Source organism: Coccinella septempunctata, chromosome X (assembly GCF_907165205.1).
Source record: "Coccinella septempunctata chromosome X, icCocSept1.1, whole genome shotgun sequence".
Classification (NCBI taxonomy): Eukaryota; Metazoa; Arthropoda; class Insecta; order Coleoptera; family Coccinellidae; genus Coccinella; species Coccinella septempunctata.
In genome coordinates this window covers 3,581,182-3,653,270 of record NC_058198.1, presented here as the reverse complement: position 1 = coordinate 3,653,270, position 72,089 = coordinate 3,581,182, and the positions used below count along the sequence as shown (strand labels likewise).

At 37.0% G+C, this 72,089-nt stretch overlaps 2 protein-coding genes across 2 annotated transcripts; one reads left to right on the top strand and one right to left on the bottom strand.

The window, feature by feature from the left end:
• Window positions 1-17,773: 17,773 nt before the first annotated feature.
• LOC123321686 lies at window positions 17,774-21,682 on the bottom strand. The gene has a single exon (XM_044909410.1). The coding sequence runs from the start codon at window positions 21,680-21,682 to the stop codon at window positions 17,774-17,776; it is 3,909 nt and encodes a 1,302-aa protein (XP_044765345.1).
• Window positions 21,683-46,539: 24,857 nt separating this feature from the next.
• Window positions 46,540-50,364, top strand: LOC123321683. The gene has a single exon (XM_044909409.1). It carries the CDS (start codon window positions 46,540-46,542, stop codon window positions 50,362-50,364), a length of 3,825 nt encoding a protein of 1,274 aa, XP_044765344.1.
• The last annotated feature ends 21,725 nt before the right edge of the window (window positions 50,365-72,089 follow it).

Here is a 72,089-nt window from a genome sequence, read left to right as displayed (position 1 = left end):
AAACCGGAGGTGCTCATGCCTTGAAAATATTTTAGATTTCATCAGCATCGTGAAATACTTATAAGTGCTGAATTTCATGAAAATACGTCATGAAAATACGTTCAGTAGTTTCCCGTATAAATATGGGTGAGGTTCCTCGTGAAAGACCCTGTATTGAATGTATATGTTATATATCCTTCATCTGTAAATGGTTTTCACATATAATAATATATCATGTTCAATAAAAAATATTGATTTATTGATGATTCAACATGAAATTCTAATATTTTCCTGAACCAAGCTATGAGAGCTTCATACTATCAATGCAGAATTGTTCGGTTTGCTGCATTCGTGGATGATGATTTCATATGTGGATTATCGAAATAACGTCCGAACCTGCAGCATGCAAGACGTCCACTGGAAAACATAGTACTGATTCATACTTTAGTACTAATATTAAAACATCAAAAATAAATGCCAAATAGAACAATTTAATGAGAGTCGTAGATAAAACTGACATTCTGTTTAAATGAAATTCAAATATTCTGCTTTTTCCTCGGGCAATACCAGTAAATATAAAAAAAATCCTCAGTGCGTTTAATAAACTGGCCAGGGACTGTAATAGTATGTACTGAGACCAGGATACTGGTTCATTATGAATTCTTTCATCTAGCAGGGTACAAGATTTATTATAATCACGGAAGCATTAATATAACTGGTGGAGTTGTGATTTATGTTAAGGTGCATTTACACCAAACGAGCACTGTTTTCGAACGTTTCAAAACGTTTTGAAATGTTTTCAAACGTTCGAAAACTCAGAATGGGAGGTGTTCACACAGCCCGCGCCTGTCCGAACGAGCAGTTGTTCTTGATAATTCAACGACGTCTCTCTAAAGGTGCATTTACACCAAACGAGCATTGTTTTCGAACGTTTCAAAACGTTTCGAAACGTTTTGAAATGTTTTCAAACGTTCGAGAACTCAGAATGGGAGGTGTTCACACAGCCCGCGCCTGTCCGAACGAGCAGTTGTTCTTGATAATTCAACGAGGTCTCTCTAAAGTGCACCGACATGGAACCCTCATTATCTATAATGCAATTAGTAAAAATTGCAATAAATTGCAATTTCTACTGAATCTATAGTACTCAGAGTCTCTGACAGTAATAATCTCTCAAATGAACTCTACGCCGAAGGAGGAGACGAACAACCTGGGTGAATTCTTTTCTGAAAGGAAGAAATTATACCCAGCTGCTAGATGACTTGAGAGCGGACGAAACTGAACTTTTTAGAAATTTCTGCCGCATGTCATTATCGGACAAAATTGAGGAAAAAGTGTCAAGAAAGACACCAGTCATCGAGAGAGCATTTCCAGCGTCGGTTAGACTGGCACTAACGATTTTTGACTACGGTAGGGTGACCAGACGTCCGTCATTGTGACGGACAGTCCGTCAATCGTCCAAGAAGTCCGTCACTGGAAAACGTCCGTCAAAATTTAATTCAGTATTTTTGTCAAGATTATTTGAGATGGATAGTAAAAAAAGAAAGTGCAAATTTATGGAAGATCTTTCGAAAGAATTTCCATTTTTTAAAACACAAAACTTGATTCTGAAGTCCAATGTACGAAGTGTTTGGGCCAATTCAGATTGCATTTGGAGGAAGAAGAGATAATGTACGGCATTTTTCAAGTTACGAACATAAAAAAAAATTTAATGCAGCAGCGTCTTCCTCCCTGACCAAATATTTGAGGCATTCAAATTTTGGGGATGAAGAAGCTTCTCTAGAAACGCCTGAAGCACTCTTCTCATTCCACAGTGTAATGCACAACCATTATATTAATATTATTAAATTTTCGTTTTTGTGTTGTAATAGACTTTTATTATTTCTCTATTTTCAATAAATAGATTTTTTTTTATCGCCATACCTTGTAGGAAACTGAGTAGCTGGAATCATATACAGGGTGAGTCTTATAGACTCGTACAAATATTTCACAGTAGAATCTTGAGGTCAAAAGAAACACTTTTTTCCTATACCGTTTTTTTCCGAATCGGCTCGGTTTAAAAGATACAGGTTGTTAAAAAATATAAAAAAAATGTTATTTCTAGGCTTTATCGAATGAAATGAATTTGGAAATATAGTTTTCGAGTAATTTGAAGTTAAAAAATAAAAGATATCTGTGAAATTCGAAAAATTGGGTAATTTTGACCGAATGCAACTCTTTTTGAAAGATCCACAGACGTCACAGATTCATTTAGTTATTTTGAAGGTAATTTGTTTTTCCAGGGATGGCACAGCTCATTATGAAAACCTAAAATGGCTATATCTTCTTATCAGGGCTGAATCGGAAAAAATGGTAAAAAAAATTTTTCTTTTGATCAGGTCCGTCCGTCATTGAACATTGGATAATCTGGTCAGCCTAGGCTACGGGAGATTCTTATGGTATCATGTACCTTTACCGAATTTCAAAACCATCAATATCGAAAATTATTATCGTCTGTCTGTGAAGCCATCGTAAATGGCTCCATTTCAAATGGATTGATTAATTATGAAATCACGATTCAAGAGATCTCACCAAAATTCAAAATAAATTAAATACCAAGACCCAATAACTTATCACGGTCCACCGGTGATTTCGATGATATGACGCCAGATGTGCAAGGAAATCTGAATCCCTTTGATGATTCGTCGGTGAATGCCTCAAATATTTGGTCAGGGAGGAAGACGCTGCTGCATTAAATTTTTTTTTATGTTCGTAACTTGAAAAATGCCGTACATTATCTCTTCTTCCTCCAAATGCAATCTGAATTGGCCCAAACACTTCGTACATTGGACTTCAGAATCAAGTTTTGTGTTTTAAAAAATGGAAATTCTTTCGAAAGATCTTCCATAAATTTGCACTTTCTTTTTTTACTATCCATCTCAAATAATCTTGACAAAAATACTGAATTAAATTTTGACGGACGTTTTCCAGTGACGGACTTCTTGGACGATTGACGGACTGTCCGTCACAATGACGGACGTCTGGTCACCCTACCGTAGTCAAAAATCGTTAGTGCCAGTCTAACCGACGCTGGAAATGCTCTCTCGATGACTGGTGTCTTTCTTGACACTTTTTCCTCAATTTTGTCCGATAATGACATGCGGCAGAAATTTCTAAAAAGTTCAGTTTCGTCCGCTCTCAAGTCATCTAGCAGCTGGGTATAATTTCTTCCTTTCAGAAAAGAATTCACCCAGGTTGTTCGTCTCCTCCTTCGGCGTAGAGTTCATTTGAGAGATTATTACTGTCAGAGACTCTGAGTACTATAGATTCAGTAGAAATTGCAATTTATTGCAATTTTTACTAATTGCATTATAGATAATGAGGGTTCCATGTCGGTGCACTTTAGAGAGACCTCGTTGAATTATCAAGAACAACTGCTCGTTCGGACAGGCGCGGGCTGTGTGAACACCTCCCATTCTGAGTTCTCGAACGTTTGAAATGAACCGACATGGCGCCCTCATTATCTAAAATTGCAATTTCTACTGAATCTATAGTAATTAGAGTCTGTGATATTAATACTCTCTCGAATGAAAGAACTACGCCAAAGGAGGAGACGAACAACCTGGGTCAATTCTTTTCTGAAAGGAAGAAATTATACCCAGCTGATGGATGACTTGAGAGCAAACAAAACTGAACTTTTTAGAAATTTCTGCCGCATGTCACTATCGGACTTTAATATATTACTCGCCAAATTTGGGGAAAAAGTGTCAAGAAAGACACCAATTATCGAGAGAGCATTCCAGCGTCGGTTAGACTGGCACTAACACTTCGATTTTTGGCTACAGGAGATTCTTATGAAAGTGTCATCATGTACCCTTACCGAATTTCAAAATCATCAATATCGAAAATTATTACCGTCTGTCTGTGAAGCCATCGTAAATGGACTCCATTTCAAATGGATTGATTAATTATGAAATCACGGTTCAAGAGATCTCGCCAAAATTCAAAATAAATTAAATACCAAGACCCAATGACTTATCACGGTCCACCGGTGATTTCGATGATATGACGCCAGATGTGCAAGGAAATCCGAATCCCTTTGACGATTCGTCGGTTTACCGACATGAGACGGAACGGGATCGAGCATTTTAAAACGTTTTGAAACAGGCTTCGTAAACTTTATTCGGCGTCGATGAGTGTTTACACCGCCTGCGCATATTGCGTGCATTGTTCGCAAACAGTGCCTTATAATGAAACGTTACTTTACCGGCATGTGGCGAAATGAGCTCGAGCTCTCTGAAACGTTCGAAAACAGGGTTTGCGAACTCTGTTCGGCGCCGATGACTGTTTACACCGCCCGTACTACTGTTTGCAAGCACTGTTCGCGAATAATGCTCGTTTGGTATAAATGCGCCTTTAGAGATACCATTAATGAAGTTACAAATATTGTTAGTTTTGGTAGATTGAAACTTCTGAACTCACATGTGGAATTAGATGACAATACTAATTTGGTAATATCTGCACTTTATAGACCCCATGACCTGCCTAAAGAAAAGTTTGTTACCGAGTTAAAATAGTTTATGAACTCTTCAAGGAAAGTTAAAAATCATATTCTAATTGGCGATTTCAATATTGACATCCTTAAGGATGATCGTGTCAGTTAAGAACATTTAAATAACTACTTGGAAATGGGGTTCGTTCCCGGTTTTCAGACGATCACTAGACCATCTGATGAAAATTGTAACCATGGTTCTTGCATTGACAATATTTTTCTTAGGACGGGTACTATTAATCCTACATTTATCAAATTGGAGTCACTATTTAACGATCATTACCCTCTCTTTTTAACAGTTGATAACCTCAAGTATAAAGTAAAGAGGAGGATATCGACTATAACAAATTGACTAAACTAGCTTTTGAAACTAACTGGAATTCCGTAATGCTGGTGGATGATCCTAACTTAGCAGCTGAGTCACTTATCAATTTAATAACTGAATGTGTTAACTACGCAAGGTCCAAACCCAGAAGAAATTCAGCAGCTGCTCCTCGCAGTCCTTGGATACCAAGAGGTATACTGAATTCTTGTAGTAGAAAAGAAATGTTATATTCCATTTGGAAAATGCAACCTCATAACCTACAACTAAAAACTGAATATGAAAGTTATCTAAGAATCCTAAATAAAGTAATTAAGAAGGCAAAAATAATGTATGATAAAAAAATTGTAGAAATGAACATTCATAGTTCCAAAGGATTGTGGTCAATTATTCATGAGAAACTTGGCAAAAACGGTAAGAAAAATGACAGTGTTAGTTTCATATATGATGATAAGAAATCGAAAATCCAAGATCCATTTTTGATTGCGAATTGCTTCAATGAATATTTCGGTAATATCGGTGAACAACTAGGTTTTAGTATTGGACGGCCTGGTATCATTCAAGTTAGGCTTCCCCCAGTTAATCCCCATTCTATATTTCGGTCACCTACTGATTCCTACGAGGTAATTAATATAATTAAAAAGATGAAAATGAAGAGTGGTGGAGTTGACGATATAAATGTAAAAACCGTTATTGCTTTAGCTAACTTTATTGCCGAACCTCTCCCATATATAATAAATACAAGCATTGAAAGATCAATATGGCCAGATGTGTTCAAAAAAGCTGTTATAAAACAAATTCATAAAACTGGGGATAAGCATAATGTATCGAATTATAGACCTATATGGTTGATATCCAATCTGGCGAAAATTTTTGAAAACATAATTTACTTCAGGATTTCAAACTCCATTAAAAAACACAATTTGATATCTTAAAGACAGTATGGCATTATGGAAAAATTAGGAACCAAAGACGCCTTGAATTACTCGACTAACCTAATATATCAAAGACTTGATAGAAGTGTGCCAGTGGGCGTAACATTTTTAGATTTGGCAAAGGCCTTTGATACGGTCAATCACAAAATTTTGTTAGAAAAACTGAACAACTATGGAATTAGAGGTAAAGCTCATCAGCTTCTCAGCTCATATTTGGAAAAAAGATGCCATCGGGTGAAGTTTGACAACGTTGTAGGCGATTATTGCGAGGTAAGTACAGGCGTTCCCCATGGCATCGTTTTAGGGCCATTATTGTTTCTTTTATATGTAAATGATTTGCTTGACACTGTTCCTGATAATTCGGTAATTTCTTTTGCTGACGACACCGCTGTTGTGTCGACTGCTAATAGCTGGAGGGAGGTTGAAGACAATATGAATAGATATCTTGAAGAAATAGGTGCTTGGTTGTCGTCGAACAAACTCTCTTTAAACATCGATAAGACGGCCTATATAGCATTTGGGAATTACTGCAATAGTGTTCCAGAGTTTTTAAATATTAGTATAAATGATAAACTAATAATAAGGGTGGACACAATCCGGTACTTGGGAATAATCTTTGATAGTAACATGAGATGGGAAAAGCATATCGAATATTTACTGAAAAAAAACTAAATTCATGGTTTATATTTTCCACAAACTAGCCAAGATAATGCCTGGTGTTGTTCTTCGGATGCTTTATTATGCACTGTTTCATGGTGTTATCAATTATGGAATTGTTGCGTGGGGTGGAGCTTACTCTAACTGTCTGAATCTGTTGAAAAGCCATCAAAGGAGAATTTTAAAAATATTTTATAGAAATGAAGTTGTTTGTGGCAATGTTTTGACAATGGAACAACTCTTTTCACTTGAGTCACGGAAATACCATTATGAAGAACTAAAAAATGAATTTATGAAATCAAATAGCATCACTAGGAATAAAAGCATTCAATTGCCTCTAATATTCAAGACAATCAGTGGTAAGAGTAGTTGTGTGAGGGAAATTAGTGTCTTTAACTTACTCCCTAATGAACTGAAGATTTTGAACAGTCAGTATTCCAGGAAGAATAAATTGAAAAAATGGGTGATATCAAATTTGTGATATTTATTCGGATTGTTATAGAATTGTTATTGTTGCTATTCATTTTATTGCTATTATTGTTCAAATTAGATTTCTTATTATTGTCGTAATTATTATTGTTCACATTGTTACTGTTGAATCATGGTTGTAGATTGTTATGATGGGATCTGAGTTTGTTCATATTTTGTTGCTTTTGGGGTCTCCACACTTTGTTAGTTTTGTTTGTGGATGAGTTTGATTTTCTGCGCCGAGCTCACGAACAGTTAAGTTGATTACCTCTGTGAGCTACACATTTTATATCAATGTAACTTGTGTATATTGTGTGATAAACAAATAAAAAAAAATGATTAAATATTCTTGATCTTATTTTTGCTGATAAATTGAAAACTTTTGTTTTTTCGATAAAAGTCACTTGACATATTTTGTAGAACTCTTCGAGCGCTACTCAGAACTCTTATCAGAACTATTCTGCGCTCAAGTTTTGCCAATATAGGAAATATTGGTTTTCAAATTTCGGACCTTATTTTTGCTGATAAATTGAGTTTTGTTTTTTTGATAAATGTCACTTGACATATTTTGTAGAATTCGATCGTTATTCAGAACTCTGAACTGGAACTGAAATATCTCCAATTTTTTTCTCTCAAAATGATTTTTTTTGAGAGTCAAAAACCTGTGTTCTAATTATTTTTTTTCTCGCAGAACTCTTCCTAAAAATGATCAATAACTCTAGAACTCTTTCTTCTTCAACGAAAAATAGCATCAGAACTCATTTTTTCGAAAAAGACGGCGCTGCGTGAAGTTAGCGCCACCAATTTGTTTTTTTCATTAGAATCCACGATTTGCTATTCAAAATTTTTATCAATAACTCCAGAACTCTTTCAAATCTACTCCAAAAAAAATATTTTTTTTCGAAAAAGTCGGCGCCAACTTCACATGAGTTCGTAGAGGGGGCATGACAAACTCTTTATTTATAAATGAAATTAATTCAGTGCTTCTACAAAATCGTAATTACGGAAAATAGGAATTTTTTGCCTTACTACTCAGTCTTCATAATACAAATTAAGTTTTGCCAGTTGTCCTATTGAGAGGGCGAAATATTCAATTGAAATTTTCATAAAAAGATCTGTTGAAATTTGTTTACTCACCTGATACAGCACAAACCACCTAAGTTGCCATTTACTGCAATCGGCCGATCTCTTGTGTAAATAGCCAGCTTGGGAGTGATCATAGTGAGCTCTTTCAGAAAGCAAAATTAACTGATTGTCGTTCACCCTTACGGTTCTTTTCATTTTTGGACTTTCACGTTATGCTTTGCCTGAAACCAAAAAAACCTCATCAATTTAATGAGAATTTCACTGTCAACTTGATGATAGCAAATTGCTGAAGAATAAATAGGAAATCAATATATGCAGAATGTTTCGCCTTCACTGGCAACAATTTAAAATATGTATTTGTCTATATTCGCTCAATTCAATTTGGCCAATTTGAATGAGGGGAATATCGAGGAGCTGCATAACAGAAGATATTGAATATTCAGAATTCAAATAACGTATTATTTTCTTCCTCACTGCTGAGACATGGAAATCGTCTGCTTCTCTTCTCTCCAGCATTAAGGAGACCCAAACCAGTTCCAATTATACCCGAGACCGAGACATACTTTAAATATTTATGTGTCTACAATCGTTTAATTCATTCTTGAAATTTTCCAATTTGGCCAATTTGAATAAGAGGAATATCGAGGGGCTGCATAACAGAAGATATTGAATATTCAGAAATGGAAATTCTTTTAAAAAACGAATCTTCCTCACTTCTGACACATGGAAATCGTCTGCTTCTCTTTCCTCCAATCATTAACGACACCCTAACCAGTTCCAATTATTCCAGAGACCAAGAGATTTCGACGAGGACTTTCATATCGAATTCGATTTCGATGCAATGATTGATTAGTCCAGTAACTTTGTCGTCTGAATGAATGGGGTAGTATGCGTCAAATCCGGTAGTTCTGATTTTTTGTATACTTGCTTATATTATTATATCATGATGTTGACTAATGATAATTCAAGTTTGTGACCTCGAGCGCCGAACGCAACTTTGTCAAAAATCGAAAAAACCGCGAAAAAATCGTTTTTTTTTTTAATTTTGGGGATTATCACCCTAAAGAATAAATTTTTGAAAAAACTTTTTCAGGATGTTTTTGAAAAAGACAAAATTTGCTACAATATAATACCAGAACTGTCTCTGTACACCCAATAGTTTCAGAGATTAACGCCAGTTTGCACCGCTTACCCAAAAGTCCCTCTTGTATTCAGTATTTCAACCTGTAACCTTAAATGAGAAGCAAGGGTTACCGAAGTTCGTAGTAGTGGACGGAGGTCATCTACTTCACAAAATAGTGTGGCCTCGAAGCTCATCATTTGGTGCGATAGCTGACAGATACATACAGTACGTTACTGCTCACTATGGCTCAAACGTGGCAGTGGTTTTCGATGGTTACCCCGTAGATGCTGTACAGAAAAACACAAAGAGCTCTGATCGTCTTCGAAGAGCCAAGTTACACTTATCACGAGAGATAATCATAGATGAGAACATCATGGCACAGGTTCCTCAACAGAAATTCTTGGCAAATGACAAAAACAAGATACGTTTCATAAAACTGCTGACAACAAAAATGGGAAATCACACAATCATCAGGTAAAAATTTGTCCTTGCATCAGTAATACATATAACATATCATTCATCATTTTCTATTTTCATGTACAATCTTCTTATAGGTACAGGCATGGTTGGGAGTCACAATGAATCCTCTCTCCTGGCCACAAGGCTTTAACCCCAAAACGATGACCAGAGATGCAGTCCCACAACACCTCTTGCAGATGATTTCTTGTGGCTGCACGAAGGGTTGTGGAAACGCTTGCAGCTGCAGGAAGCAGGATTAAAATGTTCATCAGTCTGCAGGCACTGCAGCGGGGTGTCTTGTGATAATGTACCTGATGTTGCTGTAGCAGATATCCCAGAAGGCGACGATCTGTCCGATGTCGAAATGGAGGATGACTTGTGGGCACAAGAAGTGGACCAGTCATCACAATCCGCTGATGGAGATATGCCATCATATATCAATCCAGATACTGACGAACCCCAACCGGGACCTTCCAAGAGGGCCAAATTGATTTTTAATATAACTATTTCGTAACGAATAAACTCAATAACTTTTATTGTAATTTTTTTTCGCTTCATTATTCGTAGATTAGCTTAAACGTTATAGTTCACACTTCTCATTTTCTTTTTCAACATCTTATCATAAAAGTACAGGGCTTCGTTAGTATAATCAGGGTCAAAATTGTCAAATTGGGAATTGCGAAAAAAATTATGCTCAATTTCGGAAACTATTGGGTCTACAGATACAGTTGTGGTATCATATTTTAGCAAATTTTGTCTTCTTCGAAAAAGTCCTGTAAAAGTTTTTTCGAAAATTTATCTTTTAGGGTGATAATCGCCAAAATTAAAAAAAAAAAATTTTTCGCGGTTTTTTCGATTTTTGACAAAGTTGCGTTCAGCGCTCGAGGTCACCAACTTGGATTATCCATTAGGACAACATCATAAACAAGTTTGCAAAAAATCAGAACTACCGGATTTAACGCATGCTGTGATGTATAAAGTTACTGGATTAGATTGGTTATTTTACGAATCGAGGGTACGGCATTATTACCGAGAAAAACGAATGCAACAATTGTTCGGTATTTTCTCTTCCACTAGTTCATTTTGTTTTACTGGGAAAGAAGTTTTTTTGAGGGTTGCACATGTATGCCGTGTCATATGGAGTTCACCAGTTCACGAAGAGAGACATTGTAATAAATAGGAATATTGACGAGATATATATGCTTATAGAATATTGGGCAAGGAAATTCTTTCTCGGGATCTCAGCGTCCCAGATAATTAATTGCATGAGAATAAAGATTTTGATGACAAGCGTATGAATGATATTTTTCCAGTAAGAAGATAAGTGTCGAAGAAGTAGAGTTTCATGTAGGACATAAGGCCGATTTTAAGTTAAAAGGAAAACGGTTTAGTTTAGATAATAACTCGCCCATAAGAGCTTATATATCAATTCAATATTCGAAGATAATTGATTCGGCGTTGTAAGAATTAGCAGGCTCTTGAGTTTTAACCGGCTAATTCAATTAGTTCAGAAAAATGCAAGGTTAGCGCGTCGTGGAATAATCGGGGAAACACCCACGAGAGGTGGAGAGGAAATTTGGGTTTTTGGTCTAAGAAGGGGAATGATAAAAAGGAACCAAAAAAAGGAAGGGAGTTAGTGGGAAGTTAGTTGGTCGAAGAAAATATACGTCGAGAAGACGGAAGTAGAATCCGGGATTCTAATAGGGTAGATTTGGAAGTCCGAGAGTAGATTCGGCAGTTCGAGAAATTTAGAAGTATTTTTCGGAGTTAGGTCTCAAAAAGGGAGACGGGTACAAGCTATTCGGGGAATAGTGTAAGAGAATTAGTACCGTGGTTAAAGTCAGTTCAGGGCGTAACATTGTTTTTATTTGTGGTATAGATCGGATATAGGATTTTGGGAATTTCGTATAGAGTCGAAACGAAGAGCGTTAATCGTTGACGACGGAAAAGTGCGGGAAGTGCGGTTGAGTGTAAAGAATTCGCAGTACTGTGCGAGGAAAGTCTGGTGATCGAAAAGTTCACCAGCAACCCCAGGCGAACGACGGTCGCTGGTCGCAGGAAAAGGTAGAAGGTTCCAATTTTTGTTTGTCCAGAGTCCTGAAAGCTCCTCTAAAATTCATCTGATTTTTGATCATATTCTTATTGTTGTTGTGCAATTGAGAAAAGATAATTTTAATCCAAGATTTTATTGACGGAATTTTGATGTTTATTGCTTTGCGTACTTTGCATGTGTGAAAGTAGTTGAGATTTTATTTTGGTCGTCATCGACCAAATACATGCTTGTCAAGAAGTATTCAAATTTCTGCAATAGATTTATTCGTTAAATTTCACCAGAGTTTCATTTAAATTTTCTCCCCAGAAAATATAGAAAAACATCAAAGACCTGTCCTTCCCGCGACGGGCCGAATCCACCATTTTAGCCTTTAAAGGGGCCTTCAATTTTGTGTAGTTAACATCTTCAAAATAATCACCCCTGTTCAGTGGAAAGCCGCTCTTCCATTGATTCCAGATAAGGGGTGTTTTATTTCAACATTATTAAATCAACCGCTGCAAAAACATATACGCAAGTTATCACCGCATGTTATTTCGTGGAATACAGTCCACTCGCAAAAAAGGTTAAGTGCACACTCAGCATTCGAAATATGTAATTCCAAAATTTCATTACTTCCGCGACAATCAATTCCAGCAAATGCACCTTTTCGAAAATATACCAGCTTTGTGGAAAATGTTGTAAACGATATCCGGTTTCGGAAATATTTTATTCAATAACTATACAGTTTGAAAGTTCGATATAGAATGAATTCCTAGACAATCTAAAAGAATGGCACTCCTCGCCCAAAAAGGGTTCTACGTCTTGCCTGTCTTCTAGAGTTCTAGACCGTGGACCCATATCTCTCAACACCTTCATATTTTCTTGCATGTCCTCGTTGCTTCGTCATCGATACAGCGAGTCATACTCTGGGACCGTATAGCATATTTGAGGTTCTCGAAAAACGTGGAATTCACAATGTGGAGCATTGAATTTATTATCAATAAATAAGTTAACGGCATGCAGACAATTATTGAATTCTGAAAAAGTACACCTCCGGGCGGTATTCGAACCCGCGACCCTCTTGATTACCGGTCAAGTCAAGTCAAAGTCAAAAATAGTTTATTGAATGTTTATGTGTACAATTTGTGATATGGTATTCACTTCTAACAATTTATTTTACAACAGTAGTTCCTACTTTATGTATCCATTACAATTCATTAAACATGTGAACTAATTTTATTGACAGTTGGTAATATTTCTTTGTTTATGGTATCATAAGGTTGATAAAATCACTAGTTAATTGTTACAGGAAAAATAAAAAGAAAAAAACCTGTTCGAAATAATTCTGAATAAAATTAAACTATGTACAAGTGGGTATGGGATGTAAAGATATGTACAAATGGGTATGGGATATGAAACGATGTACAACTGGGTTCAAGGAATATGGGAAGGAATTGGTAGGGTAAGGGATGGGTGCTCTGTGGATTAATATTCAGGTGCATACCACCCGACGATATGAATATCAACAAGTGTTACGATCTGAATTGAACTAGCCAATTTGCCATCGTCAAGGCCCCAAATGGAGTACGCTCCAACGAAGAAAAGCAGATGCTGACCATGGTTTAGGCCTCATTTGGTCACATCAGAGCAACATAGCATTTTTCTACGGTGGAGAACGTTTAGAATTGATGGAACTTTATTCAATATTGGCATGTTCTACTGGGTACTATACATTTACCCAGAGCGCCACCCAATATGAAACGGTGTCTGATTCAATCCCATCCAGATAGAAACCAATATGTCCCATATTTTCCCTAATTCAGTACGCCGATTCGCTTTGCGAACAACAGACGTATGACGAATCGAGAAGTCTGGGAACGTGTTCAGATCACGGCAGAAATGATGCCAGCGGTTCAATAATAAAGAATGATCACCACGCCACGATTCAGATGCATACCACCCGACGAAATGAATATCAAAAAGTGTTACGATCTGAATTGAACTAGCCAATTTGCCATCGTCAAGAAGGGCCGCCGTCAGGACCGGCAAACCTGGCACCCTGCCGGGGCGGCAAATCAGTTGATAAAACGATACCAATTTTTTCACACAAAATTTTTTTTCTTCAAAATCGAAAAGACGAACATTACTAGTTATTAGAGTGAAATCTAAAAGGCGGCTTTTTGCGCTTGGTCGCAAAACAATTCACATATATTCTTCTCAAAGTACCGAATAAGAATGCAGAAACAAGAGGAATACCGCCAGATGGAAAACGATCGAAGATACCGCATTCTACTCATGAATAACTATCAAAGTCAGCCTGTAAATATCTCCATCGCAGCGGCCACTCGCTGCCCTTTTTTTTAAAGTTATGGCTCTCTAGCCAATCGGTCTCCAAAAAGACCGTGACTTTTATCAGAAAAAACGTGACGGACTGTATAGTTTTTGGGGCGGCTTCCAGGATAATTCAGAAATAATTTATATATTCTGTTTGCCAATCCGAATTTGAAATGTTGATTTCTGAGAGGGACTTAAAATACTTGAGAAGCAAGAGTACCTACCTATCAACCCTTTACAATAGTAGGTATATCGTGTTTATACGAATTGAGAATGTTATAGATTTTCATATATCTCTTTATATGTGGAATATAGAATTTCAAATTGAATCATTTTGAAGGCCAGTGGATCTTCTGTTCACTAACGATGAAAACCTCCTATGCAATATCTCCTATCTGCCCCCTATTGGTATTTCTGATCATGCTGCAATTACAGCTCAGATTCAGATAAATTTACCCCATCAGCCATCTTCATCCAAAAGCGTCACCATAACAAATTTCCAAACACTTTTCTCTGAGCTTTCAACCGTATACCTAAATAAGTACGCCGTCGCTCTAGAGAATTAACTTCAAATCTACTTAAAAGATCTGCATGTGCAGTACCCCTGTTAGGATAAACACCGTCAATTCGAAAACATATATACTTCAAAAATCGCCTCTGTACATTCTCTAAACTATTGACATGCACATCGTACCCCGGGCTCCATATTAAGCACCCATATTCGAGCCTTGACCTCACAAGAGCCTTGAGTTTCGCAAAATAAAACCAAGCGTTTGAAATCCTTTTGAAACAATAGATCTCACATGTGGTACAAAACTGAGTCCCTGGTCAAACAGAACTCCAAGGTCCCTATACTCCGCCACCCTACCAAGGACACGACCGTCAACGTTATACGAAAACTCAATCATTGTTCTCTTACGGCTGAATGATAACACGTTACACTTTCCGATATTTAGGGGAAGTAAGTTATCCCTGCACCAACGATTCAAGCCATCTATGTCACCCTGAAGATCCCAAGAATCCTCAATCGAAAGAATACGACGAAACAATTTAAAATCATCTACATAAAGGAGGAAACAACACACTAAATACAGACTAATATCGTTGATGAAAATTATGAACAACAGTGGCCCCAAAATAGACCCCTGTGGAACACCAGATGACGCCACGAACGTATTCGATCTAAAACCGAAGCACCGAACCCAAAGTTTTCTGTCCGAGAGGTAAGACTTCATGAAGCGCAAAAATCCGAGATCCAATCCAAAAGCTGATAACTTCTGGAGGAGTATACCATGATCAAGTCTGTCGAACGCTTTCGAAAAATCTGTATAAATCACATCGACTTAAGAAGATTCATCCAAGGCTGCAGTGATGTACTCAGTCAAACAAGTTAAATTGGTCACGGTTGATCGACCCCTCACGAACCCATGCTGACTGTCAGAAATATGACATCTTACATGTGAGTAAATTATGTCATAAAGCACTCTCTCAAAAACTTTGCTGAAGTTGCTCAAAATAACAATGGGTCTATAATTTTCGATGTTAACCCTGTTGCCCTTTTTGAAAACAGGACACACTCTACCCTCTTTCCAGATGGTCGGAAAGGAAAGTTTTGAGAGAGACAGTCTATAAATAACAGTCAGAGGCCTGACCAAAACGATCGCACAGTCCTTCAACAGAAACGAGGGAACTCCATCGGGTCCCGCTGTCATATTTGCTTTGCATTTTATTAAGGACTTGAGCACAGCATCCTCTGTTATTTCAGGAATAGTTAAAGTTTGGCCAAAAGAGTTGACAGGTGGCAGATCACTCAGATTGAAGTCTGAGGTTTCATTAAAATTTGAGCTGAAGAAAGAAGCGAAAGCCTGAACAATGTCCTGAGGAGCTGAGAGGTGACGATCTCCGTAGTTCATCGAACCAGGAATGAGAGAACTATCCCGAATTGAATTTATATAAGACCAAAATTTTGATGGGTTCTCAGATAAATCTGCCTCAGCCTTTTTCGTGAAATTCGCACGTGCTACAGCAATTTCTTTCTTTATATCCCTGCGAAGATCTTTATATTTATTGACATATTGAACATGACTTATACATGCGCAAATACCTATTTTTCTCTTTCAGCCTAGTAATAATATGTCCCGTGAACCATGGTGGGTGAGAAGACTTTCTATTTATCGATCTGGGGACAAATTGAGAAAAAACATTATTCAGAATAGAATAAAACATGTTACAAGCTAAATTGACATCAGTTTGTTCATTCAATAGATCCCAATTGGTGTTGAGGATCGCGTCATAAAGCCGCGGAAAATCTGCCTTCCTGAAGTTAAAACACTCAAGATTGGCTTTAACACTCTTAGGCCCGGTACTTTCACGTGCGAATAAATAAATTTATTCGCATTTATTAAGTCTTATTCGTAAGATTAGTAAAAATGCAGTCTTTTCACTTTCAGATAGTGTTATTCATCGAATAAATCTGTCATTGAAACTTAATTAGAAGAGTTTATTTGTCATAGATCGAATGTCGGTACGTCATTATTCGTTGAATAAAATTTATTCGCACGTGAAAGTACCGGGCCTGAATCGGTTTCGAAGTCAATGACAATGAAAATTCCAAGGGGGGGTGATGCGCATCGACGGCAACAACAGGAAATAGGGACTCGAGAACAACAATAGAGCATCGAGTACAGATAAGATCCAAAATCCTGTTTTTAGCATTCAATATCTTATTTTGCTGGGTGAGTCCGAAAAAGTTAATAAAATTCTCAAGCGCGTCGACTCTGCCATTATGCAGATTTTTATCCCTGCCCGTGATGTACTCAGGTATATTGAAATCACCTGTAATTATCAACTTATCGTCTTCATTGCATAAACATGGTAGGCAAGAAAGGGTCTCGAAAATCTCCTCGTAGTGATCGGAGGAGGTATTTGGTGGTATATAGATATTAATAATGTAAAAATTTGAGCCTCGAATAGTCAACCTCAACCCGATCACATCGACGCCGGGGAAAACAGAACTCACGGAGCTGAGATCAAGTGGGGAAGCCAAAAGATTTGAGCACACTGCAATCAGTACACCACCTCCCCTCGTTTTACCCGTGAGGTCAAAGTCTCGATCTTTTCTAAACAGAACGTACCGCTCGTTACAAATTTCAGAATCTGAAATATCAGACGACAACCAGGTTTCCGTCAAGCATATGACATCGAAATCACATTGGGCAATGCTATCATATACCTCAAAACTTTTGGATCTAAGTCCCCTCACGTTCTGATAAAAAAAAATTAAGTTTGCTGAATGGGCTGCAGAAAAATTTGCGGAAATATTTTCCCGCCATAATTGTTATTTAGGAGCAAAAATAGATGACTTATGTACTTTCAGTTTTTTTTTTTATAAATTGGACATTTTACGGCATCCCATACAACATGACAACTGTCAGTTAAATTAGCATTGATACAATTGATACATTTGTGAACAGAACTGGTACACTCATTCAAAATATGATCTCCCGCTCATTTTGGACAAACAATTTTGCGAGAGCAGTTCAATTGCCTATGATTGAAACCACTGCACCTATAGCAAATCCTCAAATCCGTAGCATCATAAACCGAGCAAGCATCGTAATTTACGAAGAGTGTTTGCGCCGTTGGATATACAGATAATTGAAAATTTCTTGGTTTTAAAATATATATTCGTAATTACAATCTCTTGGCTTAATCTAATGTGTTACATTCGATGTCGTACAGCGCAATTAATTCAATATGCGTTATCTTCCGCACAGAAGTCATATTACACATGTTTATAATATAAAGGCGTTCACATGCAATGTACAAACCGCGCACAGGGTGTCACAAACTAAACATCTTCCCCCCCCTCGAATCCCTTTGGACTTCGAGGAACTTCCGCTGTTGGTGGTACCGGCAGGGAGCAAAGATTGTGCACAGCTCTTCGGATGATACCCTTGGATGTGTAAAGCTCAGCCACTCTTGAAACTCCATCCGATCCGGGAAACAATTTCGAAACTCGGGCCATACGCCATTTCAAAGGAGGAACGTTGGCTTCCTTGATGACAACCAGATCGCCTTCCTTTAGCCCTTCTTGCTTGATGCGCCATTTGGACCTTTGTTGTAATTCGCTGAGATATTCATTCTTCCAACGATGCCAAAAATGTTGACGCATGCTCTCGAGGTTCTGAAATCTGCTGAGCCTGTTAGGATTTGCTTGTAAGAGATTTTCTACTGGCAATGAAGTGAGTGGCCTGCCTATGAGGAAATGTGCTGGAGTTAAAGGATTAAGGTCTGTAGGATCAGAAGAAAGTGGGGTCAATGGTCTGGAATTAAGGATTGCTTCAATTTGCGTAAATAATGTTGTTAGTTCTTCAAATGTCAAATGTTTGTCTCCTAAGATTCTAGTGATATGGTATTTGGCGGATTTAATGCCCGCTTCCCAAAGCCCACCGAAGTGAGGGGAGTATGCTGGTGAAAACTTGAAATTAATGCCCTCATTTGCTGCAAAACCTGAGATTTCTTCGTTATTTGTTTTTAAGAATCTCGCGATTTCGTTGCCCGCGCCGACAAAATTTGTGCCATTATCACATAACAATTGAAGAGGCTTTCCTCTTCGGGATATAAACCGTCGCAAGCATAAAATGAAAACATCAGACGTAAGGTCGCTTGCTACCTCTAAATGTAAAGCCTTAGTGGCAAAACATACAAATAGACATAAATAACATTTTGTTATTTTGCAACCGCGACCCTTTCGGTCTGTGATGTAAAATGGACCGCCAAAATCGACACCGCTAACCTGAAATGGAGAACTTGGGATGACTCTAGAAGCAGGTAAGTTGCCCATTAGTGGATTTAAACATTTAGCTTTCATTATTCTACATATCTTGCAATTATTTATGGTGCTTCTAGCTAAGATTCTACCTCTTAAAGGCCAAAATTCATTTCTTAAATCACTCAACAAAAGCTGAGGTCCACAATGCATAAGTTTGATGTGATGATAGGAAAATAGCAATTTTGTGAAGTTATGATTTATATCTAACAAAGCAGGATGTTTTCTATCATAGCTAACCTTCGACTTCTGTATGCGGCCACCAACACGAAGTATGCCATTCTCATCAAGGAACGGACTGAGCGACAACATACGAGAATAAGAGGGTAAGTTCTGCTTATTACTTAAAATTCTGATTTCATTTAAGAAGCAATCTCTCTGGTGCAGTTTTATCAACAATTGGAGTGAAGAATGTAACTCAACAGTGGACAATGAACTTGAAAATTTATCGACTTTATTGCGCGAATTTGAGATGAAACGTAAAACGTAGGCTACAGACCTCTGTAAAGTTGAAAATCTTGAATATTTATCGAAGTTTATCAAAGAGTTAACATGAATAGTAGAATTGAGTGTAGTCGTAGCGTGTAAACATTTAGCAGTAGTTTTCTTCTCGGGTAAATCGAGAATATTTTTTGTGTTCATTGTTTGAGGCCAGCTACAAGGATCCTCAAATAAAAATGGTGGACCTTCCCACCAAAGTGTAGCTGACTGCATACACTTAGGATTTACACCTCTAGAGGCCATATCCGCTGGATTTTTATCGCCTGGCACATGCCTCCAGGTACCAGATGCAGTCAATTCTTGTACTTCACTGACACGGTTGGCGACAAAGGGTTGCAAGTTACAAGCTTCAGAGGACAACCAACCTAAAACAATCGTTGAATCAGTCCAATGATAGGAAGAAGTTATATCACAACGGAGTGATTTCGCAACCTTTGAGCTCAGTCGTGCTGACAGTAATGCCCCGCACAGCTCAAGGCGTGGTATTGTCGTAGGTTTTACTGGAGCGACTCTGGTTTTGGCGCAGACTAATTTGACGAAAATGTTGCCTGAGCTATCTATCGACCTGAGGTAAATAGCTGCAGCATATGCTGCCTGTGAAGCATCTGAGAATGAATGTAATTCTATAATAACGGGCTGATTGATGAGTATATGTCTACCAATTCCGACCTTTGATACTGTGTTCAAATTAATTGTAAAATTCCGCCACTCTGATTCTAATTTATCATCTACTGGGTCGTCCCATCCCAGTTTGGATTGCCATAATTTTTGTAGTATTATCTTCGGCACGATAGTACAAGGGCTTAGCAAACCCAATGGATCAAAGAGTTTAGTAGAATTGGACAAAATAGTACGTTTAGTTACATTTTTGTTTAAGTTGATGTTTTCAACTGAAAATTGCAGAATGTCATTTAATGGATCCCATTTCAATCCCAAGACACTGGATGGTGAAGAAACATCTAAGTCCTTAGGTGTAGAGATATTTGACTGGAATTGAAAGATAGATGGGCAGTTTGTACGCCACCTTCGTAACGGAAGACCAGCCGATCTTAAAATTTCAGTGATTGATTGAACTATATGGATCAACTCAGCTGGGTCATCAGTACCAGAAAGTAAATCATCGATGTAAAAATCGTCCTTTATACATTTTGAGACTACTTCATCACTACAATCCAATCCAAGTTGGTGAAGACATCTCGTACTCAAAAATGGTGCTGATGCAGTACCATAGGTTACTGTATTCAAACGAAATACCCTAATGGTCTGGGTCGGATCATCGTGCCACAAAATTAATTGTAGTATTCGTTGCTCGGGCTCAACGAGGATCTGACGGTACATTTTTTCCACATCAGCTGACACCACAAACTTGTGCTGTCTATACCTCAGTAAAATTGAGAACAAGTCGTTTTGTACTACTGGTCCGATATATTGTATATCGTTCAACGATATACCCGTAGAGGTTTTTGCAGAAGCATCAAAAACAACTCGTAGTTTTGTTGTTTCACTAGTTTCCTTCAATACAGCATGATGTGGAAGGTAGCAACCAAATATAGGTTTAGGAATTTCAGTCATGTGTCCCAATTGTTCATATTCTCTAATAAATTTACGATACTCCTCTTTGAAAACAGGTTTGCGCTTAAATTTTTCTTCCAATTGCATTAACCTTTTTTCGGCAATTTTATATGAATCACCTAGAACTGATGAGCTCTCTTTTAGTGGTATTCGAACACAAAATCTACCATCATGTTCACGATGAGTAGTTCGACTGAATAAGTTCTCGCAGTAGTTGTTTTTGAGATTTTTATTATCTCTAGGAATTTCCTCCAGTTCCCAAAATTTTGCTAATTGTTTACTTATTTCCTTTGAGAAGTGGAAATATATTTTAGTATTTTTGTCTTTATCGTGAGTATTCCCCCTCATGGGGCCAGCTACTATCCAACCCAGGTAGGTTTCCTGTAATATAGGACCTTGATGTCCCAGGATAAGCCTATTTGGCTTAAGCAGATCCCAAAAGATATCAGCACCTAACAGTAAATCTATTACTGAAGGTTGATGAAACCCTGGATCGGCTAGGTGCAAAGAGCTAGGGACTCCTAGATTCTCGATACGCAAAGTACAATGGGGCACATTATCAGTAATTTTAGGTAGAATAAAGCAATTTATGTTCATATTAAAGTTGTTGTGAAGCGATTGTATATTTATGTTGCAATGTTCATTGACATTTAGTAGCATATTTCCCAAACCAGAAATATATTGATGATATTTTTTTATTTTGTAGATACCTAAATTTTGTTGAGCCTTATAGCTAATAAAAGATGATTGACTGCCGCAGTCCAGCAAAGCCCTGAGAATAAATGTTTTGTCCTTGTTTGTCACCCTGACCAACGCCGTGGAAAGAAGAGCTTGATTGGTGGAGACAGCAGACATAGCAATAGAAGTGCCAGATGAGCTTGCTACCGTGGACTCGACTGCAGGATTTGAAAAATTCGAATTTTCACTTGTATTTAAACTATTGTTATTAGTATTAACTGCAGATTGTTCATTTTTTATTTGTTGTATTGATTGTTGTAAAGGTAATTGCTTATGTAACAATGTATTATGTCTTCGATGGCATATTCTACAACCGCCCAACTTACATTGATAGGATTGGTGGCCGCCTCGAAGACAGTTAGTGCACAGTTTTAATGAAGAGATTTTAGCGATTCGCTCTTCTATAGGCAATGATTTAAATTTAGAGCACTCATGAATTTTATGTTCTAGTTTACATATAAGACACCCTTTAGAAGGTGAAAGATCATGTGAGGACGCAATGAAGGATTTGTTATTTATTTTTGGTAAGCTATGACGTTTCTCATTGTTCTTAACAGATTTACAAGCATTCATAGTTTCTAAGACAACAGATCTCTGACGAAGAAATGAATAAAATTCTTCTAAAGTAACTGAGTCTATATCACTCCTAAACTCCTCCCATTTTCTCGAGGTTACGGTGTCTAACCTTGAAGATGCAAAATAAATGATTATAGTATCCCACTGATCAGTAGGTTCTCCCAAAGACTTTAAAGCACTCAAATTTTTATTTAATGAATCCATAATATACCGCAATCCACTGTCAGTTTCTCGCTGTAGTGGTTCAATAGCAAAGAGACACCTTAAGTGTTCATTAATAAGAAGACGTTTATTGTTATAACGTTGGCTCAGTAAATCCCAAGCAACAGCATAATTATCATGTGATACTGTAATAGAACTGAGTATAGACGATGCTGAACCTTCTAAGAAGGATAAGAGATAATGGAATTTACTGACATTGTCAATACTGTTATTATCGTGAATTAATGACGTAAATGTATCTCTAAATGATATCCATTTGTTTTGATCACCATTAAAGGGTGGAATTTTCAAAGGTGGTAATTTAAGACTATTGTAATTATTCGACTTATTACTTATGTTAGACGAAGATTCATCGATAGCATTATTTTGAAAAGAATCTAATAGTGATTGAGCTTGAGCCATTAACTTAAAACAAATATTCTCAGTGATTTCACGCTCTTCCATTTGTTTAGATATATCTTCATCCAACAGTTCTATTTTTGATTGAATATCTTCAAAACCACACGACAACTCACGCATTTTATTCAATCTGATATTGACCTCATTTAAAATCAAATTTGATAAATCCTTGCGATTCATTAAAGGCGTTAAATATTTTTCAAAAAGTGTTATACGTGCTCTTAAACTGCCTCTTTGTTTTATTAAGTCCTTTAAATCACTCATCTTGTCGACGCAGAAAACGTTTCACTCAAATAATGATGGAACAAAAAAACAACGGAATCAAATAATCAAAACAATGAATACGTTACGGTTATTCCTGATAACGCAGCTGGGCTGATAACGAAAACGGTTCTGCAGCAACGAAGCGACTTCAAATGGTTATTAATCGAGATTAACCGTTACTGGATTTTCAAATAACTGTTATGCAGCTTTCAGAGATCAACTTCACCTGAAATGATATAGTATTTGAATTAAATCGGTCAATAATTTGAGTTAGTTGTTAGTTGAAAAATAGAATGCAATGAATTACGCAAACTGAATCATGTGAAGGAAAAATTACAAAGGAATAAACAATGCACTTCCCTCTGCTTCGGAAACGATGAATTGCAGCAATGTGGCTCGCGATTTCCCAAGGTGGATCCTCCAGAAAATCTGTCGTTATTCTTGAATTTCGATGTTTTTCCACTGATTTCAAATCACGTCGGGGTCACCAAAAACTGTTTGCGCCGTTGGATATACAGATAATTGAAAATTTCTTGGTTTTAAAATATATATTCGTAATTACAATCTCTTGGCTTAATCTAATGTGTTACATTCGATGTCGTACAGCGCAATTAATTCAATATGCGTTATCTTCCGCACAGAAGTCATATTACACATGTTTATAATATAAAGGCGTTCACATGCAATGTACAAACCGCGCACAGGGTGTCACAAACTAAACAAAGAGTTTTCCCCGATCCATTATCGAAACATGAGTAGCAGCATCTACCTCGATTAGTGACTGGAATATGCTCGGATTATTGTGCGTCGGCCAGGTTTTCAGGATCCTCAAATGGGATGAATCAGATAATACATTGTTCTGTCCCCTCAAAAATTTCAACATATCTTCATCTGAGTAATCCTCCACAAGACCTACAATTTTAATCTTGGGTAGAAATCTTTTAATATCCGAAATTTTGTAGTCCGTGGCGAGTTTTTCGTTAGCTAGTTCTCTGAATTTCTCGGCACCGTCAGGGTCGTCGCAACCAATGAGAATGCCACCGTCCTTAATCTGCTTGATTTGAGAAACCTTCAAGCCCAACTGGACCGGATCAATATTCTTCATTATGTCCAGTTTGGTTTTTGAGTTCGCCTGATCTGAATCCTTGGGTTTAACAACAATCATCGATCTCGTCTTGACAACATTTGAGTACGAGGGAACATCGTCTACGGCCTCAGAGGGAAGGGAAATCCTTGAAAATGTTTCCTCAGCCTGAAGCGAGATTCCATCCAAAAGTTCCTTGAACCTGGTTTCAAATTCCTCAAACATTCGGTTGAGTTTATCATCAAAAGATGCCTTCATATGCTCCTCGTATTTATTCCGAATTTTATAACAATCCGGACAATACCAACAAAAACCAGGGGATTTCAAACATTGCAACTTATCAGCGGAGATTCCAACACATTTGGCCTGATAAGTCTTCGCACACGTGCACAATATGCTGGGAGATTTGCGGCGATCGAATGATTCATTACAATGGCCGCAAGTAGACATCTTTCACGGTTTTATTTCAACCAGTGAGATCGGAAAAATAATCAGAAAATAGAAATATGTAACTCACAGTAACGCCGCAAGACAGCGTGAAAATTGAATTAAGTGGCCACATAAAACTTATTCAAGTTAATTGGAGAGCACACTCAGACACGTCTTGTCGAAAACGATGAATATCCTTATCCTTTATTAAATTGAAATAAATAAATAAATATTTGAATCTGTAAATTGATTTGGATTTAATGACTTTTTCTTCAAAGAACCGACATTTGATATAGACCAGTCTCCTTTCAGTCCATGTGACTCGACTCAGCTTCCCGATGAGTATGACTGTTGAGCCCTACATTCCAATTTTTTAACATAAATTCTTTTTATCGATGGTGCAAAAACATTTTGATTCACATAATGCATACTATAACTCATAAAAATAAAAATTAATAGCTCCACATTTACCGACCAATACTTTATACCAGCATCGGATATTTCTTCATAAATTTTAAATCAAAATATTCCAAAACGGTTCACAGTATCGAGTTTCATCAAGAGTACCATTTAGGCCCGGTTGTTTAATTCGTGATTAAAGTTAATCCTGGATTAATTTTGACATTTCCGTTCAAATCTGTCACGTTAATCCAGGATTAACTTTAATCTCGGCTTAAACCTGAATTGAACAACCGAGCCTTAGGCATTGTATAAAGACCACTTCGTCTTTATACAATACATTTTAGGTGTCAAATTGAATGATGTTTAAGTTTACTTGAAATTATAAACGACAAGGTACTAGAAGTCCACTAGTTCTTTCAAAGAAAGGATGGTCTGATAGCACTAGTCATAAGTTGTACAGTGAAGCAAATCTTCCTTGTTGTTTTTCATTTGAAGATAGTAATATATATCAGCTGATAATTGTAGTGGATAGGATAGGATATTGTTTATGTATGTAATTGAAGGACCACCTTTTATATATTTAATAAAAGGAAATAAAAACTGGAAAGGACTCACCCTTTTTTTTTACAATGTTCGTCCTAAATATTGTTGTTTTCTTAGGTAGCGGAAAGTTAATGGAAAAAAGGGAAAGAAAACACTCTTAAGCTGAACGAACACTGGCTTCGGTAATTATGGCACTAATTCAAGCGGACAGATTCATTCGCAGCGAAATATTCAAAAATAAAACTTAAATTCAATTCACAAAACTCCGTAAAATAAATCAACATATATGCGTTCATATGCGTTTTTCAACTAACTTCTAATCGCGATACAAGAATAAAACACCTGTCGCAATTTTGTCTTCTATCCCTGTCGCGCATGTACATCCAGATATTGCAAGAGCCAGTTGGTTGGGAAAATTGTCGATAGACCACCAAATTCTGAAAAAGTGGTCCAGATTGATATCGAAAATAATGATTCACATTTATTTCGACTATTAAGTCCAGTTTTGGGCGAAAAAGCGATACAAAAATGTTTCAATGACAAAAACGAAAAAAACAACTTATCTTTGAAGTGCTTTCCTTCCAACCAACAAAGCTCTGTGATTTGACCAAATCCTTAAGAACAGAATCAAAACAAATCCAAATATGTTGTTGCATATCAAGGAGAGTACTCAACAGCCATTGGATACTTTGGATACTTCTATAGACCCCCTATAGTGTGTTATTACATAAGAAGGGCATTTTTAATTATCTTTATCTCGGTAACGGTAAGTGGTGTGGTAGAGAAAAACGAATTGCAGATTTGGAAAGAGCAAAACGAGAGCAAAACGCAGATATCCCACAAGCTAGGTGAGAAAAAAAATATTTTTTCTCCTCCAAAAACTCGTAATGTATGCTAGTGTAATATTACACCAGCAGGGCACTTTTGATTATCTATATCTCGGTAACGGTAAATTGTAGAGAAACTAATTGCAGATTTGAAAAGAGCAAAACGAGATCAAAATGCAGATATATCACAAGCTAGGTTTAAAAAAAAAATTTTCTTCTCTGAAAACTCGTAAAGTATAAATGAAAAAAAAAACAAACGGACTGGTGAGCAAAACGAGAGCTCTCGAATGATACCAATATTCTAAAGATCCGTTGAGGTGCCCTGCTGGTGTAATATTACACCAGAAGGGCACTTTGAATTGTCTATAGCTCATTGTATATAGGTGAGCAAAATAAACTGAGTGGTGAGCAAAACGGAGCAAAATGAGAGCAAAAAGAGGGCATAAAAAACGTAAAAATTCTTTGAAATGCCCTCCTAGTGAAGGGCCGCTGTATTCGGGTTCGAATTTCGGACAGTCCGAGAATGGTTCTAGAACTGCGCAGAGGATTCTATACTAGGGCGCAACAGTTCTGCTCAGTTCTAGAACAATTCTCGGACTGCCCGAAATTCGAACCCGAACACAGCCAATGCCCGCAAGGGTTAGAGCAAAGATTATATATAATCTATAATCTTTGGGTTAGAGATTATTAGTTCAGTATAGGTTCGTCAACCCAGATGGAAGTCGTGACCTCTGGTAGCTCGGTTAGGAAGAAGCACTTGACCGGTAATCAAGAGGGTCGCGGGTTCGAATCCTACCCGGAGGTGTACTTTTTCAGAATTCAATAAATTGTCTGCATGCCGTTAACTTATTTATTGATCATAATTCACAAACATTAATTCCACTTCTCAATGGGGAATTCTCCTCAATCTGGGTTATCACTGCATATGCAAGTTTAAACTGAATAATTATGAGTTTCATTCATGATTTTTTCAAAATCATCCTTCAAATATGGGGTTTTAAAATTTAAATCGCTTTGTGCGGAGTTTACGATTTGGCAACAACGCATGCAAGACAATGAAAAGAACAATGTCCGATCAGCTTGTTTATAAAATAACAGCAGTTGATCTACAGGCGCCTACTTACTGGCGAGCTTCAAGTGCAACCGGCCATAAATATCCCATAAAATTTTACGACCTTCCTCGTTCGTCGCAGACTTCATAGACAGCCATCTTTGTCTATCTCATCAAGACAATGTATTTGTTGTCCTTTATTATCAAGGCATATTTCAGTCGATGTTGCCAACTTGTGCAATCCACATGAAACGCTTTAAATTTTAAATACCCATTTTTATTTTTCATTTTTAAGTGCTTAAAATATTTTTTTTCGGGAAACGGTTGAAATGGTTATTTCAAAATGTGACGTTTCAAAGATATTTCATAAAAAATACATCATTTTCGTCAGAAGGAGTATTCCCTATTGAATTTATTCTCTCTCCGAGAGTTCCTCCAAAGAGTTGTTCTATTGTTGTTGGACTGCTGCCTTATATTTGTCTGTCCCAAGCTTTCATAGAAAAGACTATTTGTCCAATCGATTTACGTTTCAAAGTTTGCTTCGAAATAGTGTGCAGTTGCAATATACATATATTCTTATTGCTTCCATCAGACTGCATTTCCTTACATGTAGGTGTCGGAGAGACAAATCAAGTATGACCTCAAGCGCTACTGGAGGGAAGGGGTTGTACAACAGGCTTCCTTGATAAAAATACAGGCCAGCCGTTGGGATTTTCTAAACTGACTAATTGTGGTGGCCTCCTCGTTTTTGTCCACCATGATAGGAAAGAATGACAATGGGACGTAGATACCAATGTCTTTTTCAGTTGAATTTGCTGTAAATTCTCAAAATCGGGATATAAAATTAAAAATTGGTCAATCCATTTTCTTCTGTTAACCTTCAATTTCACTATTCCTGATCAGCCCTGTTCTTCCTTCTATGACTCTGTCGATCAAGAAGATATTCCAAGATTATTCTTGGAATATGGTGCTCATTCAGCTATAACAACCTTATATGAACATGAGCGTTATGTTCGTGTTGCCCATTTTTCGCCGAAGTAAATTGCCTGCAACAATTAATTCAACTAATTAAAAGAACATCTGGGGTAATTTATATTTTTTATTAGGTGGGAGTGAACGAAGTTGTCCTCATAGAAACTGGATCATTATATAGGACACACCGATGAATATGGAATCTTGCGAATGGAGGGATGAATTTCTGAGACTAAAACGTGGAAACCATCAAACAAGACGCTCAGTGAAGTGTTTTAATGCAATACGACAGGTGGAGATGAAGGTATACTCCAACCACAGCCTCCCAATCATTCCTGAGATTAAATATAAGATGTGTAGATTTGTAAAGATGTTGAATATATGCGAATTTTTTGTGCGGTATTTTAATTTAGAGGTCTACATAATAAAATAACTGTGGAGCAGATGTATCAGTTGAGAATGGAGAAATAGAAAGATGTGGGAGACTACATTCAGTTTAAAGCTAGAGATTTCGCGATCCTCAGCAGAAAGAAATTTTGAGAGTAATTTTGAATTGCGCTGTTAACGAAATATCATATCGATAACGATACGTTATAAAACCGTCGAATAAGAGTCCAAAGAGGGGAGAAAACAAGAGGCGCCAAAAGGTATTATCAATTTCTCTCTCCAATCCCTGGAAATACTCCACTTGACACTGGTATTAAACTGGCTCACGGCATCAAGTTTATTCGAGAGAAACAACAGCATCGTTCAGTTGGTTATAAAAACGTTAAATGAAGACAATAATCCTTAGAATTTCGAACGCCAAGTCCTGTCTATCTTGGACAAAAGTGATCGTAGGCCTTATTGGCTCAGATATTTCAAGAATTATATGGATTTATTCAGACGGTTGAAGCTGCTCCTATAATTCTTCCAAGAGAGTACAAAAAAAACAGAAAATACACTCAAACTTAACCCTCGGCGTGGTACTCTTGACCAAGATGAAACGCATAATGTCTCTTTGAACACATGAAGAATATCCTAACTATGGTGCATTTATGATCTGGTGTGATAGGTGTGATAAGATTTAGTTGAAGAGGAATTATTGTCACGAATTATTTGCCATAACAGTATTCCAAAAAATATATTCAGAAAAGGTCAATTTTCATATTCCCTTTCGAAATAATGGCTTCAATTAAACTTGACCTTCACTATACTCGAAGAAAAATCCATAGAATAAATTTTGAACAATTACCAAAGACCATCCCGAATGTAAACACCTCTATATGATTTCTTACATATATGGAAATATGAAAATGATGTCAGCTGCGTGTCTAGCGGGGGAAAGACCGTCAGTCAGACCATTGAAAATTCGGCGCGCCGTATAAATGCATGAGCGCGCTCATACATTTTTGCTCTGACTGACGGTCTTTCCCCCGCTAGACACGCAGCTGACGGTCATTTTTATATTTCCATATATGTAAGAAATCATATAGAGGTGTTTTCATTCGGGATGAAATCACTTGATTTTCAAATTTTTTTCCCAAGTTCACGCGCTCTACTGACGTATTTTCCACCCTTCGCCGATCGGCTGACTTCACTATTATGCTTCTAATTAACATCAATATTACATATAGAAAATTTCAGCCGGGATAAAATCACTTGAAATTTTGCATTTTTTCCGCCGTCTCCCACGCCCGCACCCAACACCCAACGCATTTATTTCAAAGAAGCTTTCATTGAATTTTTAATAGACGATTGGTCAAATGGTCAAATGGTATCGTGGATTGGAAATAAAAAGTTTTCGTAAACTATATGGAATGCCATTAATATGAAGTTGAACAAGGTAAAGTTCAACGATCATCCGATCCATTGTCAACGTGTCCAGATCACGAAGAAATAGACACAAAGATGGTTTTCCATGTCTGTCACTTGAAATCTGATGTTCATGTAACAATACGGTGTTCTGATACAGATATCTTGATCATTATGTTGGGAAATATGAATTTCATCGAGAAGAACGTCCAAATCTCGATGCATGTTGGGACCGGCAATAATCAGACATTCATTGATGTCACCAAATTGTTTGCATCATTGGGTCCAAATTTGTGCTCTGCATTACCAGGATTTCATGCCTTTAGTGGATACGATTTCAACTCAGCATTTTACGGTAAAGAAAAAAAAACCATTTGAAATTCTCAGGAAGTCTTCAACGTACATCCAAGCACTGAGTGACTGTGAGTGACATTTCACAAACTCCCAATTGTAACCTCAATCAATTGTTCACATACATAGCTATGTTTGCAGAATATATGGATTTACAGGAGTTGATGATATTAACACTGCTCGTGTATCAATATTCAATAGAGCATACAGCAATAAAGATGATTGCAATCCACTTAACTTGGAAAAAAAAAATTGACGGATCGTTATTCCCGCCCTGTAAGGCTGAACTGAACCAAAATTTCTTTCGAACGGCATACATCGCCCACTTTCGGAACCATGCACATCTACCTGTGCCTACCGATTTATTACCATCCGAGTATGGATGGGAGAAAATTGAAGAGAAATATTTTTTCAAATGGTTTGTGGGAGACCAATTGCCGCTATACAGGGTCTTTCACGAGGAACCTCAGCCATATTTATACGGGAAACTACTGAACGTATTTTCATGAAATTCAGCACTTATAAGTATTTCACGATGCTGATGAAATCTAAAATATTTTCAAGGCATGAGCACCTCCGGTTTTTCCAGAAATGACGTCAACTTCCGTTTTTCAAATTAGAACATCATTTTTTTATTGTAGCAATAGATTCCTTAGAAAATTTCAAGTTATTTTGATGTAACATTTTTCAGTTTTGGTTGGAAAATTCTCTCTGAGCGGGAAAATTCGAAAAAAAAAATCGAAAATAGAGCTCCGCTGAAACAAGAATAACTTCGAGGTTTTTGGATGGAAAATTTTCATTTTTGGGATTTTTCAAGATGTAAGATTGATGTATCCATTTTATAAATCGAAATCGCGATTCATGATACAGGGGGTGAAAAAATCGCTTTCAAAGTTAGGGATGACAAAATCGTGAAAAATCAATTTTTTCAAATTAGAACCCCATTTTTTTATGGCAGATATTGAATCTACGTTAAAAAATAATGTGAGTGTATGCATCACACACCCTTGCCCTAAAGTGGATATTTTCTGAGTTATTCACAAAAAACTGTTTTTCGTCTTGAAGTTTCAGCTATTTCTTTTCCCTTCACGCCAAAAAGATGAAATTTTCAGGAACTGTTATTTGAACCATGCTGTAGATTTTTCACCCCTTCTTGAAACCGACTTCAAGTTACTATTAGGAGAACCATGGCAAACTCTCGCAGTTATAACTAGAGAAGATGCTCAAAGTTTTGACCGTTAATTTCTAGACATTTATTTATACTTCTCAGGAATGCTTCGTGCGTTGCTCTTCTTATTTCATCGGGAGGAAGAGATCTGCAAAAATGTTTAAAAACCAAATTGAGTTTCAAAACTAAGAATCTAAAAATCTAAACAAACCTGAACGCATTTCTGACTCGTTCTATGCAGTCCTCTTTATCAGTCAGGGGAGTTGAGTAGACAATATTTTTTATCCTACCCCAAACATAATAGTCTAAAGGAGTTAAATCGGGAGAACGTGGTGGCCAAAGATGTGGACCATTGTTCGCCAACCATCGATCTTCAAATAGCCTGTAGAGGATATTTGACACATTGAGTGAATTGTGTGGATGCGCGCCATCTTGTTGATACCATAAGTCATTATGGTTCTGTACTAGCGGCTCAATTATTTGAGTCAATATGTCAGAATATCTATCTCCTAAGGAAGAACATTCTTTAAATAATGCAAACATGTGTAGTGTTCTATCTTACCAGTTAAAGTCCCATCATAAATGTGAACATCGAGAATTGCATTATTTTTGATGGCGCAAAAAACATTGAAACTCCAGGTCTCTTGAAAGTTCCATTGTCTGAAGTGGTGGTTGTTCTCTTCATCCCAATAATGACTGTTATGCCTATTGAAAGAACCATTCTTTGTGAATTTAGATTCATCTGTCCAAATTATACAGTCCAAAAAGTTTTCATTCTCTTGAAATCGAATCATCATAGCTTCGCAAAACTCTGTTCTCCTGACGAAATCAGTTTCCTTCAAATGCTGTACCCTATTGAATTTATATGGGTGCATTTTATGTTTTTTTAATATTCTCCAAACACTCGATTGAGATAAACCCAGATCAATCTCGGCATTTTCGAGAGAATTTTGAGGATTCACACGAAAATATGCAAGAACTGTAATTTCGTTGTTCTCATCTTCTACTACACTTTTTTCTCTGTGTATAGTTTTCTTAACGAAAGATCCGACATTTCTCAAGTTTGTCATGGTTCTGTTAATGGTATCTCTCGTTGGTCTGGGTCGGTCAGGAAACCTCTCAATGAACAGTCGAATCGTTCTATCTACAACTTTATTACATTCTCCATGAAGTAGAATGAGATTTAAATAATCTTCATTGGCAAAATTAGGCATAGTGATCGATTTTATAACTTAATACGAATTATCACCAAATTAATAGTAAACACAAAATGCTACTGAATAAAGAGGAATTTGGCAGATGTAATTAATGATATCTATCATTAAAAAAAAAAAATGTAAAACATGGTAAGTTTTTGCATATGGTTCATAAGGAATTATTTATTTATCACTGGAGAGAAAACCGATGACCGATTAGTTGAAATAAAGAGGTTTCCGATACAAATTCGAATCAAAATTCGCCATCTATTTAGGAACAACCTGTAACTTTTTTCTCTTGCATATTAGGGTAGTCAAATCTAAAACATGGTTCAAGTAACAGTTCCTGAAAATTTCATCTTTTTGGCGTGAAGGGAAAAGAAATAGCTGAAAATTCAAGACGAAAAACAGTTTTTTGTGAATAACTCAGAAAATATCCACTTTAGGGCAAGGGTGTGATGCATACACTCACATTATTTTTTAACGTAGATTCAATATCTGCCATAAAAAAATGGGGTTCTAATTTGAAAAAATTGATTTTTCACGATTTTGTCATCCCTAACTTTGAAAGCGATTTTTTCACCCCCTGTATCATGAATCGCGATTTAGATTTTTAAAGTGGATACATCAATCTTACATCTTGAAAAATCCCAAAAATGAAAATTTTCCATCCAAAAACCTCGAAGTTATTCTTGTTTCAGCGGAGCTCTATTTTCGATTTTTTTTTCGAATTTTCCCGCTCAGAGAGAATTTTCCAACCAAAACTGAAAAATGTTACATCAAAATAACTTGAAATTTTTTAAGGAATCTATTTCTGCAATAAAAAAATGGTTTTCTAATTTGAAAAACGGAAGTTGACGTCATTTCCGGAAAAACCGGAGGTGCTCATGCCTTGAAAATATTTTAGATTTCATCAGCATCGTGAAATACTTATAAGTGCTGAATTTCATGAAAATACGTTCAGTACTTTCCCGTATAAATATGGGTGAGGTTCCTCGTGAAAGACCCTGTATATTACGAGCATCACTAATATCGACTTAAATATTGAAGGTAGGAAAAATTTTTTCGTTTATTTATATATGCAAAAAAGCAAAAAACAACATGATTTTGTTAATTGATTGATATCTTTATTTCAGACGAAAACGAAACAGAAACGGATGGAGTGTGCGACATAACCATCGATAACTCTGACGATAGTGATGGTTCGGATGAAGAGGATAACTTATAAATACTTAATTCTAATTTCTGTTCCTTCGTGTAAATAAATAAATAAATCGATATTTGAATGTTGATTACGTTGATAACGAATTAATAAAAATATGAATGACCTATTGCAGATAATTCAGTATGTTATATGATGTTGCTGCTTTACCTACATGTATCATGGGTGAATCGTAACAAACCCGTTTGATATTGATGAAAATCATATTTTTAATAAATATAAATGTTAAAATATCCGTAGGCTGATTAACTAATGAGAAAAAAATCATCAGTCAGACCATTGAAAATTCCGCGCGCCGTATAGATGCATGAGCGCGCTCTTACATTTTTGCTCTGACTGACTGCGCTAGACACGCAGCTGACGATCATTTTTATATATCCATATATGTAAGAAATCATATGGAGGTGTTTTCATTCGGGATGAAATCACTTGATTTTTAAATTTTTTTCCCAAGTTCACGCGCTCGACTGACGTATTTTCCACCCTCCGCCGATCAGCTGACTTCACTATTTTGTTTCTAATTAACATCAATATTACATATAAGAAATTAAAGCCGGGATAAAATCACTTGAAATTTTGCATTTTTCCCCAAGTTCCGCCGCCTCTCACGCGCGCACCTGAAATAAAACACCCCTTATCTGGAATCAATGGAAGAGCGGCTTTCCACTGAACAAGGGGTGATTATTTTTAAGATGTTAACACACAAAATTGAAGGCCCTTTTAAAGGCAAAAATGGTGGATTCGGCCCGTCGCGCGAAGGACAGGACTTTGATGTTTTTCTATATTTTCTGGGGAGAAAATTTAAATGAGACTCTGTTAAAATTTAACGAATAAATCTATTCCAGGTATTTGAATACAAGCACGTATTTGGTCGATAACGACCCAAAATAAAATCTCAATTTCTTTCGCACATACAAAGTGCGCAAAGCAATAATCATTAAAATTTCGCCAACAAAATCTTGGATTAAAATTCTCTTTTTTTCAATTGCACAACAACAATAAAAATATAATCAAAAATCACATGAATTTCAGAGGAGCTTTCAGGACTCTGGACAAACAAAAATTGGAACCTTCTACCTTTTTCTGCGACCAGCGACCGTCGTTCGCCTGGGGTTGCTGGTGAACTTTTCGATCACCAGACTTTCCTCGCACAGTACGGCGAATTCTTTACACTCAACCGCACTACCCGCACTTTTCCGTCGTCAACGATTAACGCTCTTCGTTTCGACTCTATACGAAATTCCTAAAATCCTATATCCGATCTATACCTCAAATAGAAACAATGTTACGCCCTGAACTGACTTCAACCACGGTACTAATTCTCTTACACTATTCCCCGAATAGCTTGTACCCGTCTCCCTTTTTGAGACCTAACTCCGAAAAATACTTCTAAATTTCTCGAACTGCCGAATCTACTCTCGGACTTCCAAATCTACCCTATTAGAATCCCGGATTCTACTTCCGTCTTCCCGACGTATATTTTCTTCGACCAACTTCCCACTTCCCTTTTTTGGTTCCTTTTATTATTCCCCTTCTTAGATCAAAAACCCAAATTCCTTCTCCACCTCTCGTGGGTGTTTCCCCGATTATTCCACGACGCTCTAACCTTGCATTTTTCTGAACTAATTGAATTAGCCGGTTAAAACTCAAGAGCCTGCTAATTCTTACAACGCCGAATCAATTATCTTCGAATATTGAATTGATATATAAGCTCTTATGGGCGAGTTATTATCTAAACTAAACCGTTTTCTTTTTAACTTAAAATCGGCCTTATGTCCTACATGAAACTCTACTTCTTCGACACTTATCTTCCGAGTGGAAAATTATCATTCATACGCTTGTCATCAAAACCTTTATTTTCAATTATCTTGGACGTTGAGAGCCCGAGAAAGAATTTCCTAGCCCAATATTCTATAAGCATATATATCTCGTCAATATTCCTATTTATTACACACCCACCGATGGTATTGAAGCTGACGGTCGGTTTCATTTGCAATGTGACTACAACCTACAGTATTAAATTCGGCCGAGATGAAATTCCTTGAAAAAAAAGCCCCTGCCTCCCGGACCTATTCACTCTCAGCGTTCGTTTTTCCACTAAAACCGAAGCTACTGAACTGAAATCGATTTACGCAGGGGGCACGCGGGAAGAGGGTAGCACGACAATCACAAACTACAAGCGGCCTGTGAGAGTTAAAGGTTAATGTCAAGTTCGGAGCATTGTTACCTCAGCAGCTTATGAAGTTTTCCTATACGTCTATCAAACAATGCACTAATTACTTTTCTGCTAAAACTGGAACTTGAAGGAGGGAAAGGCATAATGAGAATGTGGCTAAATTTTCCATTATTTTCGCTCTATCCGGGAAGAATCAGTATGGCACAGCTCAGCGTACGTTACAGAATATGGCTTATGGGCTCATATCACAATGTATTCCGAATGAAGAAATATACTCAAGGGGTAACGTTGTTATTTCGGGCACGATTCTCTAAGAAATAATGAAAATTGACGCTAGACCAACAAACAGACTGGTAATGAGCTAATGAATGGAACATGATCAGAGAATATTCCCCCGTCACCCAATTTGTTAGAGTTCAACTGATTCAATCAGTTTGGATTTCTTCGGATTTACTATTTCATAGAAAAACGCTCGAACAGGTCCATTTTTTTAATTACGCATCATCAATTGCGGAGTTTGTGAAGTACCCTAAATGAGGAGTGGAGGGTAGTTGAGTTTTTTCAATTGGTAACACTAAGATTCGTGCCAGAAATAGATATACCTTCTGCTGCTGAAGATGATTTAGTCCTTGATTATAGGTTACTTTTTACTCATTCTGAATACTTTGGGTGTAGACGATAATCGATTCAGGTCTGTAGCAACAATATCCTCCTATCCCTAAATTTCTTCGATACCATAAATTCAAAATTTAAAATAAAGTTTACCCTTGAAAAAGCGATTAATAACTCTATCAACTTCTTAGATCTCAATATTCTCAATATTACACTAAATGAAGACTACTCCTGACAAATTAGTGCAAGAATTTACGCAGGAGCAAATCGTTGATTTCATTTTTAATTGATTTTGTTTCAGAGATTGGGAGTGAAAACCCTAAAAAGTTTATTAAAAAAAGTTGTATGTATTATTGTATTTAGTTTATTGAGAGACAATTTTAAAGAGATCGTATCATATATAGAATATGTACAACAACATTAATTATATTTTTCAGCTGGCCTGATGATGGCGTAACGGCGAAATCGATAGCCAATAGAATAACTATCTTATAGTGTGTTTTATTACAATACCCTTATGATGAAGTTGAACACACTCATGGAGAAATTCATCAATAAAATCAGGAGAGAATTGTGGAATACCTATATTACCTATCATATCCGAAATTGAGGAATATCGATGATTCGCAACCGGAATAATTCACCCTCAATTCCAAGGGATGCGTTTGTACCCGACGAAATAACTACAACTGAATAAAAAGCGAGGCCACCAGCACCACGAAAGAAAACATTCCATTGATAACTGAAAATCGTCAAGAGAATTCTGTAAACACTCCGTGAAATGTATTTAGACAGTTTGTCTAAATTGTTGAAAAGCAAAAAGTGGTCACTGGGCAAAGAAAGTATTTTCATGTATTACCAAACTCGAAGATGTTATTTGCATGATTCAATAAACCATACATAATCCTATTTCATGTACTTTTCAATACAAATCTTGCGTGAACTTCAGAACATGCTTTGTTTACAAGAAAAACTTGGCTTGGAACGTGCCACATCTTCAAATAAAAAAAGTATTATCATATTCAAACAGTCTAATGTCACTGGAGATATATAATAGGAGATAGCCGAGCCACTGCTCCATTACCGCTGTTTACCACTGTTTACCCCACCAATTTACCGAAAATGAAATGATGAAATTGGATAGAGGGGATCCTGGGCTGTATAGCATGCTGGGCTGTATTCGGGTTCGCGGACAGTCCGAGGGAATACTCCTTCTGGCGAAAATGATGCATTTTTTATGAAATATCTTTGAAACGTCACATTTTGAAATAACCATTTCAACCGTTTCCCAAAAAAAAATGATTTTAAGCACTTAAAAATGAAAAATAAAAATGGGTATCTAAAGTTTAAAGCGTTTTGTGAGAATTGCTCAAGCTGGCAACATGGACTGAAATATGCCTTGATAATAAAGGACAACAAATGCATATCTTGATGAGATAGACAAAGATGGCTGTCTATAAAGTCTGCGACGAACGAGGAAGGTCGTAAAATTTTATGGAATTTTTATGGCCGGTTGCAGTTGAAGCTCGCCAGTAACTACGCGCCTGTAGATCAACAGCTGTTATTTTATAAACAAGCTGTCCGACATTGTTCTTTTAATTGTTTTGTATGCGCTGTTGCCAAATCGTAAACTCCGCACGAAGCGATTAAAATTTCAAAACCCCATATTTGAAGGATGATTTTGAATAGTTTCCGCGGTGAATTTGAAAAAATCATGAATGAAACTCATAATTATTCAGTTTAAACTTGCATATGCAGTGATAACCCAAATTGAGGAGAATTCCCCATTGTTCTAGAATTGTGCAGAACTGTTGCGCCCTAGTATCGAATCCTCTGCGCAGTTCTAGAACTATTCTCGGACTGTCCGAAATTCGAACCCGAATTCAGCTCTGGTCTCTGAATATTACAAGATTCGGATCTGAATTAAGGGCTAAGGCCACAGTAGATACAATACAACTCAATTCAAATCCCGACCGACTGAGGGATGAAAAATTAATGTGCGATGAATTTGAAAGCGGATATTTTACACTAATTACTCGTTATGAAACACCTTCCAGAGAAGAAACGGCCGTATGCCAATTTTTTCATCGACAAAATCAGGACAGAAGCAGGCGTCACGTTATTTGCATGCTTTTCAATATTGCTGGAGGGATAGTTTTTTTTTTGATGACAACATTGTTTCAAGAATCTGCCTGACAAATAGTGCAATAGTTACTTACACAGAAGTATTTCTTAACAACAATTTCTTTTTTAATATACACTGCGCAAAAAAATTAAAGCACATTCTGAAAATCTCAATTTTAATGAAAGTTAACTCTACATTGACTTTATAACTAATTTTTTATGTTGTCTCGGGAAGATTTTGAACTCGTTTTTGAACGGAACAAGACACATTAAATGGAAGAAAAATTCAGGATTTCACCGAATCTTATGTGAAAGAAGAGAAATGAACAATTTTCAAAATACTGATATGCTGATAAGTGATTTAATACTTGGTATTTCCATCCCTTGCGTTAATTACAGCTCGGCAACGACGGTTCATACTCAAAATGAGTGATCTTAAAATGTTCTGATCTAATCTTTCCCAGATTTCTCCGAGTTGGATTCCTAAGTCATTAAGAGTAGCTGGATGATTTTCGGAACTTCTCAGCCTTCTATTGAGGTTGTCCCAAACCTGCTCAATCGGATTGAGATCTGGACTTCTTGCTGGCCATTCCATTCGAGAGACTTCAACCTCTTCAAGGTACTCCTGAACGATGCGCGCACGATGGGGTCTGGCATTATCGTCCATAAAAATGAAATTTTCACCAATGTAAGGGGCAAATTGCACTACATGCTCTTCAAGAATGTTCCTTATATACTTATCAGCATTCATAGCTCCATTATCAACGACCACTAGGTCTGTGCGAGCAGTCAAAGATATTCCACCCCATACCATAATCGATCCTCCCCAGTAGTATTCAGGAAATTGCACTGAGCATATCTTTCATGTGGACGTCTGTATACAAGGGAACGTCGATCACAATGGTAGAGGCAGAATCTAGACTCATCTGTGAAGAGAACTCTTTCCCAATCGGCCTCTTCCCAATGGATATGCTCTCTCGCAAAATCCAAACGCGCCCTTCGATAGGCTGGGGCAAGAGCTGGGCCTTTTGCCGCGACACGAGGCCTTAAATCATATTCTCTGAGGCGATTTCTTATTGTCTGAGGGCTAACTTGCACCTCATGAGTTTGCTCAAGCTGAATTTTAAGGAGGCGAGCGGTTGCAAACCGTTGTCTCAACGAAGAAACTCTCAAGTAACGTTTTTGAATGGCAGTTGTTACCCGTGGTCTACCCTGTACTGGTCTTCAGACATTCATACCTGTCTCCCTGAATCGCTGCAACTTTTTGGACACAATTGTATGGGAAACTCCAAACCTTTCTGCAATTCTTGTGTATGTTCACCCTTCTTCTCGCAAAACTACCGCTTGAGCACATTCCTCTTGGGTCAAATTGCGTGTTTCGCGTTGCATAGCGATCGAGTGTAGAAAATCAAACGAAAGAAAAACTATTGATCACTAGAATTGATCGAGAACAACTGATTTTAGAATGGAGCCAATACAAAATCTGATAATATCATCTTTTTTTATTCCTGCTGGGAAAAAATACTGTATTGGAGAAAACCGTTGAAAGTGGATAACATATGCATGCATAATTCTAATTCTGATAAAAATAATTATCATTGAGAACACCTTCAGTTGTAGAATAAATTTGAGATTTCCATAATGTGCGTTAATTTTTTTGCGCAGTGTATTTCAGAAATGAATTTCGATGTCTCTATGATATTTAATAATTCCAGAACCACGAAGAATGTTTGAGTAGTGAAAAATGAGGAAATATTAATAACCTGACCCATATTCTATATAGATCCATATTGGATTAAACAAAATTCAAAAATTTTACTTCCGAATTAACTTAATCAATAGACGTGAAATACCATTACTAGAAGCTATATGGCAGGGTACAAAATCAGTTTTACAAATGGTGGTTTATCTATGTCCGATACACATCTTGAGGTTTACAACCGGTCAAGGCATTGACTGACCAACTGTCGTTTCCTACCCCATTCAGAAACTCTTATTTACTGCGTATTCAATCGAAAATCGAATCGAGGCCTCATTTCATAAATTAGTTAATTAAACTATGAATATCAATCGAACCGGATATGTATTCACAAATATACCTACGAATTTCCTGTGAAATGAAAAAATATACCGAAGAAATGTCGTCATTTTCGTCGAGGATGAACTCCCTGAGGTTTCATCGCGAGAAGAACATTTACACTTACATAGAAATCTTCAGAAAAATCCCTATATCTGACGAGTGAAAAACTTCTGGAAAGGGACCCAAAATTCTGGTGAACTTCAAAGAACTCGAATTGATTCACAGATGAGCACAAACGCGCAAGAAAAACACACAAAATTGCTAGCTACAGCGGGCCCACAAAATTGTTTTCGAGAAATTCGAATAACTCTGAGACTGTTTGTTCCATTTCCACAAAAATTAATAGGCATAAAATCATGAAATATTAAATGCAGATTTTGAATGGAGATTCACAAGGTGAACATATAGCTCATAACAATTATTAAGAATAAAAGCAAGTAGTGAAACCACCCAAACGTAAAAAAAAAACAATTTTAAGTGAAACGATTCCTACACACATCAATCCGTGAAAACAGCGGATTCCTCCTCGTGAGGGGAAGAAGCACATAATTATACTCAAATATGAGTTATCGTAGGAGTATTTGCGAACGCTGGTGCTTCCTCCTCCTGTTGATAATAATCACTATAAATAAAGCGAAAATCCTATGATGAAAGTACTAGTAGAAAATCCAAAACATGTAGCAGACAACAACCATGCCAGATTAACGTGTAACAAACAAAGGCAACAACAGTAAGGCACAAACAAAATTTTCGCTAATTAATCAATTAGTTCAATAGGATTCCCCCACTTTTAGCATGCATATTGCTCAAACTTTTCATACAATTATTTCGCATTCGCGTTGCTAGCGCCCTGGTTATCCCTCTCTCTAGTCGGGGCAAGTTAGTAATGTTAGTATTCCTTCCGTCATTAGTGACTTCGAAATTTTCATAAATTGGAGTTGGAACGGTTGTTTTAAATTTCCATACCATACCATGAAATATCAAAATACGGCATATTTAACATTTTGATATCATTTATTAAACGTCTTGCTGTGACAGTTACGAATATAAGAAACTAGCTGACCCGGCAAACGTTGTTTTGCCATATAAATAATTTCCTAGTAATTTCTAAAAAAAAATGATTAAATTACTAAAATGGCTATTAAAAAATAAGGGTTGATCGTAGAAGGGTGAAAATTGAAGATTGTATGTATTTTTGTATGTTGTATCATAAAAAAATAGAAATTAAAAATTGTGTCCAAAAAATGAAATAAAAAATTTAGGGGTGGACTACCCCTAACATTTAGGGGGATGAAAAATAGATGTTGGCCGATTCTCATAGATACCGGATAAGCACAAAAAATGTCATCAAAATCGGTCAACCCGTTTCGGAGGAGTATGGTAACGAAAACTATGACACGAGAATTTTATATATTAGATTGATCACGCCTTCAACAGTAAGGCAGGTAAATAATAAACAAATTAATTCAATTAATGCGGATGTTATGCATCTGAATTAATTTGTTTATTTACAGTTACGAATGTTTTTCACGACATTGCCTATTACCTGTTGATAAAACTTGTTACTGTACTAGTAATCCGTGCGTATACCCACAGTGAAATTAATGGTGGTATTCTGCTTTAATCTGTAAGACAATCTGTAACTTTCCATAAGCTTACAGGAAAATTGCAATTCTGAACGTTCTTAGTGATCTGTAGCTTAGAGGAATCCGTAACTATTTACGATAAGTCGTTCAAAAGTAAAGAAGATAGTGAAACGTTTTCTTCGCTTGATTAAAACGTCCAACTGATTAAAATTATTTATTTACACTTAATACACTTATAACTCACAAACTAACTATTTCACTACTATTTAATTCCACTCTTGTTTATTTCCACTAGTCGCTTGCACTGTAAATGTACTTGTACTTCTACCTGCTCCTCCGCTGGGCTTATATAGGCGCCGGAAACATTCAGGTACCTTCGCGAACCTTTCCAGAACCTACCGACCGCTCTAGTTCTCGAAAGGACCGACCGCAAGAGCCGGACTGGTTACACTGTCCCCTCCTTAAGCCTGCTCTGTCCCAGAACAGATTTAGTGAATTTCTCCGAGGACCGTGGCGAAACTTGCACTCATCACCATTCCTACAGTAGCCATTCTGATGGAAGTAGCACTCCACAGTTTTTCCAGACTCCCTGGCCTGCTTTGGGTTGAAACTGCACACCAGGATCCGTATACCAGTCCCCTGAAATACCACCTCCAGCATGCTTCGCACAACTCGCCAATTCAGCTGGTCCAATCCACAACCGAGCTTGGGAACAGCTAATTTTCTAACTCCAAAGCGTTGAAGGTCTTCTTTCAAGCTATGCAGTGCCGTCCATAGATTCTGATAGGTTGGCTTCTGATAGGAATGTTGCTTGGTGACTAGGTAATAAATGAACCGACCTTCAGCCTTCAATTTCAAAACTTTTCCGATTCTTGGCTGCTGTCGCAATAGTTGTTCCTGACGTCCAAATTTATTTCTGAAAACTCTTGCTATTCCTTTGCTCATACGAAGGTCCTCCGCTACGCAATGAGCGAGAGAGTATTCCTCAGACACGGTAAAGAGATCTTGATGTACTTCCTGTGTAACGCCGAACCGTGCAACGCGTGTCTCACCATAACAATCCATAAACTTCTGGTAATCGCTGCTACCTTGCATCGGGGCTTCCACAAGACGTACTTCTTCTTTGTTCTGCGCGTACGGGGCTAATCGGTTGAAATGGACAACCTTTGGTTTTACTCTGGGGAGCTTCCTTATCCGGTAAACTACATCATTTATCCTCTTGATTATTTCATACGGTCCCTCCCACTGTCTCTGCAGCTTTGGTGAAAAACCTTTCCTCCTTTGTGGATTATGTAGCCACACCAGATCTCCAGTGGTGAATCCACCTTCAATAGCCTTGATGTCGTAGCGCATTTTCATTCGGTCACTTGCTTGCTGCATTTGATTGCGTACCTTGTCATGAATGTAATCCAGCTTGTTCCTTAATTTACTAACGTAGTCCTCCCCAGCTACGTCTTCTCCAGGCTTACATCCAAACTCTAAGTCGCAAGGCAGCCTTATTTCTCGGCCGAACATTATACTGGATGGAGTTTCCTTGGTAGATTCTTGAACCGAAGATCTATATGCCATGGTGAATAGATGTAAATATACATCCCAATCCCGCTGGTGATCAGAAACTACTTTGGCTAGATGTTTTACCATGGTCCGATTCATTCGTTCGACCATGCCGTCTGATTGTGGATGAAGAGGTGTAGTCCTTGTTTTGTGAATCCCCAATTTGCTGCATACTTCTTGGAATAGCTTCGATTCAAAATTTCGGCCTTGATCACAATGCAGCTCTAGAGGTATTCCAAATCTGCAGAAGAATTCTTTGACCAGTTTATCAGCTACCGTACTTGCCTCTTGATTAGGAATACCGTAGGCTTCCACCCATTTTGTGAAATAGTCCATCGCTACCAAAATGTACTTGTTTCCATGGTCTGTTTCGGGAAAGGGGCCAGCGATGTCGATAGCTACTCGTTCCATGGGGGATCCGACGTTATATTGCTTCATTGGTGCTTTTCCTTTACCATAAGGTCCATTAGCAGCAGCACAAACCTTGCATCTTCTACACCAATCTTTAACGTCCCTCTTACAATTTAGCCAATAAAATCGCTGCCTGACTTTTTCCAACGTCTTAGTTATCCCGAAATGTCCACCTGAAGTTCCATTATGTAGTCTGGTCAGAATGTCCGTCACACGGTTCTTCGGCACAATCAACTGAAGTCTCTGCTCAGTTCCATCTTCATTTTCCCAACAACGTTTCAGAAGGCCTCCATCAATCTTCAACGTTTTCCATTGTGCCCAATACGACTTTATATTCTGGCTCAGTCTGGATACTTCTTCCCAAGTAGGTCGTCTACCGCTCTTCTTCCAACTCAGGATTACTTTCAAGTCGTTATCTTCCTTGTGCTCTTTGAATTTCTTCAGGTAGCCAGTCGTCTTCGATTACGGTGGTCCGCCTTAAATCTATCTTTTCTTCCAGGCGCGAACAATGGCTGCAATTCTCGGGACAAGGTCTTCTTGATAACGCGTCTGCATTGCGATGGCTAGTCCCCGCTCTGTGTTCAGTGTCAAAGTCATACTCTTGCAGCCTCTCAATCCATCTAGCCACTTGTCCTTCAGGGTTCTTGAAACTCAGGAGCCATTTCAAAGCAGCATGGTCCGTTCTTAGTAAGAATTTCCTTCCGTACAAATATTTGTAGAAATGTTCTACGGACTTGATGACTGCTAAAAGTTCTCTCCTGGTCACGCAATAATTCCGTTCTGGTTTGGACAACACCTTGCTGAAGTACCCGATGACTCTTTCCTGTCCATCCTGAACTTGCGATAGAACGCCCCCAATGGCTTGTATTACTGGCATCGGTGTCGAGCACAAATTTACCTTCAGCCCTTGCGTAACTCAGAACTGGAGCTGTGATCAGAGCCCGTTTCAATCGTTCGAAGGCTTCAGCGCAATCATCGGACCATATGTACTCCTGTCCGTCTTCCGTCAATTTCGTCAGCGGCTTGGCAACGTTGGCAAAACCAGATACAAATGTTCTATAATAAGTGCAAAGGCCTAAGAAACTCCGCAACTCACTTTTGTCTTTCGGTATAGGCCATTCCTGCACTGCCTCGATCTTATCCGGGTCAACTTTCACACCTCCCCGTGAAACTACGTGTCCTAAATATTTCACTTCTGTTCGAAACAGATTACATTTTTTAGGACTTAGCTTTAGGTTGGCATCACGAAGTCGCTGGAAAACCTCGGATAGGTTGCGTAAGTGATCTTGGAATGATTTTCCCACTACTATCACATCATCCAGATACACCAGACAAGTTTTCCAGGAGAGCCCTCTCAATATTGTCTCCATCAGACGTTCAAATGTGGCAGGAGCATTGCATAGACCGAAAGGCATAACATTAAACTGCTACAGACCCGTTCCAATGCTGAAGGCAGTCTTTTCTTTGTCTTTTGGATCCAAGCCAACCTGCCAATATCCGCTCTTCAGATCCAAGGTGGAAAACCAACGTGATCCCGAGAGTTTATCCAGGGTATCATCAATTCGCGGTAAGGGATAGCTGTCCTTTTTCGTGGCCTGATTGAGCTGCCTGTAGTCTACGCAGAATCTAGTGGTTCCATCCTTCTTCTTCACTAATACAACGGGCGATGTCCAGGGGCTATCGGACGGTTCGATTACACCTTCTCTCGCCATGTCTTCAATAATTGTTAGAATTTGAGTTAAGTTAGATTTTTGTATCATTGTTGCATTTACATTAGGATCATAGTTGATAGTTTGAAATAAATAAGGGAGCGTTGACATTATAAAAAATATGACAGAAAATAAAGACTGAAAAGACGTCCGACTTTTTAATTAAAATACTTTAGAGTTCAGTAGACCAAGAACTGAACATTTGGTGACCCCGACGTGATCATGAACGGCAAAGAAAGACCTCAGAGAAGTGGAGCTGGAATTCGCAAAACTTTATCCCAAGACTTCGTGTGGCCCGACAGTTTCGGCAGAAAAGAAGATTTAGGACAGAAAAAAGACACGATAGTGGGAAATGAGCCTTCCAGAGACCAAGCAGAGACAAGTGAGGTGATTAAAAGACCAAAGTCGATTGCATCAATGAAAAGTAAGTCAATGAGTAGAGAGAGCTTAAGAACGTCCAAGACTCTAAGCATTAATGTAGCCAGAAGAAGAATTAATTTGGAAACTGAAAGAAAAAGGCAGGAAATAGAGATGAAAAAACTGGAGATTGAAAATGCTTTGAGACTGTTAAATCTGGAAGAAGAATTAGTACAAGACGAAGATGCTTCAGGAAAAGAAGAATTAGATGAAGAAGAGGGCAGGCACAGTGAAAAGAAATACTATAACAATACAATGATAAATCAATGGGTTAAAAGAAAACAAGAAGAGATTGATGATGACACAGAAAAGTACATTAACACATTCCCACAGCAATGTGATCCAAGTGTTAAGATGTTGTGTGAGACCGTTAATGAGGTACTCCATTCGGTGAATAATACAGTTCTACAGAATATAAGACCAGAGAAACGTGAGTTTTCAGAATTTATCTGCTTTGATGGGAATCCCCTGGATTGGCCAGTTTTTATTCGTCAATTTCGTAACTTAACCGAGTCAAGTCGTTATTTAGCAGACGAAATTGTTTTCAAACTTCAAAAATGTTTGAAAGGCCCTGCAAAGGCAGCAGTTGCGGGTATAATGTTGACTTCTGATGTGGCCAAAATTATTGCAACATTAGAAACTCGTTTTGGCCGACCTGATGTAATTATAGAGATGCTACTGTCCAAAATAAGAGTAATACAACCAATAAAAGACACAAATTTGGAAAAATTGATACACTTCTCGACCGAAGTCACTAATATCGTAACCATAATGAAATCTCTACATTCTATTGGTCATTTACAGAATCCACAATTACAAAGAGATTTAGTGAGTAAACTGCCAGACGAGTTGAAAATCAAATGGGGTGAAGTAATAATTCAAAAGAAAAGACAAAATTGTGAAACCAATCTTGAAGATTTTGCTAATTGGTTGGCTACTTTTTCAGAGGCAGCTTGTCAAGTAAGTGTTACTAGCTTTTCTGCCCATTGGGATAGATCTAAATTTCCCTGGGACAAAACGAGATCGTCTTTCTACAATGGAAGAAGTACAGAAAGAGTGTTCACTCTTCATGATGGAAGAGTTCTTAAATGCAATTATTGTGAAGAGCCCGCCCATGATGACAATTGTCCAAAAATAGAAATGGATGATATGGAAAGTAGATGGAAGGTTGTAAGATCGAAAAAATTATGTTTTTCTTGTCTCAAGAGAAATCATCAAAAACTCAGGTGTAGAAACAAAAAAATTTGTGGAAAGAATGGATGCAAACTGTCACATCATTCACTTCTTCATAATGAAATCAAGAAATCAAGTGAAAACCCGATAGTATCAGAACCCGTATCTACGAATATTGTTGGTATGGTGAGAAGTGAAACTACAGTTTTATTGCGGTTCGTTCCACTCAAAATTCATGGTCGAAACGGAACTCTCAAAATTTATGCTTTGTGTGATGAAGGCTCAACAGTTACACTCTTACATGACAAGATAGCCGATCAAATTGGAATACTGGGTGAAAAACAGCCATTATGTTTACAATGGACTAATGATGACGTGATAAAGGAAGAAAATTCTACTCGACTAGACATAAACATATCAAGAATCGACAATGATGACACCTTTCTACTAAGAGGGGTTCGCACAGTTTCGAATTTATCGCTTCCTAAACAATCTTTCAATTTACATGACCATCAATATTTGGAAGGTATTCCTATTGAGAGTTATACGAAAGTGAAACCTGTTATGATCATTGGTCAGGACAACATCGATTTGATTATACCCAGGCGTATCCAATCTACACCAACAAACTCAATTGTTGCTTCTAAATCTAAATTAGGTTGGTCTGTACATGGACCAATCCAATCAGACATACAAAATAGATCGGGATATCACATTTTTCATATATGTGACGAAAGAGAACCTGAACAAGATTTGAAGGATATCATGGAAAAATTCTACACTACAGAATCTTTTGGAACAATTCCTGTTTCTAAATTGGAAGTAAATGAGGAAGATACCAGAGCCAACGAAATAATGAATAGAACAATAAAACAAGTTGGCGAGAGATATGAAATAGGATTGCTATGGAAGAATGATGAATGCAAAATGCCAAATAGTTATGCTACAGCCATGCAAAGATTAAATTGTACTGAAAGGAAATGTTTGAAAGATAAATATTTAGCTGATGAATATTGTGCCAAATTTGAAGATCACGTGAGAAAAAACTATCTACGAAAGCTATCAGTAGAAGAGATTAAAAATTGTGGTCCCCGCACATGGTACCTGCCGCACTTTGCAGTGATAAATCCAAATAAGAAAAAGGTAAGAGTGGTCTTCGATGCAGCAGCAAAATCCAATGGTATCAGTCTGAATGACATGCTGCTGACTGGTCCTCATCAAATGAATTCTCTTGGAGCTATCTTGCTGAAATTTCGTCAGAAAAAGATCGCCTTTTGTGGTGACGTGAGGGAAATGTTCCAAAGAGTACTGATACGTGAAGAAGACAGGGACTCACAACGCATTTTATGGAGAAATTTAGAAAATTACAGAGAACCAGATGTTTACCACGTAAACGTTATGACATTTGGAGCAAAATGTTCGCCAGCCTGTGCACAGTTTGTTAAGAATTATAATGCGAAAAATTATTCCGAAGGAGAAATTCAAAAGGCCATTCTTGAAAAATTTTATGTGGATGACTACTTGGATTCAGCTGATGATGAAAAGGAAGCCCTAGCCCTAATAGATGGAGTTAAAAACACCATGCAGATTGCTGGCTTTGAAGTAGTTAGCTGGATATCAAATTCCGTTTCTCTGATGAGTTTAGTAACCGAAAGAACCCAGAATGTTCGGGAAGATTCTGAAGAAAAATCAGAACATCGAGTTTTAGGAATTTTGTGGAATTTCAGAACTGATGAATTCACATTCAAAATTGATTTCAGTAAATATGAAAACTTACGGCCAACCAAGAGGAATGTTTTAAAGTCGATTATGACATTATTTGATCCCATGGGATTCGTATCGCATTTTATTGTTAAAGGAAAGATTTTAATGCAACAAATATGGAAAGCTAAAATTGAATGGGATCAGGAATTACCAGAAAATTTCAAAATAACTTGGAGAAAAATGTTAGAAAATTTCAAATTGATAAATAATTTTAAATTCCCAAGATGTTACAGTGTAAACATACCAAATGCTGAAAACATAGAGCTACACACATTCTCAGATAGCAGTAAAGAAGCCTTTGCAGCGATCTCCTATCTCAGAGTAGAGTCAGGAGACAAAATAGATACAATGATAGTAATTTCTAGGACTAGGGTTGCCCCAATGAAAGAATTATCTATACCACGGCTTGAACTACAAGGTGCAATCCTAGGAAGCAGAATAGCTGCAAGTGTAACTAGATCTTTAGAAATACCAATCAATCGAGTTTATTTTTGGACAGATTCAATGTGTGTACTTGGATGGATAAGAGATAAATCGAACAAATACAAACAGTTCGTTTCCAATCGAGTTGCAGAAATTAGAGCTTCGAGTGATGTGGATCAGTGGAGATGGGTTCCTACAAGTGAAAATCCTGCAGACTTAACTACACGACAGGCACCTACCAATTTTAATGCAACAAATATGGAAAGTTAATTTTACTAATAAATTCTTCCATCAGTGTGTATGGTATTTAAAGGATGGGTGGAAAAACACACTATATGATTTATATATTTATAGATCGGCGATCGGGTTTGTAAACCGAAATCGATCGCCGAAGTATAAATATATAAATCATATAGTGTGTTTTTCCACCCATCCCATGGAAAGTTAAAATTGAATGGCCGGTTGGAAATTGAAGACTAGACTTTTTTGGCTTGGGAGAATGTTAGAATTTGAGTTAAGTTAGATTTTTGTATCATTGTTGCATTTACATTAGGATCATAGTTGATAGTTTGAAATAAATAAGGGAGCGTTGACATTATAAAAAATATGACAGAAAATAAAGACTGAAAAGACGTCCGACTTTTTAATTAAAAGACTTTAGAGTTCAGTAGACCAAGAACTGAACAATAATCCTTTCAGCTTCTTCTCTTTTTGCCAGAGGAAGACGTCTAGGATGCTGTCGGATAGGTCGTGCATCACCAGTATTGATTTTATGCTGCACAACATCAGTCTTCCCTGTTTTTCCGTCCGTAGCAAAAACGTCGGAGAACGTTTGAACCAATTTTCTCACTTCGAGTAGTTGGTATCGGTCGAGCTCTTGACATTTTGAAGTGAGGAGGGACACCAGTTCTTCAGAATTCCTTTGCGATTTTGAGACTTCTGCAGTACTTATCCCACCCGAAATATGGTACACAGGTACACCACGTCCAATCAAGGTATCCTTCTTCAGGGTGACTATAAACATGTTGACATTTAGCAATCGGATGGGAATGCTGTCTCTTACCCTTACCAAGGTCTTCCCAAGTAATAGTCCTTTAGCTAGGGTTATATCGTCAGAGGGCTCAATTACTCTCACGCAGCTACTCCTCGTTACATCGTCACATCTACCAGTCACTATGCCTTCAGTTCGCCCTGGCAACGTGATGTCCTCGGTCAGTCGAATCCGATATATCTTGTCCTCCACATCATTGAATGGAATCTCTTCACTTCCTAGCCGAAGTACATCTTTCTTCATATCCAATTTGCATCCAAGCTTCTTAACAAGGTCCAATCCCAGAATAACTTCTTCCGTGATTCCAGCTACCAGAACTTCGTGGCTAACTGTTGTGTTTCCCAATTCAATAGTGGAGATGATCGATCCATAAGTCGGTATTTCTTGTCCAGACGCAGTTCGAAGTTTGATCCTAACTGGGCGAATCTCGAATCCTTCAGCAATTTCTGGACGCACAATGGTTTTGGTCGAGCCAGTGTCTACCAGTATTTTCACATTCCGATCATTTATCTTTCCGGGGATAACTATGCTTGATAAATCCTTAGACATTATTTCCCGGATTATCACTTCGGGGGCATTTTTGGCTTGGGTCGATTTATGCCCCTTATCACCGACCCCTTTTAGTTTCCCTGCTGTGACTCTTTTTCCAATTCTGGACAGTTTCGCTTGAAATGCCCACTTTTTTTGCAGTTCCAGCACACAGTATCCTTTTTCCTAGTTTGTAATATTCTGCGGATTTCTTCTCTGACAATGTCCTCAATAGATCGGTCTGTTTCTTGGACTTGTCTTACACGAAGGTGTCCTCTATGCGACGCTTGCTTCGCTGCCTCTATTTCCAAAGCCTGGGCTAAGGCATAAGGCATCATCTATGGTTCTAGGGCGTGCTAGACTAAGGGCTTGTTGTATTTCACTATCCTTTATCCCATCCACGAATGTCTGGATTGATAGCTGTTCCAGGAAGCTATCTGGAGCAGATGGATAAGCCAGCCTGACTAATCTCGCCACATCAGCTTCAAACTCTTGGAGATTTTCCCCTGTTTTCTGTACTCGGTTCTTTATTTGTGCATGGTATACTTGTTGTAGATGGGCATCACCATATCTCATCTGAAGTTTCGATGTAAGAACTTCGTAACAGGCTTGTTGACTCTCCGGAATCGTTTGCAGAATGTTGAGTGCCTCTCCTCGTAAAGCTATTATTAATGCCGTGGCTTTTTCGTTATCGTTCCAATTGTTCGCCAGCGCAGCAGCTTCAAACTGTTTTTGATATGTCGACCAGGGTATTTTTCCATCAAAAGTTGGAGGTTTGATCTTCATTCTACTACCTTCGCCGTCATTTTCCGCTTTCGCTGTGCTGTAGGGTGTTGAAGCCAGAATATCTGTTCCGTTTGACGTTCTTTTCAAGGAATCTATCAATTTGGAATGATGTTCAATTATTCCTGCCATTTCTTCCAATTTTCCATTAACGCCGTCATAAACTTTGTCAAACTTTTCGTCAACCCTTTCATAAACTTTGTCAAACTTTTCATCAACTCTTTCATAAACTTCGTCAAATTTTTCGTTCACTATATCAAACTTCTCGTCTACTTTTTCAAATTTTTCATTTATGGTTTCCAGTTTCTTATCCAATTTATCTGTAAGTTGACTCACCACATCATTACAATTTTCCTTAATCTGGTCCATTTTCTCATTCAATTTTCGAGAACTTTCTACCATTTGTTCATTCAACTTACAAGAGTTCTCGTCCATTTTCTCATTCATTTTACAAGAGTTCTCGTCCATTTTCTCATTCAATTTTCGAGAATTTTCTTCCATTTGGACCATTTGTTCATTTAATTTTCGAGAATTTTCTTCCATTCTTTCGTTCATCTTACTCAAAAAGTCCATTACCGCTTGAGTCTCCATCGGGTTTTGTAGTCTTGTGGTCACTGGCATGAACTCCAAATATCCAAATTTATTTATTTAATTTGAGCGATGTTGAACCCCACACCTGACACCAATGTAACGTTTTCTCCGCTTGATTAAAACGTCCAACTGATTAAAATTATTTATTTACACTTAATACACTTATAACTCACAAACTAACTATTTCACTACTATTTATTTCCACTCTTGTTTATTTCCACTAGTCGCTTGCACTGTAAATGTACTTGTACTTCTACCTGCTCCTCCGCTGGGCTTATACAGGGTCTTTCACGAGGAACCTCACCCATATTTATACGGGAAACTACTGAACGTATTTTCATGAAATTAAGCACTTATAAGTATTTCACGATGCTGATGAAATCTAAAATATTTTCAAGGCATGAGCACCTCCGGTTTTTCCGGAAATGACGTCAACTTCCGTTTTTCAAATTAGAACACCATTTTTTTATTGCAGAAATAGATTCCTTAAAAAATTTCAAGTTATTTTGATGTAACATTTTTCAGTTTTGGTTGAAAAATTCTCTCTGAGCGGGAAAATTCGAAAAAAAAATCGAAAATAGAGCTCCGCTGAAACAAGAATAACTTCGAGGTTTTTGGATGGAAAATTTTCATTTTTGGGATTTTTCAAGATGTAAGATTGATGTATCCACTTTAAAAATCGAAATCGCGATTCATGATACAGGGGGTGAAAAAATCGCTTTCAAAGTTAGGGATGAAAAAATCGTGAAAAATCAATTTTTTCAAATCAGAACCCCTATTTTTTTATGGCAGATATTGAATCTACGTTAAAAAATAATGTGAGTGTATGCATCACACCCTTGCCCTAAAATGGATATTTTCTGAGTTATTCACAAAAAACTGTTTTTCGTCTTGAATTTTCAGCTATTTCTTTTCCCTTCACGCCAAAAAGATGAAATTTTCAGGAACTGTTATTTGAACCATGCTGTAAATTTTTCACCCCTTCTTGAAACCGACTTCAAGTTACTATTAGGAGAACAATGGCAAACTCTCGCAGTTATAACTAGAGAAGATGCTCAAAGTTTTGACCGTTAATTCAAATAATCTTCATTGGTAAAATTAGGCATAGTGATCGATTTTATAACTTAATACGAATTATCACCAAATTTATAGTAAACACAAAATGCTACTGAATAAAGAGGAATTTGGCAGATGTAATTAATGATATCTATCATTAAAAAAAAAGAATGTAAAACATGGTAAGTTTTTGCATATGGTTCATAAGGAATTATTTATTTATCACTGGAGAGAAAACCGATGGCCGATTAGTTGAAATAAAGAGGTTTCCGATACAAATTCGAATCAAAATTCGCCATCTATTTAGGAACAACCTGTAACTTTTTTCTCTTGCATATTAGGGTAGTAAAATCTAAAACATGGTTTAAGTAACAGTTCCTGAAAATTTCATCTTTTTGGCGTGAAGGGAAAAGAAATAGCTGAAAATTCAAGACGAAAAACAGTTTTTTGTGAATAACTCAGAAAATATCCACTTTAGGGCAAGGGTGTGATGCATACACTCACATTATTTTTTAACGTAGATTCAATATCTGCCATAAAAAAATGGGGTTCTAATTTGAAAAAATTGATTTTTCACGATTTTGTCATCCCTAACTTTGAAAGCGATTTTTTCACCCCCTGTATCATGAATCGCGATTTAGATTTTTAAAATGGATACATCAATCTTACATCTTGAAAAATCCCAAAAATGAAAATTTTCCATCCAAAAACCACGAAGTTATTCTTGTTTCAGCGGAGCTCTATTTTCGATTTTTTTTTCGAATTTTCCCGCTCAGAGAGAATTTTCCAACCAAAACTGAAAAATGTTACATCAAAATAACTTGAAATTTTCTAAGGAATCTATTTCTGCAATAAAAAAATGGTGTTCTAATTTGAAAAACGGAAGTTGACGTCATTTCCGGAAAAACCGGAGGTGCTCATGCCTTGAAAATATTTTAGATTTCATTAGCATCGTGAAATACTTATAAGTGCTGAATTTCATGAAAATACGTTCAGTAGTTTCCCGTATAAATATGGGTGAGGTTCCTCGTGAAAGACCCTGTATAGGCGCCGGAAACATTCAGGTACCTTCGCGAACCTTTCCAGAACCTACCGACCGCTCTAGTTCTCGAAAGGACCGACCGCAAGAGCCGGACTAGTTACAATAGTAACAAAATTGCATTATTTTCGAATCTGTCAATCAGACACTGACAGATCGATCGTACGCTACAGATTTGTAACTTGCAGATGAAAAGCAGAATACAACCATAAATTATGTAAAAATATGTATAATTGGTGCTAAGAGAGAGTTTATCTGCTACTACTAATGAACAGTTTTTCAGTTATTTTTCGAATATCGACTGATAAGCATTAAAACATTTTATTGATACAGTAAATCTTTTCACCGCCCGTATTATACAGTTAATACATGCGTATTACATTTGATTTTATGCAGAAGGATAGGTAATAGTATTGTGTTATGGTCGTTATGGAAGCCAAATTTATAAGTCTGTTGAATGTGTTCGGGATTGAGATTGAATGGACTTTGTTCGTTTCTTTTTGTTTTGTTTTTCTTTTAAATTTGCACCAGGGTGGTTATTTTGGCAACACCGCTTCCTCGGGCCACAAGGAGAGGAGTCGTTCTGAGTGGCAATATTGATTGAAAATTCGATCGCTCGACTGTGTGTCGCAAAGAAAAACACAAAATTTCGTCGGGCTTGTGCATCGATCCAGCCGAAGGTGAGTCAAATTGCTGTTTTGGTGCATTTTGTATTCACTTCTTTGAATTTTCGAATTTATTTAATATACAGTCCACTTTTATCGAAGTATTCGCGTACTTAACAGAATGAGTGAGGTTTTTCCTCATGCATTGAAGCATTCTTTTGTGAGTATGAAGCCGACTTATTTTATTTTTTAGTTTATTAGCTAGGAAGTTTTACTTCCATCGAAATGGCGGCCTGATGGGTACTTTAAGTGAAAAAATACTTTCATGAATTTTGACTGACAACAGACATATTTAATTATCATCTAAACAAATCTTCCACTCCATCGTCTTTTTCTCTCAGTGCTAGTCCCACCGGATGAATTCATAATAAGCTTAAAATACCTACATAATGAAAAAATATCCTTATCTATATTATAGGTACTTGAATTCATTTGTAATTCCACAAAACAACACAAAAATCAAAATCTAAATTGCTAATTTAAAGTTACAAAAATACTAGCAAATTATAACCTAGTTTATTAGTTTTTTAACTATAATATACCTACAATTACTCGTCTTCAAAGTCTTCCACATAAAGAAGGTTTTTAGTTCGTCAGGTTTCCTGCAAAAAATCATCTGTCTCGCATATTAATTTCTAATATACTTAAGGGGAAGTAATACCTCAAGAATATCCATTCAAAAACGGTATTCACTAGTTCCTAATTTAAACTTTCAATTTTTTACGTGAATCCTTGATTTTTTTTTTCAAATTGAAGTTAAAGGACGTCTTGATGTCACCCCGTCTCTTTTTTTTCCAATTTAGTTGTTTTTTTATAAGAAAAAATAACTTGAACTTTAGTGTCAATAAAACTTGATTTCACAAATATTTTTCGACGGTTTTTCCGACCGTCGATAAAAATATCGACAGGGTGTCATCGGATATTCAATTGTTCATATATTTCAAAGATTTTCATAGCGATATATGCCAAAATTACGCTGAAATTCAGGAATATCTGAAAATTATTCAATATTACTAATAATACCTCTCACGTGGTAATTTCTACTTTTCAACTAACTCAGTACGTAATTCATAGGCTCATTTAAGCTTGTTTTCAAATGGTAGAATTTACCTACTATATATATATATATATATAAATATATATATATATATATATATATATATATATATATATATATATATATATATATATATATATATATATATATATATATATATATATATATATATATATATATATCGGTTTAAAACGCTACTTTCATTCTGATTTTGAAGGAGAAGAGACAGTTTCTAGATTTGCTATTTTTTTGCGCGCTCCCCAGGGAACATAAGTGCATCAAAATATGTAAAGTTGAATGAATGTGTTTAGCTTTACATGGATGGCAATTAACAAAAATGTCGATCGAAAAACCTCTCATGGCTCTCAGTACCACTATCCTCCCTTTTCCTTCAAGATAGGAATGAGAATAAATAAATTCCACCATTTTTCTCAAAAAGAATAAATGAGTGTCATTTATGTTGACCAGACCCAAATATTTAATTATTTTTTTTTTAAGATCAGGAAATCAATGACATCATTTGAAATGATGGACGATGACAATTGAAGATTTCATTCCAAATACTCAAGAACTGACATTTAATCAACATTTCTGGTCTAGAATGGTTGCAGATATCAAATCAAACCAAGAATGCCTTCATTGGAGGAGAGATTCGTTCTAAGTATTTCAATTTTGCAAGCTTTTTCGCTATTTTATTTTTGTAGTTGAGAGGCAAATCAATATATTTTTATTATTAAGTTTTGTTGTATTATTATATTTTTTTGTGAAAGAAGCATATCTCTTATAAACCATGTTTTTTTTTTCTGATTTTCTGAATGAATGAGATCCACAAATAAATAATAGTTTTTATTTATTATACATCCTGAAAAATTTTATCTTTCCCGCCTGAATATTGCAATAACTGATATTCAAAAATTTTATACCAAGCAGTTTTAAAGTTACTAAAGCTATTCACCACTTGTATTACTGGTATTATAAAAATGCATATCCAACAACTCGGATATGCTGTTGTCAGAGCATTAATTGCATTCATACAATATAATTGAACGCGTGTTATTGAAATAAGGTATTGTTAAGAATTGAGCGGACTGTATATTTTTTCGCTGGTTCGGAGGCTGAATTTAGAATAAGAATTTAGAGAACCATCAATAAATAAGAAAAAATCTTACCTTGAGAGGTTGGGGCTGTTGCTTGGAAAACCCGCAATTCTCCGAAATCCAGCTGGCCAGAGGACGGGAGTCTCGCAAAGAGATCCTTGTACAGAGAGGGGCCCAAATCTCCTATCTGAATGGGGTTATTGATGGTTCTTTCTAGTGCCTTTCTCAAGAAATGGAATTAAACAGCGAAACTTCACTATCAGAATCACTAAATGTCGTAAAGTACTCGGAAACTGAGTAATTTCTGAAGGAAACGGCAGAACAATAACTTTGAAAATCGCGCAATAATTCAAATCTTAAAAACTCGGAAGCAATCTATATTATTCTGATTCTTTTTCATTCCGCTCAACACATGTCGCGATATCGAGAAGAATTCAAAAATCGTGTATATCATGACATCTGTTGACATATCAAATAAATTAGAAGAATGAAACCATGAAATTTGAAGAAATCCATATTCGGCGTTAACAGGTATACCGAGGAATAAAGATCTAAATGTGAATGTTCGACATGTTAATACCTGTTACTGCATGGACGAATAAAGATGAAAACAATATTTACATCTTCTATTCAATAGATCTAGATCAATTGCTGGTATTAAACAAACGAACACCGAATAAACGTCAAGTTTACCAATTTTACCATAGGTATTCATTAGATGAACTATTGGTATGAAATGTTCTAATACCGATTCAAAGCGGTGTAACAATCTGAAAACAAACTATAACTGCTCGTATTAACACATTTATATACCGACCACACTATTAGTTATCACCTAGTATTAGTATTCTTCAAATATACGAGTACGGGGTATTAAATAAGAAGCAGTTTGACTTGTTTTGCACCACGTATTAAAATATTCGAACTGAGGCAATTGTATTCTGTTTTTTTAATACCTGGTATTGAAAATTTTTTTCAGTGTTGTAACTCATATTCTGATTTATTTAAGGAAATCGAAAAAAAACATTCCTAAATTTCAATCTGGAAAAACAGAAATATTGTGCTCTGAATTCATGATGAAAAAGAAAAATTTTCAAAGAATGGCGAAGTTTTTCAAAGTAATTTTCCTGAGAAAAATTTCACTAATTATGAATTAAAGACACCTTCAAATGGTACGCGGAGTCGAAAAAAGCAAAAATATGGCATCGTTTATATATCGAAAATCAGAAAATATTCGACTCACATCGGCTCACAGTGGGAACGCACTTCTTCTGCCTGTGATATAGTTGTGCACGTTATGATGTAAACTGATGTATCGTATCCAGCGAAAAGTTTAACGATAGAGGAAATTCAAGTTTACCGCGCAGACGTACTTGTTGCACATTCTACACTCGAATCTGCTGAGATTGACAGAAAACGGTCCTGTTCCGATATTGCTGGTTTTACTGGCCCGCAATCGAATAACAATAGAACTCGAACGACTGGGCCAATAGGAATCGTCTCTGAAATACTGACAGTACTGTTCAGGAATATCGGAACCATTGAACTAAAGTTAGTTCAATGATCGGAACAGACGGAACCATTCCTCAAATACTACGGCCCATCATACCAAAGAGTATCAACTCTTGTTGTTACTCTTTGATCATACCCATTACGATTCGATAGGCGAATCCCAGAACAGGGCTCGTTAAAGTAGGGATGGGGTAACACCTTCGTGGGTCCCTTGGAAAAAACGAATAGCGATCGTTTTTCGCATCGAGGCGATTTCTGATGAGGAGCGTAGAGACACTGGTCAACGGTTACCCGAAAATGGAATGTCCATCGCGATCTGAAAACTAGAAACGCTTCCAGTTTTCATTTGAGAAAGCCAATTTGAATTTATGGAAATTGATTAATTAGCATTTCCCTTCCATTACTCAAAAATTTGACGTTAGGAATTGATATGAGGAAGGGTGATATGATATACATAAGTAATAATCCGATCAATGTACCCAACGTGACACAACTTTCCATGATTAACTATTGTATTTCTTGATAAATCGTTTCTTCTCCAGATCTAATGTCCCTTCCGTTATTGATAAAGGGAGGTTCATTGTCCATTGTTATATAGTACAATAATGAAAGAGGTTATTATCAATCTAGTAGTGATATCGAATCCATTTTTTGACTCACTATCTCCACTGAATTCGTTATTTTTCCAATAAACCATGATCAGGACATCAATGGTCTGAGCTAATTGTTTCGTAGAATGTGATTTTGATTATTCGCATTCCTCTGATGAAACTTTCAGCAATAGGAATAAATATAAGTTCCTCTTTTCAATCAATAACAAGATTTTCCCCTTTTGCACTGAATTAACAACTATAATCTACTCGACGAAATCGAACGGTTCAGAAGATAATTTAATCATTCGCAAAATGGTGAAGATATTGGGTTTATTATATTACCCCCAAACAACGAAATGTGAAAGTTCCTTCAGCAGAACCATACATTTTCATCACAAGGGAAGATTTTTGGAGAGACTACAGTTTTCCAACTTTGACCAACTAGCTTCACAATGTTCAATACGTTGAATGAAACATAATTTTGAAAGTATTTCCAATCAAAGAAGGTAGTGACTTCTTCTTCGAGTTCAGTAATATTTAAACAATTCTCTTAGAAATTTACTTGGAAATTGGCTAAAAGCATTTAATTGCTCTAGTGCATAAGGATTTGTCGAAATTGGGAGAGCAAAATACTATCACTATTGAAATTCATCACATACACGAGCGGTCAACCATCAAATCAGAGACCTTCATGTGAACAATTTCGAACTCCTTTTCAAACAACAAACCTCCAATACCAACGAAAGTTAAATATCAGTTTCTGTCTCCAGTTAAGTGGTTTATTGAAATAATCTAGTCAGGCTTCGCGTAGTTTTTGTTTGCATTCTACTGTAAAGATCCGCGATCTTTCATTTCAGCGGAATATCAACAAGAAGAGCGGAATGAGTAGGGTTTAATATCTATATTTTCTTCTAAACAGGGCCAGGTTGCCAGGTATTTGAAATTTTGGTATGAAAATATGAAAATATAGGTTTTCGAACACGCTGAATCTATTGCGATCAATTTCGAGAGTATGTCTTTCTTCGTTTAGATTTTCATCTTGGAAATGGCATTTTTCAAAAATTGCAAATTTCACTTGAGAATCCGTTGAGACTGAACGGCTTCATCGAGCTCGATAAAATTTTCAGATTTTCAACTAGAAGATTTGCTCTTTCAGAATAAGTATCACATTTACATCTACGGTTATGTTTATTGAGAGAAAAACTTCTCGAACTGTGACTATCGAAAAATTTCCAAAAAGATATATACCGGGTGGCCCACCCCAGACGCGGCGCTCATTTTGAGGGAGTAAATGAGGATATTTTGAAAATCTTTTCTTATGGTGTGTGCAGGATGTCCCAAAGCACAATTTAAAAATATTGTCACATATGCAGGGTTTTCGAAAACAAAGATATAGACCAAAGTAACACTTTTTTAAATGTAACACCCTATATTTGACCTCAAAAATGGAATGGCAAACTCAAGTTATGATGAGTTTCTTCAGATTACTCTATAGCTCAGAAGCACTTTTTACGAGATAATGGCGAGAAATCGAAAATGTGGAGTTTTTTTAAATAGTAATTAATGAAGAAACTATATTCCCCAGCGATACAGGCAGACTTTTTTCGAGTAGACAAGTTCGCTACTTCTACATATAAAAGAAAATTTCAACTCTGGAATATACAGAGTGATCATAATTAATTCCCAAACATCACCTACAAATAATCCCCGAAAACTTTCTTATTTCAAATGGCACACACGCTATTTCTATATCTCATTGAAAGCAAAAATGTATTTCGAAACTATCTTCATAAAATTTTCCTACATCTAAACCTGATAGTTTCTGAGCAATTTCCGAATTTTTATTAGAAACTAGTAAACCATTTTCGCCATTATCCCGTATCTCTTTCTAAGGTATAAAGTGATCTGAAGAAAATGATCATAATTTGGGCTTGCCATTCCATTTTTGAGGTCAAATACAGAGTATTACATTTAAAAAAGTGTAACTTTGGTCTATATTGTATTCAAGATGTCGAGTAAGAAAGTCGGTGTGAGCGAATCTCTGAAAATCGTGATTTCCGAATGTGGTTACTGCAGGCGTCAAACTGTGAAAAACAGTGTTAAGTGTAAAACTTTACCATCCTAGCTGTGCAATAAAAGCTAAGAAATGTTGTGAATATCAACCGCTGTCGATTTGTATTCCTCTGACGTATCTCCGATGTCGGAAAATATTTCTAAGAACCTAAGTAGTGATTCAAATCATCGTGAACTACATACTTTTGAAAATTATATCTGAGTTGGAGGCGAAAAATTCTTTACACGGTATTAAAGAAACCGCAACTGTGGATCCTAATCCTGCGAAATTACAGGGTGTTCCTGGTCCGAGCGATGCAGGGCTTTCGATTTCTAACACTGCTTCAACCTTCAACAGGACCACTATCACTTGCATTGAATCATTGTTGTGCTTCAACCGATAACATATTTGTGTGTGGTGATTTGAACATTGATCTTCTGAAGGACTCATGTATAAATTACAAATTACTTATTGATTTAATGAAATGTTATGATCTACACATCTCATCTAACATTCCTACAAGAGTAATTACTGATATAACGGGTCATACGTCTATGACTGAAGTAGATTATATTCTAAATAATGCAAATCCATTTGTCATGCTGAGGTTTTTGAAGCGTTTCTGAGTGATCATCGAGCTATTTCGCTCGAACTGTCCATTGACCCTGACTTGAGAAAAAAACCTGTTACTAGGTTAGTGAGGAGTTTGAGTCAGAGGAACCTGTGCAAATTTGTTGATCAAATTCAAAATTGCAGTTTTGAAGATATTTTAGCTTCACTCTAATGTTGATGATTGCTTTGAAGCTTTCACGAATATTATTTTGAGTAACTTTGAAGTATGTTGCCCGCTTATCAGATCATGTTCAAAATGTTAAAAAATGGGTCACCCCTGAAATTACACATGCTAAACAAGAACTGAAGAAGATTCACTGGTTATATACTAATGTCAAAAGCCCATCCAACCTTGATTTATGCAAAAAAGCCAAAGCTTCTTATAATCTCTTATTGAAAAATGCCAAATATAACTTTCATAGTGCCCTTGTCGAAAGATCAGACAATAAAAATATAACAGTGTCGACTTTGGTTAATGCTTTGACAGGCCGTAAGAGCGCGGAACAGAAGTCCATTTCATTGAAAATTGATGGTATTATGTATGAGGAGCCGAGAGCTTTAGCAGAAATATTCGCCAGCCATTTTACTTCTATTGCTGAGACCACCCTCTACCAGTATTATAAGGGTTCATTATCCTGTTCATGTACTACTTCAGGTATTCAAGCTCAAACTTTTTTCTTTCATCCAGTTTCAAAGCTTGAAGTTCACGATGTCTTGAGATCCCTCAAAAATAAAAAGAGTTCAGGCGTTGATATAATCTCTGCGCGGGTTCTGAAGGTGATAGGTTCAGAGATAGAACAGCATTTCACTCATATTGTCAACTTATCAATTGTTTCAGGTGTGTTTCCTCGGTTTATGAAAAAGGCAGTTGTTATTCCATTGCATAAAGAGAATAGTATTCATGATATTTTGAATTACCGTCCCATATCCATCTTGAGTATATTCTCTGATATATTTGAAAGAATAGTGTTCAATAGAATGATGAAATACCTGGATAGGTTTCAGATACTTGATAGTGCTCAGCATGGCTTCAGGCCTGGCCTCTCAACTCAAACTTGGGCTTTGCATTTTGTGGATTTTATCTAGGAATGCCTTGATGTTGGCGATTGTGTCGCAGGAATATTTTTCGACCTATTCCAGGCGTTTGATAGTCTCTCCCATAAATTCATTTTGAACAAATGCTATGATTTTGAATTCAGGGGGGTTTGTTCCTAGACTGGATTCACAGTTATCTAACTGGTAGAATAGCTTCCGTGAAAGTTCAAGAAGTTGTATCCATTGAACATGATATAGCATTGGGTGTACCACAGGGGTCGGTCCTGGGACCACTCCTCTTTCTGTTATTCATCAATGACCTACCAACTTATCTGAGAAGGAAAATTTTAAGACATTCTCATGGAAACCGGGCTTTGCTGAAGATGATGAGAATAATTTTGTTCGCTGACGATGCATCTATAGCTGTTTCTGCGAACACATTGGAGGAGTTACAGCGATTGTGTGAACTTCTGGTCCAGAGCTTTGTGGAATGGCGCCAATTGAATGCTATTATACTGAATGTCAGCAAGACTGAATTGGTTCATTTCTCACTGACATGTTGGTTCTAATAAATTTGTAATACGTGTTAGACACCAGTATTCCTTCGAACGATAGCATCAAGTTCCTCGGTGTTCATATTGATCAACATCTCAAATGGAACACACATGTTGATGCAGTGTGCAAAAAAATTAATAGCTCCTATTCTGCAATAGCAAGAATTAAGGATACGCTTCCTGTGAGACACCTTATATGTATGTACCTATTACATTAACCTATTACAATAATCCAGGATCTCACAGTTTGACAATTTGAAGCGTATTATAATACGCCTGCTGCTCATTAGGCTTATTATTGTCAAAATTCAAAAACGCGCGAATATTATGGATTTTGATTGATTATATACTCGTCGTATGGTAAAAGGACTGACGGCTTGTCATGCTAATTGTGCAATTTATGCAAAAATGAAGAAATAGTGATAATGACCAAAAAAAGAGTAGTAATAGTGTAATATAATGGGCCAAAAAAGACTGCAGAAAAAATGCTGAACGTGAGTAATAAGAAATTGAAACTTCTTGAGATAGGTCAAACCGTAGCAATCGAAGTTCCTAGATAGAGGACCTCTGGATTCCAAAAATATCTTTGGAACTATAGTAAAAATGTAGAAATCTCCAATGATGTTCACCAAATTGGTACCATCCATGGACTGTTGAACCGATATGGTTTCGAGGGATGAGATTGCCAGTGTAATGTGGTGATTAATATTCCAGAGAATAGGGTAATTTCCTCAAGGGAAGCTTTAAGATTATTTCCAAAATTCGAAGGGACTCAAAGAGTGTTCTCGCAAACCAAATCAAATCCCATATGAAATATACAAGCAAATGTGATAAGGGTGGACCATGTTGTAATAAATAATCAAAACCTATAATTATTTATTTTTTTGTCCTATAAGGGATTTCTACACTGCCAGTCGTATTATAATACGACGTATTTTATTCAGCCAAATTCTAAAAACATCACGTACAATAACAATAAGACTAAGAGGCGTCAGGCGTATTATAAAACGTCTTAAATAATGTTCAGGGGATATCACGGGTTTAGGACTGAACAATAACAACTTTTAAAAATGAAGTCGACGTTTCGTCGATATATTTCGACTTTCTCAAGACTAAAAATTGAGACAGGAATAATAGAAACAAGAACACAAACAAATCATTAAAGCTGTATCTTACCTAGTTTTGTTAGTTGTTTAAAATATGTATAAAAGTCATAGTATGTGCAGGAAGTAGAAGTGAACTACCTTTACTCAAAACAACAGTCAATTAATAAAACAATCCCAAGAACTCTGACAAATAGCATCTAGGATAACACAGCGCAAGAAAATAATAACACACGGATGACGAATAGATACAATGTCACGCATCTGACACACAAACGATCAATCAAAACAACTACTAAACAGTAGTTCATCTCCACGGCACTTGAATTGTCTGAACAAGGAAATCAAATTATTATAAGATTGGTGTAATCACTGAGTATCACTCCTATGATTGACGGTATCGTTCAAATTAATATATATCATCTCGCTTAAATTTCTTTTCATCCAGTTTTTCTCCCCATCCAAAACTGAAATCTGCTGGAAGTCAAATTGATGTCCTGTACTGAAAGAGTGCAAAGCCAGCGCTGTTTTACCTTCTTTATCTCTGAACTTCTCATGGCAATCATTTTTATGTTGTCTGACCCTACTTGAGAGCAATTGTTTCGTCTGTCCTTGTACCAAAGAGTAACAACTCTTTACTCTTTACTCTTTGCTTGTACACTACATTAGAACGATCAAGAGTCTCAGTTCTGTCTTTCAAGACACCAATCTTATAATAATTTGATTTCCTTGTTCAGACAATTCAAGAGCCGTTGAGATGAACTACTGTTTAGTAGTTGTTTTGATTGATCGTTTGTGCGTCAGATGCGTGACTCTGTATATATTCGTCATCCGTGTGTTATTGTTTTCTTGCGCTGTGTGCACCTAGATGCTATGTGTCAGAGTTCTTAGGATTGTTTTATTAATTGACTGTTGTTTTGAGTAAAGGTAGTTCACTTCTCTTCCTGCACATACTATGACTTTTATACATATTTTAAACAACTAACAAAACTAGGTAAGATACAGCTTTAATGATTTGATTGTGTTCTTGTTTCTATTATTCCTGTCTCAATTTTTAGTCTTGAGAAAGTCGAAATATATCGACGAAACGTCGACTTTGTTTTAAAAAGTTGTTATTGTTCAGTCCTAAACCCGTGATATCCCCTGAACGTTATAATGGAAGGACGTGAAATACAAGTTGAAGTCTTAAATAATCAGTCATATTGTCCGATTTTCATTTACTTTGTTAGTTTTACAATTCGTCTAGTCATATTGAAAAAGCCTAGGCTGAAATTTACATATTCTGCACCTCTTCACCAAGCGGTCTATAGTTTCTTCTTCTGCGCCACACTCACATCTTGGACTATCAACAGGATTCCACCTAAAGAGCATGCTATTACCAAAGAGGAACCTCTTTGCTATTACACCGACCATGGCCAGTCCTAAGACGATTTAGAGTACCATAAATTTTTCTAGGAAGATCAAAGCCAGGGACTTTTTTTGAAGGATCAATAATCAAACCTTTATTAAAAAGATTACACGAATTCCATTCTGATTGCCAAAATTCTATATGGCAGTATTGTTTATATTCAAATCTAAACTCATCTGTACCATGCGCATATACATTCCGTACTGCCCACGAATATAGGAGCCGTATCAGTACCACACAGTGTCATTCTAGAATAAGAAGTCTTTTCACTCACATCATTCATGTAACCAAATTCAACGAATATAGCCATAAGGTTGTTGCGGTAAAATAGCTCAGTTTTGTTGGTAAGCTTTAGTGGACTGTAATCCCGTTTTTGTTCTTGAACCAATCTAAGCCGATGGCGAAAAAGACGAAATGGATAGCACTTACAGGGTCGTTCCAGAAGATCTTCCTGTAGACTTCCGTCCTCACGAATAGGCCTATTCGGTTTCCTCTTCTTTGGTACCTCTGGGAGAACCTCACTCGATCCCACCTTCACGCCGCGACCAGACTTTCTGGGCAACTTCCACTATAGGTTATGCACTGTTTTTGCTTAACACTAATTTTACGTCTTTGCGGGTTAATTATTTGACTTTAGCAAGTTTTCTAGCGATACTTAATTAGTTCACGAAGCGATTTTTCAGCGAGCACACACTCTTTTAACATCCAAAATTAGACTGTTCCTTGCGGTCAGTTTTTCTTCACATATTTCGCACATATGTCTAAAATGATTGCAGCGCGTCGAAATATGAGCTATATTACTTTAACATACTCCCGGGCCAAAAGGGACAAAATGACCCTTTTGATTAAATTGAGCTAAAACTACAAAAATGAATTATAACTGGTGATTTCTTGCAAACACACCCAAAACTCATCGCGAAATTATTATTTCCACAATCTTACATATAAGAGTAAGAGAAAATAGACGAAGAAAAAAAAAAAAAACTATTCAATAGGGAGGGGGGCTAACTTTACTAAAGGGCGCTTTAGGATACCATTGGCGGTTTTCACCGTGGCAACTCGAGCCACATTATCTTTACCAGGATGGATCGCAATTATACGCGCCAATGCCCATTTACTAGGAGGAGAGTTATCATCCCTTATAAGGACGAGCGTACCTATGGTAGGAGGAGAGGTAGGATCTAACCATTTTTCTTTTTGCTGCAGGGTATGCAAATATTCTAAACGAAATCGACGCCAAAAATCCTGATGAATTTTTTGAATTAATTGCCATCTCGAGAGGCGGTTTATAGATACCGTAGATAACTCTGGTACCGGCAATGCAGTTAGCGGTTCTGTTGTGAGAAAGTGCCCTGGCGTGAGAGCATTAATATCTTCAATGTCTGATGTAATGGGCGTTAAGGGACGTGAATTCAAAATTGATTCGATCAAGGTCAAGGTGGTATAAAACTCTTCATATGTTAATATTTGGTCCCCAATAACTTTGGACAAATGATTTTTCACTGATTTGATACCGGCCTCCGCTAACCCATTGAAATGTGGGCCCGATGGAGGTGAAAAATGAAATTCAACAGTTTCCTTCTGCGCAGCGTCTTTCATCAAGTTGAGCTCCCGATGAGCTCCTACAAAGTTAGTGGCGTTGTCGCAATGCAAACTCATGATTCGACCACGCCGAGCCATGAATCTTTGAAGAGCGGACAGAAAAGTCTCGGTGGACAGATCAGAGGCCAGTTCCAAATGAACCGCTTTTGTGGCCATACATACAAAAACGCACAAATAAGCCTTTGATGTCCTAACTCCGCGATGTCTACTCATAGTTACAAAATAGGGACCTCCAAAGTCCACCGCAGAGTGCAAAAAAGGTTTCACCTGATTCACCCGAGGTCGTGGTAACGATGCCATTGGAGGTTGGAACGTTCTTGGATGCATCTTCCAACACCGAACACATTTCGATAAGACGGACTTAATAGCCCGTCTAGGCGACAATATCCAAAATGTTTGTAATAATAGGTATTGGGTAGTTTTGAATCCTGCGTGAAAATATTTATGGTGATAATATTCGACAATCAACTGAGTAAGACGTGAGGAGCGAGGCAAAATCATGGGAAACTTGGAGTTGGGGGACAAGTTAGAATGATTGAGGCGACCTCCAACTCGAAGGATTCCATCTTCATCACGAAATGCACCAAGCCTTCGGAATGGTCGCGAAAAGGCAGAATTTTCAAATTCATTCGAGAAATGCACCTGCTGTGTATATTTCACCAACACCTTCAAGCTCTCATGCAATTCCCGCAGCGCAAGCGCACCATTTCGTTTCATTTTAGGGTTTTTGGAGTTATAGATAAATCTCAACATGTAAGATAAAATGCGTTGAATTGTAATAAATGTAGACTTTTCATTTAGCAAATTACTCAAAATATTATGCGATGGAATTGTTGTGAAGTGAACCAATTTTCTCTCCTCCTCCACTGGGTAAGTAACATTTGTTGAAAAATGTTTCATGGGTAATGTGGAACTGAGAAGAAATGATGGACCTTGCCACCACAAATTATTATGAATGATATTAGAAGGCAACGAACCTCTTGAAGCTATGTCAGCGGGATTGTTTGCACTATCTACATGAAACCAGTTATCTATCGGATATTTTTCTTGAATGAACGAAACCCTGTTCGCGACGAAAGTTTTCCATCTGTGAGGGGATGCTTTTATCCAATATAAAACTATTTGTGAATCAGACCATAGACAAATTTTATTTATTTTCACCTGACTTCCGATGTTCGTTAAAACAGAGTGCACTAACTTTGTGAGCAAAACGGCAGCGCATAATTCCAAACGAGGAATTGTTACTCGTTTGAGCGGTGCCACTTTAGATTTGGCACATAAAAAATGAGTGGAAATATCCTCAGCAGTATGTACGGTGCGAAAATAAACTACACAGGCAAAACCCTTCTCGCTAGCGTCACAGAAACCATGTAGATCGATGGCATCAGTATTGAATGGAATGACTAGTCTAGGAATTCTCAATTCTGTCAAATGTACAAATTCGTCCCGGTATTGCCTCCACACTCTAACAATCTCGTCGTTTGGGGTTTCATCCCAACCAGCGCCAGAAGTCCATAAGCGTTGAATTAAGTATTTATTAAGAAAAGTTATAGGAGACAAGAATCCCAACGGATCATAGACCCGAGCCAACTCTGACAACATGATACGTTTACTACAACCTGTACTTTCCATTGATTTGACTTTAAATGAAAAATAGTCATGTTCAGAATTCCATCGCAAACCTAACACTTTCAGTGGGGATTCCTCACTACTATCAGAAAATGAAATTGGACTTCGCGATAAATGAGATTCGGGCAAATCAGACAATACTGCAGATTCATTACTTGCAAACTTTCGCAATTCAAACCCGCCAAGTTTCAACAATGAAATCAATTCATCCCTAAGCTTAATAGTTTCAGCCAATGATCGACAACTAATCACGAAATCATCGACATAAGAGCATTCACGAATAGCTTCCGAAGCCAGCGGAAAATGTTGACCCTCGTCTTCAACAAGCTTTAATAAAACTCGTATCGCCAAAAAGGGTGCCGGACTTGTCCCAAAAGTCAGAGTCAAAAGACGATAATCTTGGAGTTCCTCTTGCGGTGAAAATCTCCAAAGAATGCGCTGATAGTCAGTTTGAGATGGATCAACTAATATCATGCGATACATCATTTTAATGTCGGCGCATAAGACATAAGGTCGAAGGCGAAAATTTATTAAAAGTCGTGCAATATCCTTCTGCAATTTGGATCCTATCATCAAACATTCATTAAGCGATTTGTTTCCTGCGTATTTAGCTGAGGCGTTAAAAACAACTCTCAATTTTGTTGTAATGTTATCCGCTTTAATAACACAGTGATGTGGTAAATAATATACGCCTGAAGTTAAAGTTTCAGTATTGTGAACCAATTCCATGTGCCCGAGACTTAAATATTCCTGCATAACGTCAGAGTACTGAAGGTACAAGTTGGGATCTTTTAGAAGACGTTTTTCTAGCGAATAAAATCTAGAAACTGCATGATCTCGCATTTCGGGAAACGAAGGTTTCACCAGATTGTCTCGAAAAGGGAGAGATACAATATAGCGACCATTTTCGTCTAGACGACAGTTTTCCAAAAAATGACGTTCGCATCTCTCATCTTCCGGACTACTTATGACTACGGTGGGAACATTTTCCATTTCCCAAAATTTTTTAACGATATTATCTAACGAAATATCGGAAGATTCGCAAAACAGCGACATATTATGTTGAGCAGGTAGTTTGATATCTATCTTTCCCATTATAACGTAACCAAATATAGTGCTGACAGCGACAGGCTCATCTGATGAACCCGAAATCGAACCACCAATGAGGGCTTTTGAGAAAATGTCTGCACCCAATAAAATATCGATTGAACCAGGGCAGTTGAATTTGGGATCAGCGAGTTCAATATTATCCAAATGTGACCAATTTTTCACCGGTAGATGGTATGCAGGAAGACTATCACAAATTTGTTTCAAAATAACCGCGTCTGCGATTAGAATGGGAGCATTTTTATTTGCGGGTTTAAGTGTCAGCGAAACAATTCCTTTATTTATCCTAGATTTCATAGAATCAACTCCTTGTATATCCATTACATATTCAGATTTTTTAAGACCGAGTTTGCGAACTGCCCTTTCAGTAATGAACGATGTCATACTTCCTGAGTCTAGAAGACATCTTAACGGAAGAAAATCACCATGTTTATCACCGATATCTATTAAGGCCGTCGCTAACAAAACATTACTCTGTTTCGAGTCGATTCCAGACCCAACAAAATTTGAATTACTTTGGTTTTCAGTGTTTGGCTTATTAAATGAACTTGCTGCCTCTTGATTTTGCGAAGTATTTCCTTTATCATGGTGGAGTAAAGTGTGATGAAATTTGGAGTTACATTTCTTACAGCTGTAAGTGGAACGACATGAATTCAAAGTATGAGCGCTACTTAAACAATTAAAACATAAGCGAGAAGTTTTACAAAAAATATACCGATCCGCAGGCGATTTATTTTTAAAGGCAGAACAAGTATATAGCGAATGATTCTGTTTACAAAGAGTGCAATTAGTAGCGGGCGATTTATTAACATGAAATGCATTAGAGCGAGGAACTTTCATTTGCGATTGTACTGGAAGCGGTTTTTTGGTTCGAGTAACTTGCGGAGAAGCCAATGTATCTAAGACAGTGCACTGCCTAT

What these genes read in the sequence shown, in the direction of transcription:
- LOC123321683 (XM_044909409.1), top strand. Translation starts at nt 46,540, where the DNA reads ATGAACGGCAAAGAAAGACCTCAGAGAAGTGGAGCTGGAATTCGCAAA.
- LOC123321686 (XM_044909410.1), bottom strand. Translation starts at nt 21,682, where the DNA reads ATGTCTGCTGTCTCCACCAATCAAGCTCTTCTTTCCACGGCGTTGGTC.